This window comes from Grus americana, chromosome 8, assembly GCF_028858705.1.
Source record: "Grus americana isolate bGruAme1 chromosome 8, bGruAme1.mat, whole genome shotgun sequence".
Classification (NCBI taxonomy): Eukaryota; Metazoa; Chordata; class Aves; order Gruiformes; family Gruidae; genus Grus; species Grus americana.
The window spans coordinates 7,311,251-7,381,810 of NC_072859.1; the positions used below are offsets into that span (position 1 = coordinate 7,311,251).

The window sequence follows — 70,560 nt, forward strand, 5'->3', positions numbered from 1 at the left end:
TTTGATGGACTCTGGATTAGTCCTGAGCTGTGCTATCCTTCATGGGAATACCTTACGCTCGGCACTTTCTGAGATGCCACGGTCCCTGGGCCAGGGTTATGCTGTCATCCAGCTCTGTGTGAGTGCTCCAGGCTGCAGTAAGACTCCAGAGCACTTGGCTCAGAGATGGTGTTCCTCTGCCCACTGGTGTGAGAGAAAGTAGCTGGGATCCTGGGGGCTGTGGTTAGAAGGAGCACTGTGGACTACTCACCATGAGTAAAGGCTGTGCACCAGGAGCCTGGGGAAGGGCATCGTGCAACCGACGGGGTTTATTGCCTGCCTGCACAGCAGGATCAGGTTGCTCAATCACCCAGGAGGTGTCTGGTGGCATAGTTTGGAGATGCAGTGCTGTGCTTCACCGTGGCTTAATGTCTGGGTAATGGAGAGTCTCTGCCTGTGTCAGACATTTATGTATGGACTGTAATAGTCCTGTGAAAAGGGATGCTGTGGCAAGCATTAGCCACTGGAGCAGATGTTAGCCACTGGAGGAACATGGATGTGGGGGAATGTTACATGCTTCCTTTCAGAGAGTCCTGAGAGGGAGAGCAGGGTGATGGGGCTGAGCAGCGTTGGGGAGAGGACTATGGAATGAGCAGACAAATGACGTCTCACTGCTGTGATCACGCTCAGACCTTGATGGACCGAGAAGCAGAAGTCAGGACAGCAGTCATTTCCATGCGACAGTGCAGCAGGAATGGGGTGCTGAAGGCAGCGTTGTGCTAGGTAACACAGCTATGCATATATGTGCAATAAGACGGAATAAACTGTGTGTCTGAAACAGCAGCGCAAGCACTCGCTGCTGGGCTCAGAGGACTAAGTGTGCTTGATGCTGGGAGATGCGCTGTAGCAATGCGGGATCTCGATGTGTCTTGGTCATCCAGCAGGACTGGACCAAGGTCTGGGAAGATGCAGCTTCAGTTTCACCAAACACTTGCTCTGGCTAATGTAAATGTTGCTTTGGAGATGCTGAGAGGTTTTTCTCCCCCCCCTCTTAAAAAGAGCATATGTTCTCACTACTAACAAGCAGGTTTGCGAAGAGTCTATTTTTAAGATGATTACAGGGTATCAGTAGCTGTTCCAGTGTCAACTGTCGGTTTTGTTTCCTTGTCGGCAGTAAACTGTTGGCAGGTTTGTGCACCAGAGGTTTACTCCTTCCCAGCTGTAATTGCACAGCACAGAAATTATCACTTGCTCTGTGCATGCCTCTGCTGGTTTCTCCCTCTGAGCCTGCTGTTCACAGGCAGCTCCTCCAAGCGCTTTCTACCCGGTGAAGAGCCGTGTCGTGGCATCTCCTGCTGGCAAAAGGCAAGGCCTGGGTAGCTCTAAACAGCAGAGATGAGACTAAACGTGGCATTATAATACATGTGTACTTGATAATCGGTGCATCCCACTTTGTTGCACAGAGAAGGAACCCAGAATCCAGTTCCTCTCCCAGTAAGCCAAATGCAGAGACTGGTTTTTGCAGGCAGTTTTCCCTGTGTGTTATATAAAATATATGCCTACAGTCCCAGCTGTGATTTTAGGGTGTTGAGCATGGGTGATCTGGTCTCCAGAGAGCTGATGCTCCTCAGCATGTGTCTGGCACACAGCTCAGTCTTGCTGCACCTTGGATCCCTGTTTGACTGGCAGGCAGAACAGCACGGCCAGTCTCCACCGGGCTTTTCTTCACATCTTCACTTCTTCTTTGAAGTCCTCTGCTCTTGTGAAAGAGGATGCGAAGTCCTTCTGCTACAGCAAAAGCTGTGTTGGCTAGAGGGCACTGGAGTGTTAACTCACGCCGTCCCTTTGTCCTGCTACCACACTGGGAAACCAGAGGTGACTTACGGAGGAGGAAGCAAATAGGATCCTTTATTGAGAATTAAGGAAATCGCATTGTAAACGGTTGCATCCTTTTATTTTTTTTAAGTCTAAATAAACCCACGACTTGTGACTGCAGCTCTGCACACAGAGGTGACGAGGGAGCGCGGTGGGAAGTGTCAGCTAATGGGAGGAGGGCTCGGAAGTCCCTTTCCTTACCCCGCAGGGCATGTCCGGTAGGAAACAGCCACTTGAAGTATACTTGTCCCTTTTCCCTTGACACGGTGGGCGGCTGGCATTGTGACGATGCCTGGGTGTGAAGTCTGCTCCCTGTCCTTCGGTGCAAGTCCTTGGCACACCTCTGGGTTCAGACCCAGCCTTCTCCCCCACCTTGAAAGTTTCCAAGTGCCACCGAACCGATGGGAGAGAAACAATTGTTCTGTTTCCCAGGCTGACACCTCCTGCTGAGCAGCCTTCCCTGCAGGAACGGCAGTCCTCTCGCGTTACTCTGGGGACACGACGCCTCGGTGCTGATGGGACCAGACAGGATCCGTCACTGTGCTGATGTGTCTCCTCCACAAAAAATCCTAAATGACACTAGTGTCTGAGAGACGAGGAACAAAGAACAAACAAACAAAAAATATCTGTTCTTTTTGCTCCCCTCTGGTCATCTGTCATCCAGATCTGGAGTGGGGACTGTGGGCTTCGCTTGTGGGGGAGGGCTTGGGTTTGGGGGTTCTGGTGGGGATATGAAATGAGTTAGCTTTTTTCATGTGAGACCAACAAGCCTTACAGGCCAGAACACTGCTTCAGCTGGACTGTGTTTATGGACTATCTGTCCCTGGGTTTAGCTTGTTTCTAGAGTACGGGATCCTCTGGCTGGTACCATAACCAGTCCCTTGCAGTAGGGCAAAGAGAGGATGGGGTAGGGCTCGGCATTGCTTGTGCTACAGCATAGGGCTACAGAAGAAGAGACATTGGAAGGACCTTGCCAAGGTCGTGTGAGTGTCTCTCCCTGCCCCAAGGTAAGATCAACTCTACCTATGTTGTTTCTGGACTAATCTGTTTTTAAAGACGCTTGGGGGTAGAGGTTGCTCAACCTCTTCTAGGGCTTCTAACAAGAATAATGTAAGAAGCATAGAGAGTGTGCTGGGTTTTTTCTTCCACGTGTCCCCCTCCCCCCCCCCCCCCCATCTGACCTAATCTTCCTTGCCTCAATTTTTAGCCTGTCATTTATATTCTGTGGTGGATGTGGCTGAAAAAACCTTTCCCTTCCCATTTCTGGCAGATTGTTTGAAAGCTGCTCTTGGATCAACGAGGACCAACTGGGATGCCTTCGCTTCTGTGCAGCTCGTGTGACAGATGCGTCACCTCTGGGCTCACTCTCTCCAAATGGCTCATTTCTGTCTCAAAACAAGGTGGCCAAAAGCAGAGCACCAGACTTATGATGAAAATCAGCCCTTCACGGTGAGAACCTGAGATACTCTTGCTTGAACAAGACGGATGGGGAACCTCGCCTAGCCGAGGATGCTGACATTAAACCTTCAAGGTATTGTGGCCTTAGCTCTTGAGAACAGTGTCTCTCATTCAACTGGGCAAGGAGATTTCTCCCAGATGTTTTTTCTGGTTTTAAATTGGCTGGCAGAGTTTTGCCCTCTCTTTACATAGACAGCTGCTATTTTCTAGCCTCAGCAGTGAAGGTACTTTTAAAGTTGGGTGGGTTAGTGCTTGTGAAACAGTCTAGGCTGTTCGGTTTCAGAGGATTTAAGACAGATTTACTGTTCGTGTTCTGAATGTGCTAGGAAAATTCTTTGCTTTGCCTGGAGGCCACTTCACATTTAAACTTAAATTACTGGCTTGACCCTCTTTGTATAAGTTGTTCAAGTTGAGAGTTGTGTATTCTATAACAACCTCTTCTGGTCTGTGACAGCAATATTTTTGGGACCTGCCCTGATCGTGGTTTTGAGTGGCACCACTTTGAAGTGTGCTGGAGCTACCTGATTCGGAGAGAGTAGAGGAGAGACGGCCAAGGCAACCTGAAGAGTGTTGCTGTGGGAAATGGCAGTGCAGCTAATTGAGGTAAGGAGACCACCAAGAACAAGACAGCCAGCCTAGAAACACACAAATTATGTAAGGACAGCTGGACTCAAACCTTGCAAAATAAAGTCTTTTTGGCCTTGAAGGCTGTCCTCAGGCAAATGATTTTTCTGTGGACCTCACAGAGTTGTAAAGAACTGGCTTAGCAAAACAAAACACAATTTCCATTAACCTGAGAAAACAAAACATCCAGTTCTTGAAAAATTCCCCAGTCTGAGTAGCTAAAGTTGTGGGAAAAGAGCCTTAAAAATAAATAACCTGTGGCTTTGATTAATTACACAATAAGGCCACCACCTTCCCTTCCACAGGCAGATGAAGCAGGTTGGACACTGAGGGTACCGGTGCGGTGACAGCAGACCTTGTGATGAAAGTACTGGGTCTTGTCCCCGGGCAGCCCCAGTTAAGAAAGAAATACATCCGCAGGCACCAAGTCTCCTGCCTGCTACTGGGACTGCTCGCTGGTGATGACATCTCAAATATGTTTTAATAACCAGCGGCTGTTAATAAGCACTAGCTACTTCACCAGCTTAGATGCATCTCTTTAAATTTAAACAGGATTAGATAAGGTAGGGAGATTATTAAATACCCAAATGAACATTAAGCAGATATATTGGAGGCTTAACAACTCTGCAGCAGATTGTTAAATTGCTCTAAATATTTCCCTACTAGTCTGGGGGTATTTAATTAAAACAACCCCTCTAGTCCTCTGTAATGTGCCTAGCAGGCTTACAAGCCCTGAGCAGGGCGGGACCCTAATTGGCAGCGTTACCATAAAGCTGAGCTGTGCTTGAGGACAATTAAAAAAATAACACCCCCCCCTCCCCATCCCACCCCACAAACCACCCCAAGCCCCTCTAATTAGTGTGAGAAATGACGACAAAACAACTCCGAGTGTCTCCAGTGACAGGTGCACAAATAACAAGGCTGATGAAAGATTTTGCAATTAAGATTGCGCTATGAAGATTAATGGGATATTTTCATAAACTGATGTAAGATTGCCTATAACCCAGTCGCCTCCACGTAGCTCCATCTCCTTCTCATCAGCCCTTCAGTATCTCTTACTTCTCAGCTCCCCTTGCCCCGTATTTTCCAGGTTTGTGTGGGTCTTTGTCCCACACGCTATTTTCAGGTTTCTGATCTTTCCTAGCATTTTTCCTTCTCTTCCTTAGGCTGGTGGTGTCTAAACCTCAGGTTTCTTCTCTTTTTAAACTTCCTGGGTGGGTGTGGAAGTGGGGTGTCCACATGGCACGCCGGTGTGGTGTTACTCCGTCACGGGCTGTGTTTGCAGAGCACAGGGCAGTGGGTGGCTTGCAGGTATTTCAAAGGTTGCTCAGCTCCGGTGCTGCTCACGGTGTTGCCGCATTGCGCAAGAGGGACTGGGGTATGCCAAATTGTCTTTCTAGCCTGTTTTTCCAAGATGGTGATGTTTCTACCGTTGTTCTTGGCAATTTATTCCCATTTATTTTTTGGATTTTTGGCGGGGGGGGTGCTGTTTGACTGGTTTCCCCAGCAGTGATGGATCATGATCTCAGAGGGATTAAACTCCTGCTAGTCACATGGAAGTGCATGGCTGGGTAGCAAAGGGAGACTGTTATCACCCTACTGGGGAAGGGCATACGGCGTATGATCGACCTTTATTAGCGCCCCGAGGATCCAGCTGCAAAGCACGCGTCTGGCTCTAGAGCCGCCTGTGCCTGTGGCTTTCCGAGGCCCGTGGGTCACATTGCCTGTGCCTCTTTCCAGCAATGTCTCCCTTGAGCGTGCCAGCGATCCTATTAACCCAGATTAAATGTGATACGACCACTGCGTGATAGGAAGCATGAAACCGGTGGCAAAGTAAACCGAGAGCTGGACCAGACACCCCTTCCCACGCACTCTTCAAAGAGGGAGAGAGATTTGCACCTATTGCCCAAACCCACTCCTTTCCCAGAGATGTTTGCCTGTTGTTGCTGTCATTGCTGCTTCATTAGTCCTAATTGCCTGTTACTCTCGATATCTCCAAGGCAGGCTAGTACGCAGGGAATTTACATTTTTAATCTAGTGAAAGCAATGATTGGACACACAGCCTCCGGTCCTGCTTTTCTTCCTCTCTCAATTGCTGCCATACACCAGGTTTGATGTCCGGCTTCCCAGCCTGTCTGTGCTTTGTGGCTGCCCCTCCGCCCTTGATTTTCCTTCCTGACCTTGTCCTCAGCCTTGCCAGTGGCTTTTTGCTGTGACTTTCCCGTGAGACCTTGGAGGGTTTTGTTAAGAGACTGGGTCACAGGCACTGGAGGGGGGGGCACATTAGGGACATTAGTCCTGGCTGGCTGGAATGGGCTCTTTCTCACCAGCCACAGTCCTCAAGGCTGCCCTGGACCCGCAGAGCTGGGGAGGATGTACAATCCCATGTGCAGGAATTTCAGTAATAGTTATACCTAGGGCCCCAAAACCAGTACAACCACTCCCACACTGTACTGGTTGTTAACTTTTGCTGGGGAAGTATGTGAACAAGACCTCAGTTTGTTGATTCAGAGGCTCTCCTTGGTGTGCCCCATGCCTCTATCCCTACTGAATGCACTGTAAATTCTCATTTCCCACAGTTTGTGAACAGTCTTTAAATGAGAATCAGTGCAGGGCCGGCTGCTTGTTTCAGCCACTAATCTGTGCAGAGGGATGCTGTGCACTCCAAGCTCTGACATGCTTTCTATAAGGTCCGTGTGAAAAACCTGGTCCAGCAAAAAGGCAGGAGGATTCCAGTCTCTTAAGGAAGAGGCGTTAATTGGTGGTGACACAGAAATGTAGTTTTTCCTGAGCACGGTATCTGTCTGACAGTATTCCACTCACCAAAGCAAAGGGGCAGAAATTAGGTCTTTCTGTCTCTTGTCCATGAGCCTTTTTGACTTGATATCTCGTTGTCTCTACTTTCCTTTTAATTGCTCAGCTGTTGTCCTATTAGTGTCAATGCTTGGCGCAACGCAGGGGTTATAGCTGAAATGCTCTGGCTAGAGTTATGCGGGGTGTCAGCCTGGATAAATACAATGGTTCTTCCTGTTCTCACCAATCTCCTTTCCCATCTCCTCCTCACCATCAAGATGCTGAAAAAAAGTGAGAAAAAGTTATTGCAGCCGGAGACTTCAAATGTAGGTAGTCCTCCCTCCCAGGTCCTTGACTTGCTGGTCCTTGCAACCCGATTCAGCGTGTTCCCGATGTGACAAGCTCTTTGGGGCTCCTTGCAATTGTTGCTAGGTGAACTCCACAGCTGACGTTACGCTGGAAACCAGACATGCTGAGCACTGAGGCTGGCTGCAGTGAAATGATGACACTCGGTTTGGGATAATCAGGGTCTTGTAGAGCTGAAAACTTTTGGATTAGAGGTGCTGCTGTGGCCCTGTCTCTCACTGAGTGTGCAGATCTCCAGGACTTCTGAAGGTACAGCCTGTCGCCCATCGCAGCCCCTTGGTCTTGTGCCTCACCTCTGTGTGGTGATCTCGGTGCCTGGCAGCAAGCCGGCTGGCCAGCTGCCTGCCTGTGAGCTTTTTTCCTTCTAGCTGTCCTGGTGGTTGCACTGATGCTTGGTTCCAGCAAATTAACCTCTTGAGGGAAGTCTCTACCTTGTTACCTTCTTGCCTGGGCTACTAATAACTCCCAAGAGGCTAATGCTTCACAGTGCTCCAGAGCAGCCAGGTAGCCTGCCTTTTCCTCTCTGTTGGTTTCTTGGTGATGGTGGGAACGTAGGGCAAGGATGGGAAGACATCAGCGTTCAGATCTACTTTAGGGGTTCTGCTGTCCCTTGCTGCTGCAGGCTGCTGGGCCAAGGGAGCAGAACATGCCGCATGTGATATTGTCCCTGGACAACTGCTCTTGCCAAAGGCTGCACAAAAATGCTTTCCTGCTCCCTAGAAGAAGGACAGATGGTGCCAAACCGAGCCTGCCGAGGAGCAAGTCCCACGTCCTAGGCACCTGTGATTCTGCTGTGACCTCTATCACCCTCTTTTCCATGGAGAGCTCAAAGCAAGGTGTGGTTGAGCCTCCCTGCTCCGTAGAGGAGGTGGGGGCTATCCAAATGGATGTGCCCTGACCCAAACGACCCCCGCAATTAATGCCAGGCAGGTCTAAGCAGAGACTGGGGCCCAATGCGGTAAGAGGTGTCAGGAGCTGCAGCAGCAGAGCCCCGGGGACCCCTTTGCTCAGGTGCCCAGCCTGGATGAGTCAGAGGTCCTGAGGAACAAGCAGGATGTGGCCCTGCCATTAAAGATGCTTTGAAACAAGCAAACACGTGGGCGGGAAGGGAATTTGTGTTGCAGGGCAGATTAAATTCCTGGTATTTTATAACCCGAGTGCTTGACTTTTACAGATGTGTTTTTACTAACCCCTCCCATCTTAATAACTATTTTATAAATATTATTATGAAGAAGTCTTGGTGGTAATGCTAAAGGGAAGCTGGGCTTTGTTTTATCTGAATAGCGCTTGCTTCCAGCTTGGGATAAGGGCTGTAATGCTGCAGAATAAAGCTGAGCTGGAACAAAAGGAAATCTATTCATTAACTTAAATCGCAGTAATTTTAGCATGACCCAAGAGGAGCCTGGTGAATCTAACCTTCTATTTTCCCACATCCTTCCTAGCAAGTGCCTGCCTTTCTAGCTGAGGTTTGAGAGCTGACTCACTTCTAGACTAGAGTGAAATCCAGGGCGGATATTTTTTTTTCTTAAGATTAGAGTCAATGTTGTTGCAACAATTGCAGTGGAAAGAGAAATGATTGTCGTCGATTTTGATGTGTAAAAGCTGAATTTAAGTTGTCCACTTACCAGTTTCCTAGTTATTTGATTTATTTTTTCCTTATGCTTAGTCACAAATCCTTGTAGATGCTGCCGCCCACCTGGGGGTAGGAATCATAGCTGACACCTCGATTGCTCAATCCCTTGTGATGTTAATAACCTTTTTCTAGGGCCATGCCCTCGGTTTTTGTGGGACTCTGCATTTTATGGTGGGGCTCAGAGGTCAAACCAAGACCTAGGGGAAGAGAGGTGCAAATGGCTGTTTGGGACAGACTGAAAGGGACCTGCTGTTGCTAAGGCAGGTGAGGAGTCCTGGCCTCCCCTGGTGTGACCAGGCTTAAGAGACCCTGGACCTTTCCACCACCATGGGACAGAGCCAGAGCTCAACTTCATTGGCAGATTTTTATTGTTGAAGTGGGTTTTTGTGTGTGTTGTGTTTTTTTGTTTTTTTTTTTTTTTTTGTAGAAGCAACTACAGTTGTAGAGATGAGTAGACAGAGGAACATCTCAGAGGCAAAAGATGGGTATCTCTTAGGGGCAGAGGACTACGGTGGGGAGGACGGACACAGGAGGTCATAGATCTTTCTGCGTTCTGCCTGCTTTCTGCATTTCAGTTTCCCAGTCTGTAAAATGGGGGCAAGGAGGCTGGTAACTTACATAAGAGCTACTGGCTTGCAGTGCTTTGTAAAGGCTCCGAAAAAAAACCCCTTCTGGATGGCAAAGCACAATGGGAGCACAGACAGCCTCATCACTCAGACAGCAAACTCCTACGTGTGAAAACGTGAGCTGGGAGTTTGACGTATCTGCTACCCAAATGCTAGCAGGTGACGAGCAGATGGGGCTGCCGGGCGCTTGTCTGAGGTCTGCCTGAGCAGAAGGTGGAGGGGGAGTGGGGATCTGAGCGCCGGGGCGCTTTTTTTTTGTGTGTGTTGTTGATAGCTGACACGTGGTTCTCACCAAAGATGTAAAAATAGAAGCCGTTGGCTTGTGTGGGGCTGTGGCATGGCATTGCTTTATCTGGGAGTTTGGATGTCACGCTCTCCTGGTTATTTATAGGTGTCAGGCAAACCTTGGGAGCAGGATGAGAGGTACAAAATGTGGCGAACGTTTCACGTAATGGTTTTGGGCCATGGCGTTACCTGCTGGGCTGCAGGGACTAGGATCCCTGGGTCTTCTCCTAACGGCGCCTCTGTTGATCCTGCAAGGACCAGCATGGGGAGGGGAGTCAGTCTTCAGAAGGGCTTCTCTTTCTGATCCATGTGCGTGACCTGCCCTGGAGATGACGTGGCTTTAAACAAACGAGGAAAGTCAGGAGTGTATTGAAGAGCTCTGCAAAGGACAGAGCCAGCAAACAGCTAAATTGATGCATTGTGCTTTGGGAGTGATGATCTGCTTTTCTGGTGTGTAAACCAGCAGAGCAGTACGTGTACCAGAGGGTTATGTCTGGCTGCAGTCTGGAGTCCTTTACCTGACAGCTTCTTGCTGTACCCTGCGTGGTCCCAGTCATCTTGCACTATGCAACCTCTCATACTTCTGTTGTTCTTCAAATCCCAACTGTATGCCCCAATGGAGCCCTCGTGATGGAAGGGCATTTGGTGTGAAAAGCCTCGAGACACACAGCCCCAAAATCTGGTTCCCACCACAGATTCCTCTCCTGAGGCTCTGGAGCTCTGCGCATGTCTGCTTTGTCCCTCAGGAGAAACTGGCTGTGGCCATGGGGGCAGGATGGACGGGCTGTTGGATTTGTGGAAGCATGGGGCCAGACAGGCGAGAGCCGGCGGCGTGGAGGGAGCCAGGGCGTGCGAGCTCTGCTTATGGATCTCTCCGTGAGCTTGCTGGGAGGTAAACTGAGAGGTGCAGAGGGATGGAGGGGATCGATGACTTCTGTGAGCTTGGCCACTGGCTCGTTGCTTCACCCTGCTCAGCTCCTCTGGCACAGGAGAAACCAAGGCAAGAGGATGAGCCTGAGACTCCAGACACCCTCCTGCCTGGGAACCTGGAGAAACCCCCTGTGCTTCCCCGGGAAGGCATCCAGCCCTTCCCTGCCCATCTAGGGCTGGGAACAAAACCCGGGATCTTCTCCAGGCTTCCCAGTGGGATCGTCCCCCACCCTCCCCTTCTGCCCAGCAGCAAGCTGTGGCAGTTCAAGAAATAGATGCCCGTGGGTCTCCTGTGCTGGTGTTAATGTGATGGGGAGAGGGGCCAGCGCACCTGGTGGTGGCTCAGAATAGGAGGCAAATGATTACAGTCGAAGAGGTCGTATACCATTGTAATCCCGAAAAGAAACATTATGATTCATCATTCCTGATGTAATGTCATCTGTTTAATAAAGCCGTAATTCACTCTGTGCTCATTTTTAATGGGGCTATTTAAGTAATGGCGTTGGGTTTTCTCTTTCCCAACCTCCCCCCACTCCCATACTAAGTAGGGTTTGGACGGAGCACTTGAAAAGAGCTATTGGAGCTGAAGACTTTTTTTATATTTACAATATCTTTCAGGCCATAGCTGAATGGGGTATTATTTATGTCAAATCACTACTTACCCTGAAATATGGGGAGAAGGAAAGCCAACAGCTGGATATGGTAATGAGTAAATAAACCATGTGTCTCTTTAATGATAGGGACATGAATTTGTGCTGCATGGGGAAACGGCCAGTGATAAGATGTCTTTGACTGGGGCTGACCACAGAGCAAGGGCACCCCAAAATTTATGTTGCTGGAAGTCTCCCTTGGCAGCTTGCTGGCAAGAACGATGGTCTGATGGTTCGGGGTTGGCTTTGCTGCCTGTTCTCTGTGGGGTGCTGGCCACGTGCAGATGCAGCAGCATTTGCTACCTCTGGCTTGGTGGCACAGCATGAGTCTTCCTGCAGAAACCTGGATCTGGAAGTTGTGGTTTCTGTGGATGTCTTAGAAACTCAGGGTTCTTAAAAGAAAAATCCAGAAGAGTTATTTTGGGAAGAAGTAGTGGGAATGGGAGCCTCTGTGTCCCCAGCCCAGAGGGAGAAAGTGTAACTGTTCTTGTGGTCTGTTTGGTTTTTTCAGGGTTATTTTCTGTGTGTGGAGAGAAGCATGTCTGGGAACATAAATTTTGAATGAAGGGTTTGACTACCTACAAGTGACATCAGGTGTCTGTGTCTTTGCTAGTGCAGGGTGGCAGGAGCGTTTTTGTCTCTGGGGATGCGCTACAAGGGCAAATCCAGTGAGCGGGTGACTGATGCAAAGAGTTAAAGGAGAGGGGAGATGCCAAAGGGATTTAGTTACCTGAAGACAGCAGAAAGCTGAAGACCGTGTTGAAGTAGATACACCAAGGTCAAACTTCTTTGCATTCATTCTCCTGTGCAATGGAAAAAGAGGTATTTTAATTTTGTGGCAAATCGGGGTTTGTGTGAAGGTGGTGTAGGGTTAAGCTTGGGACTATAAGTTTCATACACCTGGACATCTGCAGAGGCTGCGGGAGTTCTGGTGGCTGAGCATCCTTCTGTGCCGTGTGGTGTACAGACACAGGACAGAAGGTCCCTGTCTCAAAGAGCTGATGCACCACTGGGTGAACATTGATATGTAGCCAAGTGGGCCCATTTCTCTTGAAGTCGGTCGTATGCCTGGCTTTCTGTGCCTGTAAGAAAAATAAGAACTGCCAAACTGGATGGATCATTTCTGATATAGTAAACTCTTCCTGACAGTGGCCAAGAGCAGATGCTTTGGGAGTGTATGAGAGCTGGGCATTTATGGACAGATCCTTCCCACTATACCTACCTGGCTTTTGGCAGCCCTTGATGTAGGGGCTGCCCTAAATAAAGGAGTCTCTTAATGTCAAAAGAGAGTTGACTTTCTGCATGAGAATTATTTAACCTTTTGAAATTCATTCGTATGTGTTCACTGTGCGTACAGTTTATTGAAAAACCAAGTCATCCCTGCCCTCTACCATAGTCTTTCTGAAAGAGAACCAGAACTGTAACTTGCTGCCTCTTCTTCTAAGATGCTTTGATTTGAAAGGGCCATTAAAAATATTGCACCTTGCCACCCCTAGATTGCTTAGTTGGGAGCCACGCATGAAGGCCAAAAGGGTTTTATTTGAGAATGTGCTGTTTTGTCCAGATATTTTTGCCTAATTCAGAAAGTGAGGTAATTGATTTTAAGAAGCCACAAATTAAAATAAAAATATCCTCAAGACCCTGTACTATTTTTTTGTGGCTAGCTGCACTTTGGTTTTTTTCCCTAATCTTTTCAGATAAACAACAGGGAGCTTCCAACTCTCTCTCCTGTTATCATACCAGGAGCAAGAAAGGAAACAAATAAAGAAACTTGAAAAAAAAAACCCCAAACATAAGCACCTTAAAATACCCCGTGCTCAACACAGTTTCTACTTTTGTCCCATCCGGTGGTAATTTATCACGGTGGAATTAGGCGGATGCGGGAGCCAGCCCTCGGTGCTTTGGAGGAGCCAGGAAAGGCGGAGGGCTGGGAAGGTGAGTCCTGTCTGGAGGAGATCGGTGGTACGTGTTATGGGGGTCGTCAGGCTTCCTGCAAGCCCTTCCACTGTGTCTTACAGGCTGGATCTCCCCTGTGTCTCCTGCTGGAGCTGCATCCTGTTTGGACCATGGGATTTGATGCTACACGGAGCTGAAAGGAAGGTCAGTAGATGTCATGTGAGGACGCTTGCCCAGCCTGCAGAGGTGAGAGGATGTCTGGTGATGAAGTGGCTAGTTGAGATATCATGTGCTACGGCTGGGGACATGGCATTTGGGACAGGTCCTGGCTTTAATATCCCTTTCCTCCCCTTCCTTCCTCATGCTGGTCCTCACCCACTGAACGGGGGTGATGGTTTTCATCTGCCTTTTAAAGGATTTCAGGTCTGACGTGCTCGATGGCTGAGACTTTGGTAGGGGGATTGTTGCCAATTCCTCTGTAGACATTCAAAATGTTCTTTGGTTTTGGTATAACTCCAGTGTGTCTTGGTCCGAACACCTGTGCTCGTGTCAAATGCCACCTAATTCCACTTGCGGTCTCGGTTTGGGCTCAGTGGAGCAGAGGGCTGGTCTTCATTATTCCATCCTTGTATATAAGCAGCTGCTAAGGCTTGAATGCCTTTGGTGCAGTGAGAGGAAATTGTTTCTGCCTGCCTTTTATGTCTGCACTATCACCTGAGGAGCCCTTTCTGCAAGCTACCAGGGCTGTGCTCACATGGCTTAGAGCAGGAACCGAAAAACCAGCATGCCTTTCCTAAAACAAATACCAAAAATCACATTTAATGAACACTGTCAAGAACGTGAAATTTGTGGGTAAATCATAACGTTGTCCATGGGGTCAGCAGAGGAGGATAAACCTGCCACTTACAGATGTTCAAGGCAATAAAAAGGGCCCGTAAAGAAAAGCCCCTTGTTGCCAGGCAAAGCCACAAGCGCAGAATTGCTCCATGCCTGGGGCCTCCCGCTTTCCCGGGAGGCAGGGAAGGGGTTAAGTCTGGAGCCGAGCGCTCAGCTTGCTCTGTATTATGTCCAGGTGGCATGACGTGTGAACAGACGAAAGATAAAAATCGCATCGGATAAAATCACAGAGGAAATGGCTCTGTCTGAGCCCAGATCACGACGCCTTGCGCTGACCCCACAACCTGAGCTCCATCAGTCAAGTTGTCCTTCCCTTGACTTCTCACCCCATGCTCTGCTGCTGCTGCTACTCCATAAAAGAGGAGGGTGGTGGGAGGAGGGGAGAGGCAGCTCAGCCCGATGACTAAGAGGGTTTGAGGACACGGGTCAAGTTCTTTCTGCTGGAGTCTGGAAGGGAAAGCTGAGTACTCTACCAGACCCTGCTATAAAACGATCTTCCCCATAAAAGGACTGAACGAGTAACTGGGAGGCAAGTGCGGGCCTCGTCTTGCCTTGGCTGGGGATGGGGGTGGTGGAGCAGAGCCAGGCTGCCCCGGCTGTCCAAGACCCTCGCTGCTCGGCAGGGAGAGCAGTAGCAATGTTAGGGCTTGGGGCTTTGTTTTTGAAGCCTTAAGATCTGTGGCTCGTCTGTCAGTCAGTCCCTTTCCACTCACCCCGGCCAGCTCGGCAGCTGTGTTAGCTCTGCTGCTTGGGGGTGAGGGTGACCAGGCTATCTGGTGCAAGGATGTTGCTGCACCCTTGGTGCCTGGTCACCTTCAAGATAGTCTTTGAGGGCTTTGATCAACTCTGTGGGCATCTCTGGGGGGAATGAAACTCCTCAGTCTCCTTGTTCATCCGAGACAGGTGGCATCAGTGACAGAAATAAAGCGTGCCACTGTCCCGGAGCCAGGCAGCCACAGCTGTGGGGAGAGGCACTCTCCAAGCTGGATCGTGCCTTGCTCTCAAAGGAGCCATGTTCACTGTAAGGGCTGGAGGGTGCTGGAATTTGCTCCCTTTGTCTGATCCAAAAGAGCCTAGTTTTGGGGAAGGCCTTCTGGGCATGCTGCATAAGACATCTGTTTTACAGGGTGTTTAGGACGGGGCTCAGCTCAGGCTTCCCAGAACTGGGAAAGGCTGGGAAGAGGTTCCCAGCGGTAGCTGGCTGAGTTCCCCTGCTGTAATTATCTTTCGCAGCCCTGGGATTTGAATGCATTACCAATGACACTGTGCTAGGGCAATAAGAAGTGGAAGGGAGTTTTTAGTTGATTAGACTCTAAACTGCTCTGTGCATTTTAAAAAAACAAACCAAACCAAGTGCTTTGCCCTCTCCTCTGGTATAAAGATGCATGGGGACCACAGCTCTGGTGGCTTGTGGTTTCATGTCTGTATGGAAACTTGTATTTTCAGTTCAATTTTAACTAGTCCTTTCTGTATTTTGGTTTAGTTTAACTCAACCAGGTTTAATTGGAATTTATGCACCAGAATAACCAAGCCGGTTTAGAGCTGGCACCCCCTGAGCTGCAGGTGGACTTTGGTTTTAGAGATGCACGTAGAGGTACAGCAGACTACTACTGTCTCCAACTTACAGGGAACAGAGCTACGATAGCAACGTGCTGGGTGTCTGCAGATGCAGGTGCTGAGGGGCCTTCAGTCAAATGGGGAGCGCGATTTACTTTCGGTTAAGCATCTGCTGAATTAGTCACCCAGCCTGTAGGCACTGAAGGAGCTAATGCTCTGAAGTCAACATGCGCCATGCTGACCCATCCCAGGGCTGGGTGCACCCATGGTGATGCCTGGGGCTCATGGTGGAAGGTGGAGGCTTATAAAGCCCTCTCCTTCCTGGAGCATTGCTCCCCTGAGGCTTGTGAGGGCTGTTGGCCACCGCCTGTTTTATCATTGCCTGCTCTGAAGGATGTACAGTGACAGTAACAGGGTGAGCACCTCCAGAGTTAGACATGACCTGGTCAAAGGAGGATGCATGTGTCCATTAAAAACTGATTTAGAGCTTAATGAGCATCACGCCTCTGCCTCTCCTTGCTATAATGAAGGTCAGGGTATAGCGACTAGACCCTATCTGGGAGCAAAGGTGTGTCTTGGTTTGAAAGCAATCTATTATGGCCTTTGACAGCAGATGTAGCAAGAGCAAGCAGGCGCAGAAAACGCAAGCAGTGGTTGAGAAGACTGAGGACCTCTTCCCTGTCCTGACCGAGAAGGGAAGGGGTAACCCAGGAGCATGCGCTCTGGCAAGGATGTGGGGAAGGTCCACAGAAATGGACATGTCTTTTTTTGGGGGGCAATATGCTTGTCTGTGAGTAAAGCCACCTCACCATGTGGAGGATCGGGTGGCTGCATTTCGGGTTCCCAGCAGGCTCTGTAGATCATCTCCTGCTCGGTGAGCAAATGGGAAAGCCCATCTGCACACAGCCCTGCTCCTGGAGGGGCTGGAGAGCATCACCACTTCTCCCCGGGGAAGGCAGCTCCGTGGCACGACCTCCCACCTGGGGAAACGAGATCAGCAAATGACTCCTAAGTAGCGTGTCCATCACTGTCAAATTGACCATGGATGTCAAGCGTGAATCGGCTGTCCCCGCAGCGCGGCCGGAGCCAGCCCCTTAGCTGGCTGAGTCAAGCTGTGCTGACTCCCCGTGATAGCATTTTAATGTGAGGGATGACAGAGGCCTCCAAGTTAATGTCTGCAGAGAGGTGACAGTTTTGAATGTCAGCCAAAGTGGAAGGCCTGCCTGGAATTTTGCGGAGAGTGAAGAGGATGGGCATGAAATTAGCACAGGCAACCGCGTCTGCCAGCAGCCTCGCAGTGCTGATGCCTGGTGTTCCCAAGAGCCGGCCACCTGAGCAGACCTTCCTGCTTGGACCTTGGAGGGCGACGCAGGTGTCTCCAGCATGGCTCTTCCCGGGAGTGTCTCCTTGGACTGGAGGAGGGACCGGAGCCTGGAGCTCACCGTGTCCCCCTTGGGGACGTGGAAATGGCGATAGAAATGCCACACTGGCAATAGGAGTTGGAGATAAGATCAGAGCCGAGCTGGTGTCTGCCCGCTGTTATTAAGAATAATCAGCATATGTATTTTAGATGAAGCCTGGCCCTCAGGAGCTTGGCTGGCTGCCTGAATGGCCCCGTAGAGTTCCACAAGGAAGGCACTCCCGGTGATTCAAATGTGATGGCAAAGAGTATCCGAGTAATACCTAAACAGCTTATTCACGAGAAGGAGCGAAAGTCTCCCGAAACGGCCAATACAAATCGGCCCGGCCCAAACGAGCAGGTATGCCTGTCCCCCTCCCTGACCTTGGGCCAGGCAGCTCACTTTGCTGTGCCTCAGTTTCCCTCCTCGGTTTCTCCTCCATGGGAGAAAAGACTGGGTTTCTTTACAGACAAACGTTGGGGAAAATAAATGGCTCCGAGGTTGCAAAGGGCCTGAAGACTGCAGGTGGGAGGCATTCCTGAAAGGAGACGAAAGCAATGACAAGATACTGAACACAGCCAAGAGCTAGGCTGGATTTATTAAAGAAAAAATGAGGGAGACGTCTGTGGTCAGCTTGATAAATCGTCTCCCCCTCAAAGCTGTATTTCTGTGTTATTGTTCGCCTGCGATGGGATCTTGACAAACTCTCCCCGGGCTCAGGGGCTAATTGCTGAGTTCACAAAGTTGCAGAAGATCTTCTGCGCTGTCGTTGTAGACCGGCCATCAGGAAACTGGTAACGGGTCTCTTTGGTAATGCAATATAGGGTGCGATAGTCCTTTTTAATCCAGTAGAGCCCAAACCCCTTCAAAGAGTAATTCTATTCACTGGTGACCTTCAAGACGGGGAGAAGAGCATATTTCTGTTTGGGTTCTTGTTTGTCTTTAGCGTGCAAAAGGGTTTTTCAGAGACCTGGCATTGAGTGGCCAGGAAGATTAGGGAGCAAGATGCTCTGCCTCTCCTACCTGCAAAGTGCATTTATGTCCCTGCTGCAGAAGCACAGGGAGGAGGAAAAAGGTTGGTTGGTTTAACTTTAGTCCCTGTTCCAGCAAGGCCACAACCTGGGGGCTCTTGTGTGCTGTTGTGACCCTGTATGCGCACGCTTTGACTTGAATATTTGGAAAGTCACAGCTTTGATATGAGAGAGCTTTGTAGGAAAGACTCCCTCACTCCCAAAGCAGGATTTTGACTGGGAGTTGTTTAAATAAAAATATGACTTGCTATTTGCATGTAGGTAAAGCAGTCTAAGAAATGACAGCAGCTATTGTATGAATGCGGTTGGCTTGTGAGGAAGAGGATATTGTGCCTGTCGTTATAGGCAAATCCCTTCAGAAAATGTCTTCTGGGTGTTGGGAGGTCCTGGAGACTGGTCCAGGAACCACCAACCCAATCCCTGTGTTGCTGGGATGGCACCACAAACTGGGCTGAGATGGTGTTAGCAGAAGCAGTGACTTGTTGCTGCTCTTCTTGCAAGGGATTCACCTCCAGCTGCCCACGAGCATGTGGAAGTGGAGATGACGAAGGCTTTGGCCACCTCTTGAACAGAGTCCTGCTTTGCCATTGCGTTGAGAGCTGCAGGGTGGCAGTAGGTTACAAAACACCAGGAATGTTATGCAAAAAAAACCCACCAGAACTCCTCACAGGTATGTCAAATTTCCATTATATGTCAAAAAAAACTTCAAAGGAAAATAAAAAACCGATTGTGGACCATCTAATTCTCAACACCTCAGAAGTTCAAGTTAGCGTTGGGTGTTTTTCTGAACACGGAGAGCCAGGCTGATTTTAACTGGATACTGAAATGAAATGGTATTTGTGCTGAGAAAAGCCTGCTTCAAATAAGGGAAGGAAGGTCTGAAGTGAATTTCAAATTTCTTATTTTAAGTTTAATGCTGTCTTTAGATGAGTGGGCCATTGACTGGAGAAATCCTGGGCTTTATTTAGCTGTTTTTCTTGGCAGCTCTTTGACCTCTAGGTCTCTCCTGGATCTGACCTTAGCTCTTTCCCAGTGAGACAGCCTTGGAGGAATGCTGCAATTTGCAGGCTCTTAATCCCAATACATCAAATGCCAGTCGTGCATGTGCCGAAGTACGGACCCCTGTTGTCCCAGCCAGCGCTTGTCCGCACTGCTCCATGGCTCCAAGTCTCTTTGATAATGTTGAAGGACACCAGCAAGCTTGTCTCTCCCTGGGAGGATGTGGTGTTGGACCCTCTCCTCTGGACCCAGTACCCAGGAAGCTCTCGCTGGCCCGGTCTCGCTCGGTGGTGGCACAGGAGGGATCTCGCAGGGAAGCTTTGGCTCCAGTGCAGCCCACTGAGGTCCACCAGGAAGGTGCCTGTCATCAGCTTGTGGTTTTTAGTGGAGGAGAACTTTCCCTGTGTCCCTGTTTTCCTTCCCACCAGCTCATTTTGCACCCAATCTGGAGCCTGTTAGCTCCCAAAGTATGGGTGGAGGGACTGTGGGAGAAGACCTACACGGATTAAACTCCCACTTGCTGCCATCCCTGCCTCCTCTGCCGAAATCTGGGACCTGAGAGTGTTCCTTCTCCTCAAAGTCAGGCTGCAAGCTAACGCAGAGGAGAGATTTGTGCGGTCGTTTATCCTCCTCATCGACAGATGGGATCCGACAGCTTCTTCCCTTATGCAGTCACAGACTCCACAGCTTGCATCTTTTCCCCTTTTCTGCCAGGAATAACTTTAGGGGGGGCTTTAAAAAATGTTTCATTAATGCTTCTGGAAATGTTGTTTGGTGTGTGAATTGCAGGAACTATTTACAGTAACTTCTTAAATGAACCTTGTGAAACGGGAATACTTTTGCTGTGTGCAAATTTCACAGCCTTTTACTGTTCTGATTTTTTTTTTTTTGACAGCTTCTACATTTTAAAGTTATGGCCCCAGGCCTAAGAAACCCAGTGTCTTTTTGGGCCAGGTGAATTATGAATCAGCCTTGAACTCCCTTCATAGCGCTGAGTATTAATGGGTCCGTATTGCAGGGGGTTAGTGACTTAACCAGTGAGTTGAGCAGAGAGCAAAGAGGGGACTCGAGGTCTCCAAGTGTTTAAGGCAGGGCACTATATTCTTTCCCTGCTAGACAGATGGGAGACAGTGAGGCCCATGGACCTTGGAGAAATTAATGGGGCCCTCTGAAAAAACATCCTGCTTGGAAATGAAATGTTAGCCGCGCAGCCGGGCGCTCTGTGTGGCTGCCTTTATTTTTATTGGCCCCTCATCTGTTAAAGTTGTCACCTCCTGCCGTCATCCCAACTTTCTGCGTTGGGAGAAGGTTTTGTGGTGGAGCCCTTCCACGAAGCATGGGGATAGTTGCAAGTTCTGCTGTCTGCGTCTCGTTTTAATGGGGGTCATTAACCAGTTATCAGTTTAACTGAAGATACTTGCTGAAAATTTAATTAAAACTGATTGTGAGGTGTGCTTTTTTCTTGGCTGGAGGGGAGCTTCAGGGTGCTGTAAGGTGGAAGACACCTTGCTCATGAGCAAAGAGCATAGGCTCGGGTGTGTAGTTGGAATGGTGAGTAGCTGTCAACGGTGGCCAGCAGCCCTCAGCTTGCAGGACCTCTTGCTATGGCTGGTGTTTTCCATGGAGGTGGGATGGGACTATCAGAGCTGCAAGCCCTGCTCTTGTTCTGGCTCATGCTTGACTCGATGTCCCCACATGAGATCTGGCGGGGGGGGGGGTCACTTCTGGCCCCCCGGCAGCCAGAGGGGCTGCAGCTGAGCCAGTCTGGGCCACGTCTGCAGGGTTTATTGACTTGGGCAAGAGAAGCAGAGTCTCCTTCGTCCTGCGACTTGCTGGACTTGGACTTCTGATAGCCAAGTCTATAGTGAGGAGTCAGGATGGATCCTGCTGCAAGGCTGCATTTGGCTGAGCGGGGCTATGTATTTTGTTTAAAGGTTTTGGTAATAGATTTAGTGCTTCTGAAAGGTGATGCTTTGAAAGGAGTCCTGAGCAGGCACCTCTCTTTAGGTGCTCAAATACAAGCGTGGCAAAGACGAGCGTGGCTCTGTTTCCCCAGCAGAAGGAGGGCTGCTCCATGGACGTGAGTGTATGTGACCACCGGTTGTGTTGGCCTCTGCTCTTGCAGAAAGCTAAATATTGTGCTGACAACTGTTTATTCTGCTAAGTGCTTTTGCCTGCTGAAGTGTGACAGTGTAGCAAATGTCTGATTTTATTTTCTTTTAAGCTCTTCATAAATATTTTGGGCTGGTCAGTTTTGTTGATTCCCCCCCAACTCTTTGTGAGAGTTACCTGCAGATCCTGGGTTTCTGGCGAAAGATGTGTTGGGTGATGTTGCAGCCCCTCTTGTCCCCCACATCCTGAGACTCCTTCCTCCCTCCCATACCAACCCTGCTGGCTTCAGGTTTTTGATTTGCATTATTTTTGCTCTTTTCTTTACAGCAGCTGTTCTGGTAAAGCCAAACCTCATCTTGTTGAGCCTGGCTCCTTGGCAAGTCTGAATCTTACAATTTTTTCCAAGTTCACAAGAAAAACGTTTGAGCGTTTACAAATGAATTAAAAGCCAAAAGGAAACACAGCATTTCATTTTGGGTAATTAATAGTTTGGGGGGTTTTTTGATAGAACAATAGCACTGATATTTTTGTTGATATTTAGTAATAAGTGCTGTCACTGAAATGCTTCTTTTGAAATAGAATTTTAATTGAATTTGAAGGAAAAGGCATTTCAAGACAAAAGTGAACTGCTAGGCTCACAAATATTGCAGCTAGACATTTTGATTTTTGCAGAATTAAAACATTTTGGTGTGAAGAGCCTTCAGTGTGAAGGAGTCAGGAGTGATTTGAGAAGTATTTTGATGTTACTGAATCTGCATTTCTCCCTGGTTATATACATAGTATGTGGGTATGGTAGTGGAACATTTTCTACCTGCTTCCACAGTAAAGGAGTAGGTAGTACAGCCCTTTTATGAAAAGCCTTAGAATTTAAATAGACAAACCGGCGAGTTATTTCATCTCTGGATACTTTTACCTGCCAGCAAAAGAGTAATTTTTCACTTGCCCAGCTCAGTCTTTGGCCAAGCCAAGAACTGAAGCTGGGTCTTGCGAGTCCTTGTCCCGTGTCCCACGACAAGATCCCTGTCTTTTCTCTTTGCGGTTTGTGATTAATTGCCCAAGTCTCCTGATATTATTTCTGTTCTGCTCCCTGACTGTACAATTCGAAACTTTATAAACAGGCCATAGCAAATGCATGTGACATACAAAAATATGGGTATTCATCAAAGTAGCACAGCTGCTCCTGAAACAATGGTGCTAAGGAAGCCCATTCATACTAATTACAGCAGCACAAAGAATTGTGTCGCTAAATTTGCTGGCAGGTCCAAAAAGTGTTTTGGCTTGACCTGAAACAGTCTTTTTTGGGGAAGAAGTTTTTGGCAAGTTGGAACGTTTTAGTTTTGCTCTAAAAGAAACATTTTGTTTTGCTAAGGATTTGCTTTAAGTATAAATTAAGAATTAGAAGATGGAAATGTTTCTTTTTTAAGGAGGAAAAAAAAAAAGTCTTTTCTTACCACTAACAGTTTGATAAAAAGGACTAAGTGGGTGACCCGTTCTAATAGGGCTGGAATGATATTTTTGGGAACCTCTTCTCCCAAATCTGAGCTCTTCAGCTGTTGCAGGATTGCCTGACCCTTCTGTAAGCGCTCAGGGTGTCTGATGTTCAAGGTCTGAGGGACCCATTGCTGCTCTGCTTTGCTTCCAGCCTGATGCGCTGAGCAGGTAACCCTGGTGAAGCCTGGCAGATCCCCGCGTGGTGCTGCTTGCTGGCGGGAGAGAATGGGGAGAAATTTCTCTCCTCAACATTGCTGAGCCCAAAAAGAAAAAGGTGTAATTACACTCCACGTACTGCTATTTCCATGCACTCCTCTGATGGCACTCCAACCACACAATAATATTTTCCTTTCTGAAAATAGCATGCTGATTTAGTAAAATCCTTTAATGTTTAGAAAGTCTGGAAATGCATAATTAAGGTATCCAGCCAATTCCCCCTTTTGCCTTGTAATTATTGTTTGTTCATTATCACCCCGAATGACTTCCGCCACCCACTCAAGCTTAACTTTGCCCCGCAAATCTGTCAAAATAGAGACACATATCAACATTGCAAATTGCTATTACAACAGAGGGAACAAACTTCCTTTTTCTCTCAGATGAATCAATTTTCAACATAATTTCACAATCGTGCAGTAGGTAGAATGATTTCCTGCTGTACAATCTCTGCCTGCCTTTCTTTTCAAAATATTACACGCTCAAACCTCCAAGTTCATCGTTGTCCCAGGTACCTAAAACAGCCCCAAAGAACTGTTGCAATTCATAACATCCAACATCGTATCAGTAAAGACTGTTCCCAAAGCTGCCTGGGGGCTGGGGCAGTAAAAGGATATAGCGGCCTCACTCCAGACACCTGAATTTAGGTGAAAAAAGCAAAATGTTTCCAGCCCACAGCAGCTTTGAGTTCACCGGGAGCTGGTTTGTTTATGCAACGTGGGGCTCGCTGTAGTCCGTGTGAGTCGATGGGAAAACTGCATTGCACATTGCTTCAATCCCTGCTTTTATTAAGCAGCCATTTGGATGACATATGGAAATTAATGTTATATTTAGGCATGTTCCTGTATGTCCGTGAAGACAGTTACAAAACTATTTTTAACTCTTAATACTTGTACTAATCCTCCTAAAACTCACCAAGGGGCACTAACTCTTCTCCAGCAGCAGAGGAAAACTCAGTCTGGTCTTTAGGGGGGGAATATTTCTGGATAGGAAGATATTTGCCAGAATAACCCGTTCAGTTTGCTCTGGTTCAGCTCTCATCTGAAGTTGCTCTGCCCTTCTTGCCAGCATCCTGCTGATTCCTTTGGCTCGCGGTACCCACAACCTTGCCGTAGCAAGTCCCGGGACTTGGCAAATGCCTTGAGTTGCTCATGGCTCTGGCAGGCGCCAGCAGATGTGTTGCAGATCTGTTTCAACACACATCTGTGTGGGTCTGTCCCTGTAGCGGCCGTGTCAAAACCTGGAATGCTGCTGCTTGTGCATGCCCTGCGTGTTGCTCCGGGTGTTTGTTTCCAGTTCCTGGGCTGCTGCACGTACCTACCCGCTGCACAAAGGTTTCCTGAGCACATCAGCGAAACAGCAGCACCTCTTCTCTCTTAAGAAAGACTTTCTTCCAACCCTTTATAGTACAGAGAAGCCATAAAGACTGGGTTAACAGCTGACATCGTGGATGGGCCATCCAAGTTGCCAACAGAGATGCAAAAGCACCACTGAAAGCCCTGAGATTGATTTCTTCAGGAGCTTTTGCAGCGAGGCCAGAGGCAGTGTGCCAAGATCTCCCGGGATGGCTCCTGTCTGGGGTATTACTGCAGATTCCTGTTCATGAAACCCTTGTTCTAACCTGCTGGAGTATTTTGCATGCTGCGGGATGTCTGTGGAAGGGTCTGTACCATGCTCCAGGCACAGCCTCCCCAGAGGGCCGGCGTGTCACAATAACACAACGTCTCAGCTTGATCCGGCTGGTGGGTGGGTAGGGAAGGAGCTCTGCTCCCCAAGCAGCTCCATTCAGCAAGAGTCTTTCTGCTGGGGTGCCAGCCCTGCTCCGGCTCAGGTAATGCAGGGGAAGGGCCTCTATTTCAACATTTTAGCTCGGGTTTTTTTGGTTGGTTTTTTTTTTTTTTCTCCCCTTTAGCATCTTCTGCCACCCCACATCATCTCTAGGCCTCCCTTGGGAAGTTGCTCTACCTATGATGGGATGCAGTATGTTGGTCATGTGCTCGAAGGAGCCTCTGCCCCCACTAACTGCGCTGCAGCCCAGCCCTGGGACACACGGACCTACGTCCATTGTCTTTGGAGTCCTGAAGGGGAGCACGTCCCGTGGGTCAGACAAAATTTCTTCAGGGCAAAGGAGGCAGATTGCTTCATCTCCTGGGTGAGGGTACTTCCCTGGTGGCATGCACGCAGAGATGCGCGTGCCTCGTTCTGCAGCTGTGCTGTGGGCAGCTCTGCTGACCGGCGCGTGATGATTATTACCTTGCACTTCTGCACTGCAGTCAAGCGATGACTGCAATTTATCAGGCTGTTCCCTGGTGGGCTGGATTTGACCTGAACGCTAGAGCGTCTCGGTGCTTCCAACCAGCTCTGCTCACGTGGTGCCCACGCCGGCTTTCCTGGAAGGCAGGCTGATCTGGCGGGAACTGCCTGACACATCGCCATCAATGCGTAATAACCTTTCTTTAAAAAAAAAAAAAGAAGAAAAAGAAAAAAGAAAAAACAACCTTCTGCCCACGATCCCATGGTAACCCTAGCAATATGGGCATTAATGTCCAGAGAGCTTTCTCCTCTGGATGGGGAGGGGAGTTAATGGGTTTAGATTATTTGTGGTTATCTGGATTTCAGATTGACACCATAAATATTCAAACTCTGAACCTGGCTGGATGCAGCCGCTGTTGACTTTTGTATGACCTAGCTGGAAACTTTAAATCAGCTGTCGACTTGACTTTCAAGGGAGTGAAGTGCTCCAAATCCACTAGATAGCATCTCCTTGGTGTTTTATTACCTCCTGAGAACCTCACTTTGGTAGGGACCCAACTCCAGCCTCCTTTCAGAAAGCGGAGCTTTGTTAGCCTTGCAAAGTCATTAAACCTGCCATGCGGGAATAGGGGTGTCCTACCTTGTGGCAACACACTGGGCTTATTATATAAAACCTACATGATTAATATACAAATGAAATGAGTCCAGATGCAAGCCTAGCATTGCGTTATTAATAGGCTAACATAGATCTCTATCAATGGTGCTCTCTGTTCGCTAGATCACACTGGATGCTGCATTTCGGGTGTGGGGGTTTTTTTGTGCTGTTTGGTTTTTTTCTTTTTAAAGTGTTTCTTTGTCTTTTGAGATAGGTATATAGGGCTTCTCTGCAGGTACTGAGTACGTTTTGCTCCTGACGCACAGCGTGCTGTCGTTCTGGTCAACAGCCCAGGGCTGGTTTGTACAGTGCCGAGTAAGGAGTGAAACATCGTGAGCAGCGGCGATGATGGTTAGGGCCAGCGGTGCCGTGCCCGCGGCCGCAGACTGCTGTGCCGGCGAAAGGTGCTCTCCTTGTCCGGTGACGGAGAGCAGGGCGGCCCTGCAACACCAGATTCATCATAGCAGGTGGCCTGTGTTGAGGGCCACTGTCAGCTTAACGGATGTCGCAGTGTCAATAAGGTTACGGCCTTTGCTGAAGAAAGAGACGTGAACACCGCTTAAGTAATTGCGTAGTGGGGGGAGCAGCAATGACGTATCTGGCTGCTCGACGTCTGCATCCTCCTCTGAAGAGCCAGACAGTCCATCTGGGGACGATGCTCTGAAAAGTCATAGAGGTAAAAAAGTTGGGGCTGGACGTTTTGCTGGAGTAGACCCGTTGAGAATGGGACCTGCAGTGTGGCTGGAGTCAAGACCTCCAACCTTCTGTAGCTCCGTGGGAGATACTGGAGAGCTCTTTGCCTCTTCTTGTCTCAGTCACCTTGGCCCACCTTTCCAAAGAGGTTGCCAAATTTAATTGAGGCTGGTCTCGTTTCGCAGCAGTGCAAGGCACTCAAATACCAATAGTTGTGTGGCATGAAGGGGTCTCAGGTCCACGCAAGTGGCCCAGGGTAGGAGCTGTTTTTGAAAATGCAGGGACTGGCAAGTCTGGGCTGACAGCTTTTAGACTAATTGGTTTGATGGTCTAGTCCTCTAATGTAATGTTTTATTAGGTCCAACAGATTTCTGTTCCAAATTCCCTGGTGAGCTCTCCAAAATGACTGTTCAATGAATAGCTTTTCCCTGCAGCTAAGTGGGAGAGGTGCTGGCAATAGAGAGATTTTGGCAAACCAGACTGACAAAGACTTCGAAAGGCTCTTAGTCCAGCCTTATGGATTATCTCACACGTCTTCCACTCATCTGACTGGTACTAGAAGCAAATCCCAGGCAAATGGTTGGGTCTTCTAGTAGCCAGGGGTGCCTGCTCTAGGTCTTCATTTCAGCTCCGCCTCTGTGGTGAAGCTGCTTCTTCCTGCGGTTCCTGTTCTTGATGCATTGAGATCCCTCTTTGCAGAAGCCCTCAGAGATGTGTGCTCTCCTGGAGACCACGCACAGGGATTTGGAGGTCCTGGCATGGCCGTAGCTGTCCTCTCACGTCTCCAGCCCATGTGGTGCCTTATCCCCCGGCCCACAGGCTGGCAGTGGGCTCTTGTAGTGACTCTTGGTTATGAAGATGTCTGGACTCTCTAATACAGATTCTCATGCCTTGTGCTTTTAATATCATGTCTGAGTTGCTATCTGCCGACTAAGATTAATTGAATATGTAAAACAATAGGTGCTAAGAATTAATACAAGGCTTTGTAATACAAGATGAGTTTTACTCTAGTTTGAATACTTCACACAGCAGCCATAAGTACATTAGTTTTATTGATCTATATTCATAGAATTATTTAAATGTACCCTCTGGTGCTGAGTGTCAGGGATTTTCCAATGCTTGCCACTATGCATTTTTCATTAGAGGCTAGTGAAGGCAGATCCAAACTTCGACTGCCCAGGCACGATTAATTTCATCTTGACAGCCACAGCCGAACAGAAGCAGTGTGTTCCGAGAGCTGACCACTAACCATGGTCTCGCACCACGTACCCCGGCGCGGTTTCCTGGGCTCCCTCCTTTGGTCTCTCCTGCATCGTCAGCATTTCAGTGCTGCCAGGGTATGCTGGCTACCAACCATCCTGGCTCCACCAAGGCTTTTCTGCTGCATTTTGTTTTAAAGAATGAAAATGGATCTGTTCCTATATATAGCTGAAACTCTTATATTAAAACCCTGTCTGTACTGCGCATACTAAACCTGGCCTGATCTTTCAAGGTCGGATGTTTGGCAGGTGCCAATTGTCTGTAGCTGGTACGATGTTTCTTCCTTCCAAATGTGACTGTATTGTCTTTTACTTCATCAGATATTTTTTTCCCTCACTTTGGTCTAAAAATGCTCAATTTATTTTCTTGCCCTTCTCTAGTGGGGAGTTAAAAAAAAAAAAGGGGAAAAATGCCAGCAGCTTCATTTCTAGTGAAAAACAGTCTCAAGTTTTCCCTTTAATGGTATTTGCTTGTAGTCACTGGCCAAAGGAAACTGAACTTTTTTAGTTTATAGGGAACTTAGGATGAAAAGAATTAAATTTCCCAGAGAAAAATGAAATGTGATGGGTTTTAGTGTTTAGAAGTGAGGCAAGTGGCTAGGCAAGAAAGGCAGCTTTCCCACGGGTTTGTCTTCAGGTTGGGTGAGGGGTGGGAGCTCTTGTAAACCCCTTTTGCTGCTTGTTAAAGTCATGGGGAGTCTCTGGTGTCTACTAAGAGGTTGAGCTCATGCTGCAGCTTTTGCTTGAGGGAGGACACTAAGAAGGTGTCTGTCCTTTAGCTGACAGCCCAGTGAAACTAAAACTATCTGAGTTTTCTGTCTCTCCACTAAATTGGGTTAAAATTAGCTGACAGGTTCCAAATGCACAACAGTTCCAACACACAAGCCTACAGTGTAATTGCATAAGCCACTTTCCTCGGGAGCCAAGTTGAAAAGCGTCAGTATGTTTTACAGCGCTTATTATAACAATCATTTTGTGTCTAGTTCAATGTTCGTGGTACAGTGTGAGCATGAACTTCAGGAACGCCGGAGGGGTACATAGCTGATGGGCCTCTTTGGGAGGACATATGTGGATGTGTGCGTGCTGCAGCAGAAAAACCTTTGGGATTTGGGAGCCCGGCCCCGCAGAGCTGCTCTTGTCAATCCTGCTGATGCGGCTGTGCCTGTTGTCACCTAAAGCATCCTGGAGGGTGGATTGGGGCCGGGGGCTGGAGCCGGGCTGAGCATCCCTCTCCTGGTCCAGAGCCCACCTTTGCCTTGAGTGGGGCCAGCTGGCCCAGGACCCTGTGTCCCTGCACTCAGCCCCTGCCTTGCGCTTGGAGAAGGCGGCTTTGGTAGCGGGTTCGTGAACTTTGCTATGTTTTATAGCCACTAGAGGGGGGTCAGAGACTGCTGGCGTGGGCTGCCTTGCAGCCAGGCTGCCCGGGCTGGGGGCAGCCCAGGTTGGGGGGGGCCTCGGGCTGAGCCCCGCGGTGCGCAACCTGGTCTTTCCTTGCCCTGAGCGTGGTTTCAACAGCTTTCCCAGCCTCAGTGGGAATTCCTTTGGGAAGGTCAGTGCTGCAAGCCAGGACGTGCTGTCTGCATCTACCCACGGGAACGTGGAGATGTGGGCAGGGAGCACTGGGTTATCAGTGCTGGGGAGTCCTTCTAGCCCACGGTGCACATAATAGCTCAGCTCCAGTAATGCTTCGTAGCTTGGGAGCCCAGTGGTGTCACCCAAAGACAGCAGTCTAGCTCGCGCACAAGCCTGAAACCACCTGAGGCAGCTCTGTGCAAGACCCCATCAGGTCTTCTGGCTCTTGGGTGGAAATCTCGCCCCCCCCGCCCCGCACATCCTAGGAGCGTGTCCTTTGGTCCACGCGAGGTGGCTGCAAAGTGACGGCGGGGGAAGGATTCTGCCTGTCCAGCCCAGGGCGTGTGGCATCAGTCGTTGGCGAAGGGGAGGCCCTGAGAACTGCTGAGGAACGTCGGGCTGTTGGGATCGCTGGTGCTGGAGCAAATTCAGCTGGCCAGGAGCAACTCTGTTTATTGTCTCCGAAACCAGGCATTCAAGGTGCTGAATTTCCTTTGCTAGCAAAGGGCAGAGCAGTATTTTGTGCCAAAATGAGGAGAGATTTTCAGAATACTTTTATAGCTCACTGTTTTTCCTTGTGGGGCCCTATATATGATTTTTGTAAAGGGGGAGAAAATGCTGGGTTTTTCATTTCTAGGTGCTGCTCTCCAAACTTTGAGCGAGGTGACCCGTATCACTTGCTAACTTCTCATGGACACCTTGGCCAGACTCAGTCAACTTCTGAAGAGGGAGAAAAAGACAAAGAGTTTACGATTGCCCTTAGCAGAGCCTGGCACAGCATCGAGAGGGATTTTTCTTCCTGGGAGCAACGCACCTCTGCTGCCATTGCACGGTGGATGTTCCTGGCAATGCTGGAGCGGGATTCAAAAGCAGGTATCTTGATGGTATGAAACCAGTTCTCTAAGGTCTCATACTTGCTGCTGAGAGCACCCAACCCCTAACACATCATGGGAATAGTCTGTTCTCTGTGCCACTGGGAAGTGATGGGGACTGGTTGTATTAATGCATGGAAAGGATTTGGCCTCCCCAACCCCTCGACACAGCTCTGGGATCGTTTTAAGTGCAAGGCAGTGGATTGTAAATTATACAGCATTTGTAATCAGGAAAACATCTGCTGGGTGCTCTTTCCAGTGGACAGGGCCAGCCAAAGGCTCCAGGACACGATGTGTAGGGGTTGCACCAATCGCCACCTGTCTGCTCCTATAATCGAGTTGATTTTTTATGATCTTGACATCAGCTTTCAAGACGCATGATCTATGTGTTTATTTAGCTGTCTTTCCTGGCGTCCCTTAGTTTTGAACTCCTGTAAATCCTCCCACAGTTGGATTTCTGCACTTCTCGGAGATTACGTTTCCTGACAGTACGTTTCTCTTTCCCCCTCACTTTGGTGACAGCTCAGGCGAGGCTCCAGGGACCGAAGTGTTCAAACCCAGCTCTAGAAAGCTGAGCTCTGACACAGAGCGGGTCTAACTTTCCAGGGGCCACGGAACTGGTACTAGTGTAAGCGGGAGAAGTGGCCCAAATGTGCTGCTTTGAGGCCGGAGTCCCCCTCCAGATTCAAAATCTGGTCCAGGGGCTGTGTCATCCTCCAGGACCTGGTGGCTGGACCACGAGGTGGTCTCCATGAGGACACCTGCTCAGGTCCTGTCTCCACATCAGGAAGGTGAGTGGAGTTGGCGTGGCCAAAAAACCCCCTTTTTGTTAAAAAGCCCACATTCTGGCTGCTTGGGAGAGAGACCTTGCACCTCTGATCAGTTCCCAGTGGCCCCTGTCCACTGATGCACCCAGCTCAATGGGAGTTAACCCATGCAAGGGCTTCCTGGGGATCTCAGCTTGAATAATTCCCAGAAGGTCCTGGTTATAAATGCTTTCGTTTTTCACAAAACCATGTCTTCTTGTGGCCTCTTCTTCTGGGGAAGTGCAGCTGGTGCTGTGAACTCTACTGGCTTCCAGATGTGTACAGATGGACAAATACTTGCATACTACCAGGACAGAATACATAGCAGCCTTTGCTTTTTGTGCTTTTTTCCTACCAGCAAAGTAGGGAGAGTTGAGAAGAGCTACAGCCAAGAAACCTATCAACTCAACAGGACACTTCCTACGATCTGTAGCCTCTGACTCCAGCAGCTGGGGGTACATCTTCATGGAATAGCTGTGTGAGTGGGAAGACATAACGTGGGCTGATCTGGTTTTCCAGGTGGGGTTTGCGACTACCCTCCCTTTCCCAGCTTGTCCTAGCACCCTTTGCTTACCCTTGTCCACTTTTGCCCCCTCTGGCCTTTTTCCCATCCTCCTCGCAGGGCTCTTCTGCCTGGCCTTCACCCCTCCTGCTGTCTGCCCTGGTCCCTCCTTTCCCTGCTCCTATACGGAGAAGGAGAAGAGGAGACTGCCAGGATCTTGAGCTATCCTGGCTCTGCCCCATGTGGTGCCTATGTCCCTTGATCCCTGCCTCTCTCCCCAAACTTTCCAGCTACCAGTGACCTGGGAATGAATTTTTTTACAGCATTAACTTAAAAACATCTCTAAAAGGAGTTTCCTGTTTGACCATGTGCTGAGGCCTTCCCCATCTCTTGGAGAGGACCCCTAACTCCAGCAGGTACTGTGCCTGATATTTTTCCAAAGCCAATGTGAATTTGTCCCTGGTACGAGTTCACGTTTGAAGCCCTCTCACTTATGCTTAGCTCAAGCGATATTCCTACCCTCTGCTAAACCTTCTTAGCTTCTGAGCTCCTCTGCTGCCTGCAGCAGCACTCAGTGGTGTCCAAATAAAATGGATTTAAAACTTACATGCATGTCAGGATGTGATTTCCCAGCTCTGTAACCAGGGTTACAGGGTACCCACTGTTCCACTCGCCCCACAGTGGGGACTGTGCAGCTTCCCTCTCAGTGCTGCAATTTTAAGAGTCCAGGAGGGATAAAGCTCCCGGTAAGGGTCCAGTTTTCCATGGCGTTGGCTATAGTTTTCACCTGCTAAGGGCCTGGCTGGGCAGCTGAACATGTAGATATGTGACAACCAGATACGTTAGCTCTCCATCACTGCAGTGCTTAGGTGGAGGATGCTTTTGCTGCACCCTCACGCTGCGACCCAGGGCCATGGCTGAGAAACCCCTGGACACCGTGGGGGAGGCAGTGAGCATGGCCTAGCCGACATCTCGGTGCCAGCTTGTCCTCCCTGTCCTTCCCCATGTGGTCCTCTCTGCCAGGTCCCCTCAGCCAACCTCATCCCGTTCAGCAGAGGGTGCGAGAAGAATTGATGACTTAACCTGGGATGATTTACTCCTCCGTGTAACAAGATGTAAAAGGATCTCTCTCACACTACGCTGGAGGCTTGCTTTTATGGTCATCTCAAAGCCTTGGCCTGGAAGAAACCTGTTTCCCGCTAGCAGAAGATTGGATACATCTTATCATCACTTGTGCGTATTTTTGCCTGCCAAGCAATCACAGGAAAACGGATGAAGAAAGATTGATCTGTAGGTCTTAATTTTATGGGCTTGTGTGGAATCCACCTCCCATCAATTTACCAACGGTGGTTAGAAGAGCCAATGTCCTTATTCTGCTCATCGTGGCTCGGAATAATCTGCCAAATAAGCTATCCCTTCATAAGGGTGTTAACACGTAGAAGAGTGAAGCAGATTTGCACCTCTGATGGCTCCGTGGTGCATTAGTGCCTAGCTGAAGCCTGGGTCTTGTTGCGTTGCTCCTTGGGAGAAGGATCTCCCTCTGCAAAATTACTCCAGGTGGGGCAGGGAATGGAAATGCCCTGGGAGCAAACAGGTTTTGTGGCGGGGCAGCTGCAGGTTCAGAGCACGGGGGTCTTTGCCTCTGGGTAGCTGCCGATCCCTCCATACCAGGCTGCTTCTCACAGTCACGTGTAGTTGGAGTTGCCTTTGCCCTTATGGGGCTGCTTGAACTATGCAAAGGCTGTTCTTGTGATGCTGCCCTCCGTTTAAAAGTGAGTTAGATGGAGCTCGATCTCACAGTGAGTTCCCTGTTGTCACCCTCCCGTTTGCAGAACAGTTCAGCAACCACCGTGCTGGGTGCAGGGCTGGTGAGCCTTGCCCACCCCAGCTCTCACGGTCAGGCTGTGCCTTCCCATCCCGCAGCTTGGGAGCTATCTTCACCACCAAGGGCTGGTGACGTGGCTTCCTAGTGGTGTCACAGCCAGATTTTGCCCTCAAGGTCTCACCTTTGGAGCCAGTACCCATATTAGAAATACAATCCCTCTTTTCTCCCCCCTTTTTTTTTTTTAACAGTATCACAGAAGACACAGAGAAATAGAGCTCTTTGCCCAAGGTCACTTACCAGCTCCAGAGTCTGGAGTAAGAGCGCCCTGATTTCCTGGCTTGGTGTCACGAGTGTGAACGGCTCCTTGCTCTGATGACAGCGAGGGCTTTACAGTAAGCGGGGAGGGGGAAGCCATATTTCAACATGCTGCTTGCTCTGTCCCCGAGTGCATCCCCTGGGGTGAGAGCGAAGTCAAGAGGCTGCTGTGAAAGGGTTATAGCCGACCTCTGATCACAACCGATTAATGACAGCCCCAGGGAGCCAGAGCCCTTGAGCTGGCAGGAAGGAGGTGAGAGGAGGTGAGTACGGAAAAGCAGCGAAGTTTTAAATGTGGCAGCCAGAGTCCGATGAAGAGCAAAATCAGGGGAAACAGCCAGGCTTGGACCCATGGCAGCAGGGCAGAAATAGAGGGGATTTCTCCATCTGTCCCCAGCAGTTTGGATCCAGCCCTTCAATCATCAAAATCCACTCTGATCAGACTTGTTGCTCTGAACTGGCTGGTGATGGTTTGGGGCTTTTTTTTTTTACTTATTTGTTCAAATTAAGCAAAAAACATTGCTGTGAGGGTGGATTAATATTTAACTCCAAGCAGATGATAGCAACAGCACGTGGCTGCTGCCCAGGAGGGTGGAGAGCCCTGCCATCAAACCAGGGAAACTGAGGCAGAGCATCAGGATGGGGCGAGCAGGGCCAGGACCAGGAGAAGCCCCTGCTTCTCCCCATGCTGCCATGCATCCAGCTTTGTGCTGGACTCAGCAGAAATCTTCCCTTAACGTAATTAAAGGATGAGCAGAGACGGCTGCGAGAGGAGGCGGCTGTTTACGAGCGCGGAGGAGGGCATGCCGGGAAGGTGCTCCATTCCCCTGCTCGAACCGCTGCACGGGAGCACGACCCCCGGGCGAGGATGTGCGTGGCACTCGGATGCTCTCCAGCTCCGCCGCGAAGGGCTGAAAGCAAATTGGCTGTTAATGCAGACAGTGGCCAGCTTGACTCGACACTCCCGCTCTACAAGCGGGTTGCGGGATGGATGAGGAAACCCGTGCTCCTTCCCTAACAGGTCCAAGCCCGCTTGTTAGACCTGGTCAATAGTTTGCTGTCAAAATCAATTCTCTGTCAAACAGGCGTTGTTTTTTTGCTTTTCTGACAGAGCAGAATTTTTCTCGGAACATGTCAATTTTAAGCCAAATTTTTTGCTTCTGGTGTGGTTTTTTGTTTTGGGGGTTTTTTTTTGCTTAAATAGCAGCACTGAAAACAACATGATTGTCAGCTACTGAAGTCTGAATCTGAGGGCTCAAGCCAGCAAGGTCTCCAAGTGTATTTTTGATTTTATGTCAAAAAAAAAATAGTGCAATGTTTTTTAAGAGTTTTTAAGTTTTTAAGAACTGATTGTCATAGGCGGAAAAAATATGTGTTAAGGGATGTCAGGAAAATTTCTGGAGGCTTGGTATCTGTGAGTATCTTTGCTGGTCTGTAGTTGTGAGTCTGGGAATGGTTCAGGTGGAGCAGAGTGCTTGGGGACAGGGAGGGTGGCAGCCCAGCTCTGGTGATGTCCAGAGGTCCCTGCTGGTGTGCTCCACTCCCTCTGTGGGTTTGTGCTTGGGGCCTGGTGCCTCTTCTTCTCTGGTTCAGCTCAATTGGCAATGTTTGCGTTCAACATTAAACACAACAGCTCCTCAATATAATGGAAAATGGGCTGTTTGGAGAAATGCTGCCTGCTTAGGAAAGCTTTGAGTAGGGTCTGTGCTCTGTCCAACGGGGCTTGGAGCAGCTGGCGTGGCTGGCGCAGATGATGGGGACACAACTGCTGTCCTACCTCGGAGGAAGGACAGGGACAATCCCTTCATCCTGCCCTGGCCCATCAGGTGTCCACCTGGTTCTGCATGAACTTCCATGGTGTCTCTGGCAGCACCATAGTTTCAAGCATCGATGTCCTGGCTCGTTGGCTTGGGAGCCGCACGGGGATCTAGCTAAGACCCACGTGAGGGATGTGAGACCACCCCAGGGACCCAGAGGCTGAAGGGTGCCTTGTGCTATGAGGATGCACGGAGGTGGGGGAGAGCTGGTGGGGACCAGCTGGAGAGGCCCTGTGGCCCCAGGTCCTGTACGTGTTGGCTTGGCAGGGCTTTTGGGTGTTGCCAGAGTTAATGCAGGGAGTGCGCGCGCCTCTCTTGTGTGTGTTTATGCATGCAAAGAAGTGCCTGCTGGGGAAGGAGTGGAAGGCTTGTGATTTATCATTGCTCCGTAATGGGTGCCTTGCTTCTAGTGAAAGAGGTCAACCTCCCTGAGAGATACCAAACCCCCTCCTTATTAACGTCCTGTTACAGCTAATGGCTTGGGGTAGGGCACGCAGGTCTTACAAGGAAGGCATTAAAGAGCAGCGCTACTTGGAAGGGAAGCCAAAGAATTTACAGCAATATTTACACAGAGGCTCTCCCCAGAGATAAGGAGGTACACAGTCGGCTCAGCAGATAAGCAGAGCTGTGGGACGAGGCGGAGCAGGCACTGTTGTTTGTGCATCCTGAAGTTCAACAGGATCGAAAGCCAGAGCTGCATGGTGCGGGAGCGGGAGATGTGATTAGGACCACACGTACCAGCTCGGACTCAGCATCTGGGAGGGACAGACGTGTTAGCTCAGTGTCTTGCAGCAAGGAATGGGGCCAGCAGCACACCCTCACATTCCTAGACCTGAGCCCCAAACCTGGGTTTGAAGGTATGGATTAGCACAAGTGAATGGATGTAATTGCTTGTCCTAGTGAAGATGTGGAGATCTGGCCCAGGTTAATGTCCCTGGCAACCACCATCTGTCCTGTCCACCATACGCTTTGTGAGCTGCAGGCTGACGGTTGTTTCTCCAGTGGGTCCTGCTAGTGCATGCCAGCTCTGCCTTGACCCCACCTGGCCATGTCCTGGGGGAGCCCCAGGGACCCACCTCACAGGCAAAAGGAGAAAGGCAAACCTCCGCATCTCATTTGAGGTGAAATATAATTCCTTAACATCCATGTGGCCCAGAATACAGGTTGTGCAAGATCATCCAGGCTGGGAAGCAAGTGAAAAACTTCACCTCTTTCCTGTCCTGCTGATATTATGGTCAGGTCCCCCCTCCCTAATGCTTTAGCTCCAGGCTTGCTTTTTCATACGCTTTCCCCGTTTGCTCCGACAGCCCTGCAGTGCATCTGCACTTGATTGTCCCTCTCCTGTGCAGGCTGAAGATCCCCCAGACCATTCTCTGCCTCCTCCATCTGCTTCCTGCCAGACAGGCCAAAATCTCACATCTATCTGCCTCATCTGGCAAAATCTCCTGATCCAAAACCTGCTGAAGACAAAAGGAGTTTCATTTGTTTTTTCTCATCGGTAGCACCGATGGATCTAGCTGTGTCTGCGGTGGAGAAACCAAATAACCCCCCGTGCAGCAATCCATAACGAGACAGCCCAGTCTGCTCCGTGCCCCCTTCCTGCATCAACCAGCAACCTCCCCGTGCCTCCCATCTTGCTCCCGGCTTCTTTTTATGTGCTCAAATCACCCACGGCCACCACCTCATCCTGCGCTAGACCACATCTCCACTTCACCGACCTCCCCAGCCCTAATAGCACTCGACCACCGATCTCCGAGCACTCCATCCATCATTTGACTAGCACATTATTTATTTACCATGGGGGAGAGAAGGGAGTTGGGTTGTCTGGAGAATGTATTAAATTTTCATTTATTCTCATTGATTCCTGAAAGGAAATTGCTGAGTTATGCCATCAGGGTGGACTAGTTACGATACGGAGAGTATCTACTAGAGGGAGGCGCTGGATGGGAAATAGGGACGGAGTTAAGCTTATTTTGAATATTAAATTAAAATTACAGTGACGGTTTAGCTAAGCAACCTCATGAAATGTATCTGAGCCTGTTTTTTCTGCTTCCCTTAGTCTCTGCTGTAGCTGCTTGCCCAGACTCCTGCTGGTTTCTCTTGCCATATGGGACACGTGTGGTATTGCTTCCTCCTGGCTGCTGGGTGAGTAGCTCTTGCTCGCAGGTTTCTCCACCGACTCTACTACGCACCGTGCGTAGGAGCGGCTGCTGGCGAGGGCTTGTTCCCCGTCTGCAGGAGCCGCTCGGCCTCTTCCAGCTCATCCCGTTTGGTTTGGAGACAGTTGCCTTAAGTATTTCTTCTCCAGGCACGTCTGGGTTCTCTCCCTCTGAATTTCCACTGTGGCAGTTAACACATTATTTATGGCAATTTTTCCTATTTTTTTTTAGTATGTGCTAATATTATAAGTTGCATAAAAATCCTTACGTTTGCATAGGACTCCTTGTCATCCCAAAGTTGCTCATTTTTCTTCCCCAGCCAGAACTGGCATCCCAGCCAAAAGTGATGATTATGGTTCAGGTTTTCCATGCTTTGAAGCCCACCAAGAATTGACTTGGAGTCTCAGCTGAGGATTGGCTTACATTACTTCATCTTAGACTGGGTTCCTAACCAAGTTAAACGAGAAGCGTTGTTTAATCCTGATCAGACACCAGGGTTGACCTAATCTGCTTTCAGAGCATGTCTTTGGAGGAAACGGTGCAACCTTCTCAAGCGAACAAGACAGTGAAGCAGTCGTCCTTGAGGAAAGGTCTTGTGGCTGGGAGTTTTGAGGACCATTTTCTGGGTTAAAATGGCAACCTGTGTCTCGTGATGTCCGAGGACTGTGAGCAGGGGAGGGTCCCCACATCTCTGAAGAGGTCACCTCCATCTCTGGCCCCTCTGCCCCCACTCGCTGCCTTCTGGCACAGTGAGTCCTGAATTCAGGGAAACACAGCGTAGAAGCGGGGTGGTTTTACTGGGGTTTTTATTTTTGCAGTCTGGAGGATAATCAGGGGTCCTCGAGTTTCTGTGGGAGTTGAAAGAAAGGACAGAGCAAACTGGCACTGTTCCCAGTCCAAAATGTTTTCACTAATTGCATGCAACCTTCCTTACAAGACAGAGAGACTGCAAATACCACCGGCAGTTTAATTACCACTGCTGGTTCACATTGATCTTATTTATGCTGCTCCCGGTGCTGCGTGTGTGCAGTGCGTGTGCGTATGTGCAAGGCAGGAGCGGGTTGTGTAGGGAATCGCCAATCGCTGGAGGCGGGGGGGAACTAAGGAATATGTATATTTGTGTTTATTTGGGGGTCTAGGGGTTTTCCAAAGAGCCCTGGCATACCGGACAGCCGTGCCCCAAATACCCATCGGTGGTGTGGGTGGGAAAGGGACCGCGTGAAGGTGAATACGGGCGCAGGGGCCGCGCGTCGGGTGAGACTGGTTGGATTCCCGGGCCCGTTTCCCAGAGCCTGCTTGGCTTAGCCACCACTCTGGCTTAACTCTGAGCCCCGGCGGCGGATTGCTTCCCCTTTGCTAACCTTCCCCTCCTCAAACGCAATGCGTTTCCTCTCCATCCCGAAGGGAGGGAGAAAGCGGCACGGGAGGAATCCGACATGAGCAGGCTGATGGCTGCCGTCCCAGTGCAGGCTCAGCAAATGGGGCTCGTGATGGATGAATGTTCAGGGCAAAAAGTAATAAAATGGGCCCCAGTCATGTAATCTTCCATTAAAATGAAATGCATACCAGAAATGAGGCATTTCTGCAGCTTGTACCATCTCCCACGGAAGATCATGAATAAAAGAGGCAAGTGTACTGTTGACAGATGCCGGCATGCATAAAGGACAGTTCCTATAAAGGCAAAGCCTCGGCTAACAGATGGACTAAAGATGTGAGATGCAGGAAGATTTACCAGTCTAAATAATTCAAGGGAATGTCGTATGGGGAGGCAGTGCTGGAGAGGGGAGCCGGCAGAAGGTACAGATGGAAAGGCAGGCCAGGCCTTTCCCACAAACCCATTAAGAACATCGCTTGTCTGAGTGACAGTATGTCGCACAAGGCACCAGCAGAGATGGGTGGATTTGCCTCCAGCACTCCTTCTGCAAGGTCAGGAGAAGAGGTAATCTCAAAGGTTGCAACTTTTTGAGGGCGTACTTTGCCTCCTGCAAGGCTGCTTTCACCAGCCTTCCTCCTTTCCCTCCTCTTCCTTGCTGTCCCTGTGCCTGCTGCTGAGGAAAACAGGAGCACAGAGGTGATGCTGAAACCACGAGCGGAGGGTGGAGGTGGCAAAGGTGTTCCGTGTTCCCATTGCTCTTCTCTGCCTTGCTCAGGTCTCTGGAGGTCCTTTGGACTTTGAAGGTGGCTGGGGGCTAGTGCTGGGTGCCCTGTGCCCATTGCGGGGCACTTTTAACCCTGGATGCCTGCAGGAGGGTGAGCAGGGCCAAGTGCAAGGGGAGCCTTGGTGAGACCCTGAAGGGTGGGTGCGTTTGTGTGGGCAAAGAGATGCCCGGGTGCTGTGTGGGAGGGAAAGGGCTGCAGTAGGAAGAGCAGCTGGCGTGGTGAGCAGAAGGGATGCTGGCGTGTTTGTGAGGGAAACAGCACCCCAAAGAGCTGGCCAGGAGCTGCAGCGTGGGATACAACCCCTTCAGACCTTCATGCCTGAACACAGTCCCTCTCGGACCGGGTGGCCGTGCGGGTGTCCTCTTTGTGGTTGCCAAGACGGGCTGCTGGCGTGCACAGGGCAGCTTGGCACTGCAAGAACACTGCACATCCAGCTCTTACAGCTGGGAAGTGGGAGCATTCGGCTCATCTGCAGAACATGGGTCCTCCCGGCACGACCCTACGTGCCCGCGAGTGCAGAAAGTTGAAGGGTTGATGTTCCGCGCTGTGAAAGGGGCTGCCTTGGCTGTCCTCTCCTGGGGGCTTGGGTCTTCCATGCACGCGTCAGTCCAGGGACTCAGGCACTTGATGGGGCACTTGGTGGCCTTGCAGGGCTCGGTGAGGGGACGTGGTTGCTGTGTGCCAATAGAGATGTTACCGTGCCCTGATGCCAGGGTGATGGGAGCTGGAAAACTTGTGTGAATCTCCCCAGCCATCAAGATGAAGGCTGAGAAGGGCTGGCTGAGGCGTTGCAGTGTGTTGGGAGGGTCATGGCAGCGTGGGATGCTGGGGATGAGCCGATGTAGGAAAGCAGCGTGGGGTATCGTGGCAGCTGAGCACAGGGCTGCTCGTCACCTCTGGGGGTGCCCAGGCCCCCTCTCCCCCTGACCCCCGGGGAGCCTGGGGTTGGCTTGGTGAACACGAGACGTTTTGGGAGAAGGGGGAAGATAAAGGGCAAGATGCAGAGGGTTAGATAGAAGTCAGCGGCAGCTGCTTGGCAGAGATTGTGCGCGCTCTCCGCTCAGAGAGGACGCCTTCCCTGGGCTCGTCAGCCGTCTGCAGCACCGCGATTAATCATTGGTGTCAGAATCCCTAATCCTATTCAATGGAAAACAAACAACGCGGCATCCAGCCCTGTGCTGAGCCCAAGCAATTAGCATGTTTACATGGACTGGGGAAGCTCAACAAAGAGTGGCCAACGGGGGCCATGGGAAATGAACCCTTGTCAGCCCCTGATGTTCAAAGTGCCCCGGGATCCCCGGGCTCTGACCCAGGCCCAAGCTTGAAATGCGGCTTGAAGCAGTTGAATCCAGCTACTTGCTACCAAAAAATGATTTTTCTTGACTACGGCTCAGGGCTGTGCAAGTGGGCAGCTGCTGGGGCAGGGGGCTGTGTCTGATATGGATGGTCAGCTGGGGAAACGGGGGTCTGGAGGGGGTAAGGGGTTTGCTCCTGGTTTGGCTTTGAATCAGTAGCAAAAGTAGCAGCCATAACCTTTGCAATTTCAGGAAACTCAACCCTGCCACCAACCCCTCATCCCCGTTCCTCCTGCCCCTCTCTGGCCCATGTTGCTGGAGCTACGTGTCTCTGGCTGAAATTAGTTTGATGTCTCGTGCTTGGGGTAAGCGCTGAGCTCTGCTGGGCTCAGCCCACCGAAGGGCAGGGCTGGGGCCGTGCAGGACCAGCATCCCTGGTGTGCAAGGGCTGTGCCTGGGGGGCTCTGGCCTCCCGCAAGACTTCGAGGAGGTTTAAGAGGCAGGGTACAAGGAAAGAGGCAGGACTAAACAGCTACATGGCTGTCCCCTGTGCGTGTCCCTGGTGGCTTGCAGCAGCTACCTCAGATGAAACTCTCCCAAAACAAGAGCAACCCAATGCTTCTTCAAAGGTGATGGTGATTATCTGCTGAGGAAAAGGCCCTCTGGGCGTAGCTGTGGTTTCTGCTCATAACTCACGTACCTGAACCGGCTTTACACCCGCCAGCCCAGCGCCTGCGGCAGGACTCGCCCAGGTGAGCTGAGCAAGTCACTGTGACAGTGCTTGGGCTGCCACAGGGGCCCTTGGCCGCCGGGTGGGTCCGTATGGACCCCACGAGCCACAGCCAGCATGGGCTGCCCTGCCTGAGCTCTTCTGCCTTGTGCAGGGATCCTTCTCCTCTCCTGGGCTTCAAACTGCCCCCATCCTCGGGCAGTCCTGTTTTCTGCATGGCACTGTGCTCTGTCTCCGGACAACCTCTGCCCGTGCTATCCCCCATCCCAGCATCACTCCCAGGGCCGGGTGAGCTGCATTCGGGGCGAAGTCCGAGACACTCCAGGATGCACGACGGGGCATCCCCAGTGTGGTTTATCCATGCAGCAGAGAGGCTGAGACCTGCTCTGCCCTGCCCGGCCCCCTGGGGAAGACGTTCAGACCTTGCTAAGGGGCGGTGGGGACACCAGGAGGTCCTGTAGCACCACTGACCACACGGGTCTGCCCAGGGGGTACGAGGGGCAGGTTAGTCCCACGTCGCATTCGGCAGGCGCTGGGGTAAGCCATAGTGCAGAGAGATGTGCAAGAGAGGATTATTTAACAGGGCTCTGCAAACACGATTTCAAACAGATAGCAAACAGCAAAACATAAGCTACGTTTCTGTAGGACCTACCAGAAGCCGGGTGACAGTTTAGGTATAGGAAAAACAGAGTTTATGTTGAAGCTTTGAGCGACCTGTGGAGCTTCTGGGCTTGGGAAGGAGTGAGACAGCCCTCACAAGTACTTGATCCCTCTTGAAATGAAGGGGCTTTCCTGGGTACGCAGCTTTCCTGCTTCCCTCCCAGAAATACATCTGATTTTTGGGGGGTGGAAAAAAGAGGATTGATTCAAATAAAAATGTATTTGTATGAGAAAAATTATTTACTTCCATGAGAAAACACATAGTTTGAGGCAAATTTATGGCTTTGGCCTGGTCATTAATATCTGGTTGTCAAAAAGTATTGGTTTGAACAAAAATATGTTGTAATAAAAATGCATTGTTTTGAAGAAATTTATTGTCCCCATGAAAACCTATTCAATTCAGAAAGATATGTTGATTTCAATGAAAATCTATTTGTTTTAAGAGACAGAGAGAGAGAGGGGAGTCGCACTCAGCTGAGAACCAGGGGCTTCTCTCTGTACAAATCTCCCTGCAATCCTGCGGTAATTAGGATGTGGAAACCTAGAAAATCAACAACCGGACAGCGAAGGAAGCCTGTAGGTCCTGCCTGCCCAGGGCTCTTGCCCATGCTCAATGATCATCTTCCCAGCTGGAGGAAGGTGTCCCTGCTCCCCCGGGGTAACGAGGGGGACGTGGTTGTGCCTCTTCCTTATGGATTGGATGGTTTCTCCCACAAACAGCTCTCCTCACCCTGCAAACCTTCTGCTCATTCACCGAGCGCACGTCCCAAGAGGTGGGTGCTCGTGTGAACCCACCTCCAGCTGCTACGGAAAGGTGCAAATCTTGCAGGTGATCTGAGGAGCGTGCAAGACACTCATCTCCGTCTTCTTCTCTCAAGCCAGGCCAAATGTGAGCAGCGAGCGCGTGTGTTGAGGAGTACCTGAAGGTGAGACAGATGTGTCCATATTGCTACTCATAATATTTTTGCTTTCGTGTGGCGGCATGGGGAAAGGGCCCCTTTTAGCTAAGGGGAGCTGTGTGGCTTTGTGGTTCTCCCAGCCCCGCTCCGGCGTTGGCTCGAGATGGGGCTGAGGTTTGCTATCCTGCCTAAGCCTCTTTCCCCACCAGCGGGGACCGGATGAAATTCGCTCTGAGCTTGAAAGCCGTAATGCCGCCTGAGCCGGGATTATGAGAGAAGCCACCGCGGTATCACCTGAAATCCACCTCCCGGTGCCTCCCGTTTAAAACAATCAGTACATGTTTGCAGTGGGCTTTTTCTTTCATTATGCTCCAACTCTGCTATTTAATCAGCTTCTTCCTTCCTCTGTTTGTACAAGGTATTGCTAGCTCATATTAAAGGGGGGGAAGGGAAGGTACAAGATAAAAAAAAAAAAAAAATAAAAAAAATTCGCCTAGCCAAGAAATGTCACTGCTGTGGTGTTATCCCCTCCCTGCCAACACGCGCTCAGGTTCTGGTGTCAATGGAAAGGTTGCCTCTGATTAATATTAATAAAGAATTAGAGCTGTGTTTGTCATGATCACCTCGTTTGGTATTGCTCTGCGTGGCAGGGGAAAGCAGAAGAAGGAAGGGAAGAGTTCTGCATGGCATTCATTAATCATTTCATCAGGAAGGAGTTCAGAGCAAAGCCCTGCCTGAACAAGGGCTGCAGACAGGGATGAGGCCACGTTTATTCAGATGTTCCTCCTTACGCCTCTGACCTCCTGCCTGGTCAGCTGGGATGGGCCTCCAAAGCTAAGATGCTCTTCTAGGATCCAGGGCATGCTATCCCCAAATGTAGGCTGCCTGGGTCTTGGCTAGGTCCAGATGATGTCCTATGAAAGCCTGACACAGGTCCACCGTTGCTATCTGTGTATTAGTTAAAAAATGTATCACTGCATAGCATCTTTGGTTGCCCTTTGAGTCCAGAAGCTTAAGAAACAGTGATGAGACCATCCTTTGAGAAGCTGATTTTCTCTCTGGCAGTACCCCTTCGTCTGCACATTGGGATGAAGAACTCCTCAGGTCCAGGGTCTCCTGCTTGGTCTGTGTGTGGGGAGCGTCTAGGAGCTGGGAGGAGGTCCTGAGCATGGTCAGCACCGGGAGCTCCTGCGGTAAGCCCTGGGAAGGTGTCCTGGCTAGGACAGAGTTAATTTTCCCACCGAGCCAGGACAGGTGAGCCAAGCCAGGGGCTATGCCATACCATGTGACGTCACGCCCACCGTAAAAAGGGGCTGGCCGGGGAGGGGCGGCGCGGTTCCGGGACGGACTGAGCGGGGAGGGGGGGGGGGGGCTGAGCCGTGCGTCCGGTCGGGGCGGTAAATGGCCTTGTGCCCTCACCCGCTGTGTACATTGCGTCATCAGCTCTGTTGTCGTTGTTTCCCTCTCCCTTGCTGTCCGGGGGGGGGGTTTGCCTCTGCCTCCCCATTCCCCTCCCCGTCCCGCCGGGGGGGGTGGTGGTGTGGGTGCGCGCGCGCGCGCACGTGTGTGTGTGTGCGCGCGCGCGCACGTGTGAGCGGGCGCGTGGTGCTCGGCCATGGCGGGGGCTGCACCAGGCGGGGCTTTGCGGGGCACCGAGGGTCGAGATAACGCCACGTCTGAGGCGAGCGTGTTCAGACCAAGCTGTTGTAAGTATTTACAACGTTATTTAAACCGTCGCTGGGTGCAATGGCGTGGTGGTTGTTCATGTGGCCGTGGTACGGAAACCCATGCTTGGCGTACGTGATCCGTGCTGTGCTGTTTTATCACCCCCGGGACAGGGGTTTCTCATCTTGTCGTACTGTGTGATATCGACTTATGATAACATCGATGGTCGTGAGCCTGAGCTGGTGTTTGTATGCGGCGTTGCCATCGTGCCCGTACCTCAGATGACATCTCTCAGAATTGTTTAATAATCGCACCCGATGTGTGAGGAAGACGACGGGGAGGATACTGTCTCCTACTCTGTCACCTCCCCTTTTCCCTGGTTACAACAGCTTTTGAGAATTTTGAATACCCTTGCGATGTTCAAGCCAGCATGCTCCTATTGATGTGTCTCCTGAACGCGTTTCAAGTCCTGTTGAGGGTTATAAAAATTTGTTTTAAGAATATCACCCTAAGGCTGGATAGTCCGGGGTGGCATGGCACGTGGGAGAGTACGGGCAGGTATCTAGGGAACTTCTCACCCCCGATGTTTTGGAATTTCACCCCCAAACGCCTACAGGACCCTGATAAAGTGGTGGAATATTTGAAAGGAAAATGCTGTGGCTGTTCCAAGGAGGCACGACTTACCGCACTGTGCTGGGCCCTGGCCGCTGCCTACCAAATACTGCTCCATAGTAGGCAGTGCCATCGCGGGGAGGAGAGGGAGAACAGACCCCCTGGCACTGCGGGTACCCAGACCCCCGCAGCAGGCACTGCTCCATCTCCCGAGACAAGGAGCAGGGGCACAACTGGACTTAAAAGAGATATTCAGTCTCAGAGGGCTCCTTGTGCTTTTGTGGGGCACTTCAAAAGATGGTTCCTCCTGCCATAAAATAGGTGCTTAAGCTGGAGGACCCCCATTGACTAGGAGACCCTAAAGATAAGTGTATTCTTCAACAACTATTAGATAGCTCAAGGTCAGTGGCCTAAATCCCGTCTGCAGAATCTTTACAGGGCTTCTGTAGTAGACCAGACCTGTCTTTGGCATATGGCATGGTCGGGAACACGAGGTTGAGTGTTGCCGGCGTTCAAGCGATGTATTTATGCAGATTGGCACATGAAGAGTGAGCGGCTCTGGCTGAGGATTGCCCCTTGCTTTGGTGTCGCGGTACCCGAGTCAGCCTTGGCTGATGTTAGCATGAGGGCCTAACGTGGGCAATTTATCCAGACTTTCAGTGGTATTTTGTTTCTTAAACCTGTGGAGATTCCCATAAATCTTGGCTTAGTTTAACACATCTGTGTGTGGCCAGAACTGGCCTCCGCTTTTTTTCCATTCTGTATTTTCTGGATCCAAGACCAGAAAATGACGTACACATCCATATGGCAAAAGCTCTTTGTATTAAGCTCAACCATCTTCTTGTTCCCTTTTCCTCCTCTTTTTTTTTTTTTTTTGGTGGATGCTATTTATTATTCAAATATGGGGAGAGTCGAGCCAAGTGGTGCATTGCTCTCATTAATTATTCTCTGGGATTAAGGAATCAGTTAAAACCATATCTCCCTTAATCCTGTTTTATTAATTTTATATTCTTGGCAAAAAAGAAGAACAACAACCCCCCCACCCTCTTTACAAAGGGATCATGCAGCTTTCTGCTGGGACCCTGAGAACAGGAGTTCTCTGGTGTTCCACGGATGCTCGTCTTTTTAATTTGATAAAATAAATTAGCACAGGATTAGAGCCTTCCTGCACAGCATAGCTCAACTGTGGTTACCACCTTAAGGGAGGCATTAAGCATCGTTTTGGTTGCACAGAGGTGAAATATGAGCACGCCTGCCCCGTTGCTCCTGTGAAAGAGGGAACGTTCCTCTCCGTAGCATCTCTAGCATCTTGGTAGCCGCACAGCTCGTGTCCTCTCCTCCCCACCCAGCCACTGCCAAAGGGGCTGCCTTTTACCAGCGACGAGTTTTGTGTTAGATGAGGTGGACGCTGCCTGCTCAGATGCACGCGTGAGCCCATCAACTCGTTGCGTATAGCGGTCAGAGGTGATAACTGTAATTAGCCTCTTCCTTTTGGGATGTTACAAAGATGTGAATGAAATGGCTTTCTCTAAGACAGCAGAGATTTGATTCCTGAGGGTAAAGGTTTGGTCTGGGAAACAGCAGAGAGAGAATGGGAAAATGGAAGTGGAGCTTTTGGAGGTTTCACCTCTGTTGGGTGGCAGAGGTGCTCCAGCTGGTGCCATCATCCAGGACCTTCACAGTTCTTCTGGCACGAGAGATCTGGGGAGGCCAGGCTGCGAGGGAGCAACCTGTGGCCACAGCGTAGGTTTAGTGGTTTATAGACTGCTTGTTTTATGTGACTACCAGATAGGAGAGAAAGGACGGTGGTGGTGTGCGGCTATATGACCTGTTCCTTGGACAGAGAGGAACCTGCACTGGACTTCCAGGAGCAAGACAGAACCAGTCCTGAGGTCTGCAAGGCACAAGGAGCTGGACCGTGAGTGCTGGACTCAGGATCTCGAGGCTCTCACTGAGGAGCACGATGCAGAGGCGTCTGGTCCCTCAGCTAGATGCAATTTTTTGGGTGGCTTTTGGGAAATCCATACTATGGAGGCATTTAAACTGGAATTGGTGGGTAGTGCTCAGCTCTGCAGTGCAGAACATGGGACTGATGAAATAGGTTGTGTCAAAAAAGAGACCGTGGTGGCTGCATGGCCGATACATTCTTGTCCTGCGCTTGTCTTGAAGATGACTGTCCTCACCCACCACTGAGTTGGGCACTGGGGATGCATTACTGTTTACCTTTAATCCTTTAGTAGGTAAGGCTTTTAAAGCAGAATTGTGCCTGAAACATTGCTCGGTGTTTTCTCCCTGGAGAAGGCGTCTTGTTTGCCAATAATGACGGTGGCTTAGAAATGAGTCTGCAGTGACACAACCCAGCTGGGCAGGGTTGTGATGGAGGGAGGTTTGTCCTGTGGCGTGGGAACAAGTATTCAGTCCACCTTCAGCTTCACCACAAAGGGTCGTGTGGATTAGTGGGTGTTGGCAGATAAATGTCCTTATGTCCTGTCGGCCTCGGGGTCGTTTCTGAAAGCTGCTCCTTCTTTTGAGAGTATCTTGGACTTACAGAATCTCTTTTGGTCTCGCCTGACCTCACCTGAACACCTTTGCTACAGAATTGAGGGTCACGCTAAAAGTCCCTGGGGTTGTTTTTGAGGCTTTTGTTATGGAAATTCCCGCAATATCAGTCATCTGAGCAGTGCAGAGATTTTTGCAAAGATTCAGTACTTATTCATACAAGAAATCTGTGATCGAAGGCTGTGCAGACCCTACAATAATACAAGTACCAGCAAAACATCTTCAGGGCTGGATTTGTCAAAGATCCCAAATCAAGGCATTCCTATTTCCTCTGTCTTTTCTCTACCAACCAGGGATTTCTTTTCTCCCACAACGTATCTGTTTTTTTGTTTGTTTGTTTGTTTGTTTGTTTGTTTTGTTTGTGAAAACTCACTAGATAGCAAGGAAGTTTACTCTTACAAAAATTACATGGTTCCTTTGGAGGAAAAATATAAAGCAAATGGATTCAATTGTTTTATTCAGGTTAGGAACTACTCACTAAGTTGCTGTGCTAGGAAGAGCCAGCTCTTTCTTGTTCTCCTATTAGCGGAGCAGGCAGGGAACAAGAGGATGCCCGTTCCCAGGCACCGGGCACTCCCTGTGGACACAGTCTGATGTCCTACGTGTGTTAGGGCACAAATAAGATTCAGGCAGGATTTCATTTCTTGGTAACTGTGTGCCCTTGGTAACTTGGATCCGGCAAGGTGCCAAGCTGGCACCAAGAAAATTTTATCTTATCTGAGCCTGAGAGCCCCAAAACTGGGCAGATGGTGGGGTGGGATGCATGGAGCTGGTTGGAGGTGAGTGGTGCTCTGGTCCTAGAGAACTGTGGAGAAATCCTCCTAGTGATGCTAATGAAAAGCTGAATTAGGCTCTATCCCGCTCCTGAAATACCACGTTGGCTGGGGCGTAGCTCGCAAAAAGGAGCCTTTTCAGTGGTGTTTGGGCAGAAAATCTCATCTGTGCTGATGCCTGGGTAACCTTGTCCTGGATGGATTGGAGAGGCCTTCTCTGTTGTTGGGGGTGTGCTGTGGCATGGCTGGAGCAGCCTTGCGTCTCTGTGGGGACACGAGCCAAAGCAGGGTGTGAGCTGTGAGCGCTACTGGAGTTAGCCTTAGCGGTCACTGGCTTTAAAAAAGCTGAGAAAAAACCAAAAAGACATTGATAGAGATTTCAGACAGCCTTCTTCTGGTGCCCCGGTGGTGTCTTGATCTTGTTCCCAATCTTTTGGGTGAGAGAAGAGCTATTTTAAGTTAATTTGCATTGCGAAGCATCTCTGATGCACTGATGAAGGAGACCTCGCACAGCCGTGCACAAGGCAAGCCAAAAAAACAAAGGCGTGTATTCTTGGATTTGAGGTAGGAATTATATACACTTAGAGTCATGAACTCTGGGTAATAATTGAAAGGTCAGATTGATGAGAGCAGCCTCCGAGATACGATTTCTATGACAGCTTGATGGATGCCCCACTATCAAGGTGTGCTTTTAATCATAATCTCATTACTCCACTTCTTATGGTTCGACTCACCTAAACTCATGGGAGGAATCGGGGGCCACCTCTAAAATGTGAATCGGCTTTTATTTGGAGGAAGAAGAGTTGAGTGGTTGGGAGAACAAAAAGGAAAGAAATGAGCCAAAAAAGAAAAAAAATACCTTCCTGGCTGAGGATGAGTCAAGAGCGGGTGTGAGAGCAGCACCCTCCTTGCTCCAGAGCAATGCTCTGATATCTTTCTGTGGGCTGGGACCAGTACAGATGATCTGAAGCAAAGGAGGGAGGCTTGAACCTCTCCTAGCATCACCACGTGTCGTGCCTGTGAATCTCGCTGCATTGCAGCCCCTGAGAGTCTGGGCATGGGGCCTGTGGAGAGGTGGCCATTACAGCTCTCCCAGGCACGAGAGGAGCTTTGTTTTGGGGAGAGATCCAACGCTGGCTGTTCACGTGCTCTGGTCTATTCATCCAAAACCCGTACTGAAGCTTCCTGGTGATGGCCAACTGTTAAATGTCTATGTGCTGACAGAGAGCACCAGCTTCTACCAAAGGGTCCCTGAGCCTTGGAGGAGGCAAAAGCCTTTTTTTTTTTTTGAGGTCATGGTGCACAGGAACAGAGAAGATAAAGCTGAGCTTTATCCCATCCAGGCCCCCATAGCAGACACTGAGGGGACACCACCTCTTCTCTTTGCAATAAATACCAAGAAACCCTGGAGATCCACCACATCCTCTGGCCCATCCATTGATGTGGCCGTGCAGAAACTGCACCATGGGCCACATCAGTGGTGGTGGGCATGACCCTTTCCCCATGCCATCATCACTACCCAGGGGACTGGCTAGGGCTGTCTCCCAAAAAGCATCTTCATGGGTTCTTCTGCGAGAGGTCGGCCCCAAGGCTGGAGGGTGCCAGTGTGGCACCATGCGTCCCATCAGCAGATCCTGCAATTCATCCTCGCCTCCCTGGAACCTCCTGGAAGAGTTAGTATGGAAATTTCAACCTATTTTTAAGGGTTATTTTCACTCAAGTGAAATCTATCAAAGAAGGAGGGTTATTTTTACAGCGCGCAGCAACTGCTGGTTGCCATGGCAGCGGGCCGGGCGAAATGCAATAAAGCATCCCTCTGTTATCGTAAACACAAAGGGAACCACGGGCACCGAAAAGAAAGGCGATTGTCATGGGGGGAGGAAGGCAACACCGTGGTGCGCTCACCAAGACCCTGTGCCTAGCTGGGCTCGGGGAGCTATGGCCGGGGAGGTTTTATGGGGTCCTCTGTGCCCGTGCAGGGGCCGGTGGGCCAAGAGGAGTGACCCTCTCTGAGCTCCCTGCTGTGAGTGCTGAGGGCACTGGTATGTCAGCCTGAGATGAACTTTTCCCCCCTTCATTGGAAAAAACTTGGAAGAAGTTTAGAAAGTGCATCAGCTGAAGGGGATGTGTGTGGGGGGAACCTCTGTATTTTTTTTAATGACTTCCAGGACCAGGAGCAGTCGTCTGTGTTGGTCTCTTCTTTTAAATGTTTGCAGACTGTGAACAGATTTTGCGGGTCATAAGGGGGTCCATCCTCTCCATCTCTTCCACGCGTGTTCTGTCTCTGTTGTAAATTTAGGTGCCCTGTTTAACCGCAGCAGCTGAACACATACGTGTGTCACTGATGTACCCCTGATGCTGGGTGTGAGCAGCTCCTGGAGACGTGGAGGACCCCGGGTGGGATCTCCCTCATGAGCTGTGGCCATCCCTGTGCGTGAGCCCTTGGGTGTCCCAGGAGCATCAGGGGACACAACTAGAAACCACACCAACCCCTTGAGGTACGTGTTTTGTCCCTGAAGCCTGTGCTGCTGGGTCTTTAGTGCTGCTGTTGTGACTCTGTGGAAGCCACATGGCTGGTGCTCGTTGCTCTTCCCTCCCAAGATGCAGATTGTCCTAAGGTGACGCATCTTGGGTGCACGAGGGCTGGCTGGGCAGGGGGAAGCCTGACACAACCAAGAACTGTCACCATGTGCTGAAGCTTTTCCTAAGTACTATGTGGGTGTTTTCATGTTGAACTCCCACCGAGACAACCACCAGCAATGTGGAGGGAGAGCAAAGGGGCACAGGACTGGACTTCCTCTCCACATAGAAACCTCTTTGAGAACCTGAGGGGTTTTTTGGTGGGAGTTCCAGGCACTCAGAATTCTCTCGTTTAAAAGCATCTTGAACTGGGTACCAAACCCCATGTCTTGCCATTTGTCTTGCCCTAGAGATGTTGCTGAGGTCTTGGGTTTGTCACTTAGCTCTGCCATTGGAAAAAGCCAGTGGTTTTTAATCTCAAGATGTGGGGCAAAAACCCAGCAGGCACGAGCTTGGCAGGTTAGAGCAAGTGCTGCTGAAGACCAGAGTCTTCCTCATCCTGTCTTCATGGAAACTGAGTTATCCCTAGCTGACCCTTGCAGAACAAGCTCTCTGAATACACCATCTCCCAACCCAGCCTAAGGTCAGTCCCACCCCAATAAATATAAATCCTCAAGGACACACACGGGAGTTGGGTGTCCCATCACCGCTGAATGCCTGGGGGCAGGTGGGCGTGAAAAACACCAACCTCTTGCACCAACACAAAGTCTCTCTCCCGCCTTACGCCGATCCAAGATCCTGCTGTAGGGTTTTCAGGGCAATGGTTTTGGAGGCGTGGGGCTTGCTTTTTCAGCAGCTCATAAACAGGGAGAAGGAACAAAGGCAAGACTTGCCGTGCAGCAGCGTGTGTATAAATAGAACCCTGGGAGGGTGAGACCAGCAGGAGGGAAGAGATCGAGATGATTTCTCTTTCCAAAGGAACAGTCTTGACACCGCTTGCCTTTGCGGCTGAACCCTGTAGTATCAAGTCATTGCCTCTTGTGCCCAGGGCTCGCTTATTTAGACAAAGATTGTGTAAAAAAAAAAAAACCCTGCTGTTTGCCAGGGGAAGGTGCTTTGCTCCTTTTTTTTTTTTAAAAGGTTAATGTTTTTTTTTATTGAATAGTAAGGAAAAAAATTATGATAATGCTCAGGTGGAGATGTATCTCATCTAAAAGGGTTTCTAATGATTGGGTTTTATATTGAATTATTAGAAAGTCAATAACCAGGGCATGTGGCTATCTGGGAGTCCCTCTGAGGAAGAGCTCAAACCAGCTCTTCTGGATCTCCAGCAGACTGGTGGTATTTAGCCAAACTCTTGCTTGGGGAGCATTTTCACCAAGGTCTTCTCCAAAGCAAAGTCAAGGAGCACTTTCCCAGGGGACTCGGGTCCTAGCCCTCCCGCTGACAGCGTGCCGCAATATACTGGCAGAGCGCTAGCTGATCTCTTTGAGATTAAACTTAATTCACAACTCTTTAACCTAAGGTTCCTGTTCGTAAGTGTTTCATTATTAAGGGGTGAGTACGTGGCAGCTTCATTCTTTAATAGCGTATATAGCATGTTACACTTTACGATGCATTAGCAATAAATGCTTAATGGAAGGGGCTATATCAAGCTGTTAGATAGAAAGCCTATTATAAAACGTGGGCTCCTGCTAAAACAATGCGTGCGTCTGTTTAACACCTGATGTTAACTCAGAAAGTGTGTTAGAAAGCACTGCTCTTTGGCATAGAGAAAATAAGAAGCACTTTATGTATTAAAGTGTCACCAAAATTTCCTCGCTTGTTTAAAACAATCTTGGGAAAACGTTGTCTAAAAGGTAGCTGGCTGAGACGGGAAGTCTGGAGATCTGTCGGAAGTGGGGGCTGGGGGTATCTGGGGATGGGAGGTGATGGGCAGCAACCTGGATCAGGCCTGCCCAGCGCCGCGTGGAGGATAAGCCGCTTTTAAAGCCGGGCTTAGACTCATTGAAACGTTTGGAAAGAATCCCCGAAGGTCTCTAGCACAAACTCTCCTTGGAAGCGGGACTGTGCCCAGCACTACATCAGGTTGGGCATGGCTTGGTCCGGCTGAACGTTGCGACCCTCTGAGGGTGCGGAGTCAGCGGCCGCGCAGGGCAGCCTGTTCCAGCGCTGCTCCAGGCTCCTGCTCCGCATCTCACCCACCAAAACCTTCAGCCCTCTGGGAAGAGTTTGCCTTGATCAAGCCGCTCCGGAGGATGAGACCTCAAGCTTTTTTAGCACAAACCCAAGCTGTTTGGGATCTGGATGCATCTGAGCCAGCCTGAGCTATGTGCCCAACAGCCCGATCCACCAGTGGAGTCCAGCTCTTCCTATTTGCTTCTTGGACTTCCAAAACAGGCTTCCTATTCCCCACCGTGACTCTTCAGTCCTGACCCCCTCTGTCTTATTCCAGTGCTTCAGCAGTTAAATGGCAAACGGTGCCTGAGAAGATTAGAATTAAGTTATTAAAGCATCTGGACACTTTTAAGAGGATTGCTGAGTGTCGTAGTACTCAAGATTGACTTGAGAATTTGGGGGTGGATTTGCAGCTGGAAGAAATTCCTCATGTACTGTATACCTGCCCCTTGTGTATATGTTAGCATACTTGGCACAGATGTCTCTTTGTTTCCGTACAGGAAACTAATTGCCTTTCTTGTTTCAGTCTGAAGTTTTCCTGTGTCATTCTGTAAATAATGAGAGGCATTTCTCAAAGTTTGCCAGGCGCCTTTGCCTCTCTCGACGGCACTTCAGCTGCTTGCCCTGCACTAGAAGAGCATCCCCCTTTGCTGGAAACCTGGTGTCATCTCAGCGGGGTCTGCGCTGGCCCAGAGGTTTGTCGGCTGGGAGATGTCCTGCAGGGAAGCGAAAGCGGGGAGAAGGAGGTTTTATGTGAGAGCGACAAGCTTTGCCTTTGAGCTCTAACTTCTAGTTTTTTGTGTGAATTCCAGCCCTGGAGATTAAAATCCTTTATTTATCCTCAGCACAGTGGGGGCTTAGGCAGCAGCAACAGCTCACACCTCCTGTGACCCACAGGGATGTGACCCACCGGGGCGCAGCTCCTGCCTGGCAGGGGAATTTTCTCAGCCCCCGAATGCTTCTGACCCTCTGTTTCCTTTCCCGTGCCTTTTAGAGGCTGAATTTTCGGTAGGCAGTCTTTCCTTGGCCATAAGATCTATCTCCTGAGGTCTAAAGAAGAACAGCAGAAGTTCAGGGCGTGTGGCAGGATGGGAAACAACGCGATGCCATGGTGGAGATCCAGCTCTCTCCTCCTGGTACCAAACGATGGTTCGCTGCAGACCTGTGGGAGAACAGAAGTCCTCAGAGCTTTCCCAGGAAGGGAGCTGGAACAGACACAGAGTGAAAGAGGGATGAGAGAGCCTAGAGCTAGCCTAAAGTTGTGCCCACTGCTCCAATTTGTTGTGAAAGAGGAATTCAGGTCAGTAATGAGAGAGCAGATGCTAACGCAAGGTGCAGAAGGGTTTGCTGCTGTAAATTAACCAGAGTTTATCAGTGCTCGGGCAGCGGGAGGGGAGGTTTGTCCTGCAGGAAAAAGGAAGATCAGTTCCAGTCATGGGTCACTGACTTCCCAGATCCACCCGAATCAGGAAGAACGAGCGTTCCCTGGATCTCGGTGCACACATAGACCGAGCCTCCTGAGCAGAGGTGGCACAGCTGGGGCACAGGGGCGGTCAGCATCGCAGCGGTGGCATGACGCTGGGGTTCGGTAGCGGGGAGCAGCGAGGACCCTTCACTGCTGCTGGCCTCGGCGCTATCGCCCGTCCTTCGCCTGTCCCCGTGCTGCGGCCGGTGGGGTGCAGGCAGGGCGGCTCGAGTGGCCCCGTCCATGCCACCGACAGCTTGATGCTGTTCCCGCTTTCTTATTTTGTTGTTGCCACCACGACTCTGCTTTCTGTGGTATAATTTGGGCTATGGAATAACCGAGGGGTTTGCAGTCAGCAAAGGAGCACCGAGGAGGGCTCGCGGTGAGAGAAAGGTTTGGCTTTAGCTGCTTGAAAGCCGCCTGGGTGGCCAGGAGATGCCATTGGACGTGTCTAAGCGGGGCTTTCGCTGTCCCCGCGGTGCGTTGGGCTGTGCCGGTGCTCCCAGGATGGCTCCCTGTGCCCAGACGAGAGCACGGCTGCAGAGATGGGGGTAGCCGGGAGGGGGTGCTGAGCTGCGCCTCAGTTTCCCCTCTCAGCGTGCAGGAGAGGGAGCCCGTGGGCCAGCTGAAGGGAAGCGAGGAGGTGGTGTTGGGCCGTTTCGCCAGCATTTGGGGGTATGCAGCATAGTGCAGCCAGCCGCCCTTCCCGCTGGGGTGGCTATTTATCGGGAGCGAAGCCGGCAGGGAGGGATGAGCATCCTGAGCCGGCTCAAGCCATCAGACCTCTGTCAAGGATTTGGCCTGGGCTTTTATTACCTGTCCCTCTTGTCACTTTTGTGCCAGAGGAAGCAGGGACATAGGGGGTACCTGGTTACTTTGGGGCTGTCACATCTGCTGCAGGGGGGACAGTGCAGCTTGTGACAAGCCAGTGTCATTAGCGCTGGCCTCCGAGGCTGCTGCCAGTCGGGATTTACTGCCCACCGCCCTGGGACCAGCCGTGCCGTCCGCTCCCCGCGTGGCAGCCCCTCATCCGGAGCGTGGCTGGGGCATGAATCCTGCCCGGCGCTCGGCATCACCCGGGATGCATCCCTGGGCGATGAGCTGCTCTCTCATCTCCTTCCTCGCGTGGGGAGGGGGAAGATGCTGCGGCACCGCTAATTGCGGAGGGCTCGTGCTTTCGGCACCGCTTGCCGCAGGCTGCCAATCATCCCGCGCTCCCCTGCTCCCGCCGCAGCGCCGGGCATCGCGTTGGCCGTGTCACGGTTTGCTCTGACATCGACGCGACGCCTGGACCGCGCCGGGGCAGTGACGAGCGGTAATTGGGTCCCCCCTCCACCAACGTTGCCTGCCAAGGCCGTGGCGGAGGCAGCGAGCATCTCCGCAGCCATCCGAGGAAGCGCTCGGATGCTGAGACCTTTCAGACGGAGACAGACCTGCCGGGTGTGGATTTCTGCCGGGGGTGGGCGTGCTCCGCAATCACAGACACCGGTTCTCAGCTGGGGTAAGGTGGTAAATTGGCAGCACCCTGCCAGCTTGCACCGGCCACAGGCGGGTGGCAGGAGCTGCGGGACAACCCCGGGGGTGTTTTCAGAAGCATCGGGCTGCAGGTATGGTCTCAGAGAGGGCTGGCACGCGCTTTTAGAGGTGCTTAAATGCACTTGTAAATCTGCCCGCTGCAGGCACGGCTGACACCTGGCCGGGGTGGCTGCAAATGCTGCTGCCAGCCAGCGCCCCAGCAGCAGGATTAAGCGTGATGCTGGAGCCCACTTCTCATCCTTCTCCCCGTGGCTCTTGCTCCTCTGAATTTCTCCAACATTTTCAAGAGTCCTCTGTGTGTTTTCCGCAGCTCCTTGTCTCAGTGGCCGTGTGTGGTCAGCGTATTTCAGTAGCGATTGCAATAGTAATGAAAGACCTTCTTGGTGCCGGGGCTGGCCGGCGAGGTGGGGAACGTTGTCTTCTCCATTGTCGGCACACCGATCTGCCTTTAGCAGCACCTCCTTCTGATCTTCCCACCTCCTGCGAGGCAGCATGTGATGCCTGCCTTGTGTTCGTGAGGGCTGCCGCCGCTTGCTCCGGATCAGCTGTTTGCGCAGCATCGAGAGCAACGTGTCCCCTTGACAGCACAGCTGCAATTTCTAGGAGACGTTTTCGCCTGTAGCTGCACATCCCTACTGCATTTTCAGCAATAACAGCTTCGTCTTGGGCATTTTACCCGATCTCTTGCAATCAGGGATTTAAGCAGCTATTTTTGGCTCTGAACCTGGTCATCAAGAGAAAACATCGAGCATGTTTCTTGCTTTATCTGCCCGTGCTTTTTGCTACGCTGCCACCGTTCTCTGCGGCAAGCGCTGCGGGCTGACGCTCGCTTAGTCCCGGGGTGCGTGATGGATGTCAGTGGTTTAGGATCACCGTGAGGTCTTACGTGGTTTCTCCTCGGTGCCCTGCGGTGCCGCTGCTGCTGCCTGGCTGTGATGTCGTCCCCGACGGCTTCCCCGACGGCGGGACCTGCTCTCCCACGAGGCCTCTCGGCATCTGGAGCTCGGCTCTCGCCAACGTCCCCCTTCCGCGAGGCAACCTCTGGGACCGAAAGCCAACAAATGGCCCATTTAAAAGTGCAAATCTTGGAGCTCTGGGGGTCCCAGGAGGCTACCAAAACTCTGCTGACGCATCTGCTCTGCTGAAAACCTTGGCTCCTGTCATCACAGCTCAGCTCCCGCTCCCTGAGCAAGGGGAAGCGCTGCTGGGCTGCCTCTCCGCAGGGCTGAGGCTGCCAGGGCTCAGCTCCCCAGCTCGCGTGCGCCTCTGCAAGCGCGGCGTTGCCCTGCTGCTTGCTGCCAGGTAGATTTTTAAGCCTGTAAAGCACGATCACAAGACCCGACTGTATCATCTGTGTTTCTTCCAGCAGCCTTTCTCCTGCGTGCCCAGAGCTGGGCTCTGACATCGTGTACGGATGGTCACCCCAGGGAAGAGAAACAGGGACCGAGGCAGCCGGATGCAAAGGAGGGTGACTGAGACCCCTGCTTTCATCACAGCTGTGGCAGTGACAGCCAGGCCACGCTGGACGGGAGGGGCTTACTAAAGAAAGCTGCTTTCTGCATGGCTTGAGCTCTAGCTAGGTCTCCCCGTTTGTTAGAAATCACGGCCAGGACCTCTATACCAAAACTGGGATATTACAAATAGTTACATCACGTGGGAAAGCTGGCAGCCCTGTGACCTTTCAGGGGTTAGGAGGGACACATTCGACCCTTGACTACCAAAAGCATCACCCAATAACCTCAAGACCAGCATTGCCCTTTTCTTGCCCAAACATAGGGTAAGCGAGGTCTGCAGGCAGCTGCCTGCCCACGGCTCACTTGTTGGCTGTAGCCATGCTAAGGACCGGTTAGAAAGACTGCCACAAAAAAAAAAAGAGACTAAAAAAAAAAGCTTTGGCATTTAGGAACTGAATTAAAATAGTAAATATATACAGCACCTGAGTCATTACACTGTGTATTTTTAAAAAGGTGCTTGCTGCTGGCTTCCCAAAGGTCCGTCTAATATCAAGGGAGGTGGCTTCTTCCTCCCAGTCTGGTAGGGGCAGGGACATCATCTTGTGGGAGTCCCCCAAAACTGTTTCCTTGAAGACGTCCTTTCTAACTCGTTATAGCTACTTGGTGTTTGTGTTTTCCAAGCATTTTTGACCACATTAATGATTACAGCGAAACACAATTCTTATTGGCAGCACAAATCACTTTTTCAAGATGACACCAGCACTTACAGTCTTATTACTGTCATTAACAAGATTATTATTATGACTTTGCCATGCTCCCCCTTTCTAAAGAAAGCAATTCAGATCCAAATATTCTGGCTTAAAAATATCGCATCCTCATTTTCCTCTCTAACCAAAAAAGAGGTCACACCAGCCCTTATGGGTAATAGAAGAGCATCTTTCTATGGACGTACGTCTGCTGTGTTTTAGGTTATCAAGCACGCTCCTCGTGCCGGCGTTTTCCTAATTGTACGTCTGCTGAATGGAGATGTCTCTGAGCTCAGCAGTGGTCTCCAGTCCTCCGCAGCCCGTCCCCGCTTTGCCGGCTGGGTACAGAGCCGGCAAGCGTTGCTCTGTGGAAAGGTGATGCTACCAGGTGTTGGCCAGGTGTCACCCAACGCCACTTGCCCAAGGGACCTGAAGATGATCCAGGGAATTGATCCCAACATCTCATTAAGGTGAGATGCCTCTTTCCTTTTACCCGAGCTTCAGGGCGCCACTGGCCCCATCCATCTAGCGAGCTGGATTTTTGGCTACCCTGAAATTAGCTGCCAGACAGTAAACCAGGGAGCTGACAGGGTGTTTGTCACGGCTGGGACTGTCCTCGCCAGGCTGAAGGTAGCTGGATGATAGGATACACAGGAGAGGACACATTGTTCCTCGTCTTGGCTGTTACGGCTTTACAAATGACTATTCCAAGCTTAGTTCCAAAATGGTGTCGTGGCTTTCGCTGCTGTCATCAATTGCCATCAACACTGCATTTAGCTGACATAATTACTTATTGTTACAATCAGTGCCCATTAGGTTAAAGCTAAATTACAGTCTCAGTCCTTGGGAACTGCCTATTACATCCATATGAATACGCAAAGTTCATCACTCATGATTAACGTTGCTACAGTGAATACAAAAGGAATTAGTGAGGACCTGTCACTTATTGTAAAGTGCTGCCAGATTATGGTATCAGAAATGATGTGTCAACTGTTAAAACTTAATAATCCATGCTGGAGTGCTGTATCTGATTATAACGCTGATCAAAGGAGAGGCCTGATTGGCACTCGGGAACCGAGGCTGGGCGGTTACGAGACCGATAACCTACGTGGGTCAGGAGTCGTTGACCAAACGCCGGAGCCGTGGCTCGGTGTGCTCGCCCCCGGCCCCGGGAGCCGCGAGGGGCTGGGGACACTCCTGGGGACACGCGCCTGGGTGCTGGCACGGTCGGGAAAGGATCGATGGGTCCGTGGACACGTGTCGGAGCCGGGAGGGTGGATGCGGCTCCCAGCTGGGCACCTCCTTGTTCTGGCAGGAGAGAGACTGGGAGTCCCAGGCTGGGATTCGGTTGCCCTCCGCTCCGGCTGATGGTGCAAATCACTCTCTGCAGCCAGGACTGCCGTTCCCAGACCCCCTCTCTTGCGCCGGTGAGACCCGAGTGAAGTTTGGGAGCAGATTTTCCCCCGTGCGAGCTGGGAGGCACTGGGAGGTCTCGGCTGTGTTCGTTCCCATGGGGGAAAAGCAGCGTGCAACTGTGTATGTGTTGGTAAATGTACGTCTATGTGAGTATATGTATATGTGCGTGTGAGTTTAGAAAAAGTCCTAAGACTTTGTTTTGACATTGCTCAAGGAGTCTGCCTGATTTTTCTAATTTGAAAAGATTTTTGTTTTGAAATTGGTTTTTTTCCATTTTTCTTTCAAACTCTCAAGACTGAAGAAATTATTTTACTTAACCTCAAATGCTGTAATGCTGTTGTTTTTTTCATTTTTCTTTTTTTTTTTTTTTTTCCTTCCTTAAGAGCATCCTACAAGCGAGCATAAAGATCTGTTGTCAAGCTCTGCTGACAGAGTCCTCCTGGGAAGGAGAGCTGAACCACGCAGGCTTGGGAGAGGGTGGGCAGCTGTAAATCTGCGTCTGGCCCCTGCTAACCCCCTCGAGGCAGGCTCGGGCTGAGCCAAGGGACAACATGGTCCCTCCAAATACATGGTGTTGTGCTCCTCACCCAGCGGTGTGCCTGGAGCCGGGATGCGGGGAGATTCCCCCTCCGTGGCTGGGATTTGCGTAGGGCCATTGATGGGTTGCGAGCTGCACACCAAAATCTCTGCGTGGGCTCTGAGGAAGAGCCCTGCGTTTTTGTTCGTGGCTGCTGGTTGCAGCTGTTTACTGCTGGTCACGACCTGATTTGCAGCTGCAAGCTGGCTACTTCGTACCAGCACGTTCACGCTACCCCTTAACCAGCTTAGGAGGTTTCCTGACAGCATTTTGCATCTCCACCAAAGAGCATTTCAAACTCTTGTAGGTCTTTGGTCAAAGGCTCCTGGACGCTTTGGGTGACTTCTGGCGAGTGCTGTGCTTTCTGCTGTAGCTGTCGTGATCGCAGCGCGCCAGCAGATGACAGAGGCACGCTTGTCCTTTTGATAGACGGGTCATCCTTGCTCCTGGACAGCCCTCGCTGTCTGAGCAGCCGCAGTAAGGGTTGTAGCTCCTCTGCCCGTGGCCGGCTCGGTGCACAGGAGCTGAAGGTTGCCCTTGTGCCTCCAGGTGATTTAGCCATTTTTGGCTTCCAGGAAAGGTTCACCTCTGTTCCCTTCAGCAGATATCTCCCTAGCACCCTCTCTACTGAAATGAGATGCAGTATAACCACTGAGCCTCGCTAGTACTTCTGAGCAGAAGTAGTTCTGGGGGGCTTCCAGGGGAGGCCACATGATTTTGTAGAGATAACAGTATAATGTATCACAAGCCACCAGAAATCCATCCTGATTCCCGGAGCCTCTCTTGGTTTTCAGACCCATCGTTAACTGCTGTCCTTGCAGGCTCTGGAAGCGCTCGGCAGCAGCAATACCCAAACGAGGGAAGAAAAGCCGTTCTGCAGAGCTCGCCAGCTCTGGAGGGAACAGGGGAAGAGCTCTTTGCTAGTGATTGCAAAGTCCTCGCTTAAGACCTCTGCACCAGGGTACCTGGTTGAAGGTAAGTCTGGCTGCTGGCGAGCTGTGGCGGTGCTTTCCATAGCTGTTCTCACCGTGGGCTGCGACAACATCCAGAGAGCTCGTCTCAGCTTTCCCAGCGTCGTTTGAGCTGTGACTTCTTATGCACCCACCACCGACGACATGAAAAAAAGCCTTTGGCGCGTTCAAAGGCATGTTTGCATTGCGTTTCCCATCCTGTGTTCGTTCTGTTTCCCAGATCTCCAGACATCCCCAGCTCTCTCCTCCAGGCTTGCTCCAGTTACGCTTCATCTCGTCTGAGGAGCAGTGGCCTTTTCTGCACCGGTTCGAATCTCCTTTTCCCACAGTTCAGTGACTCTCGGCTCCTCTCATCCTTATTATTATTATTAGCCAGCCAGCCGTCGTGCTGGGCAGCTGATGGACAGCCAAAGGAAGAAACTTCACCCGCCTCTCTTGAATAGCATCCTAGCTTTTGGTGACCGTGTCTTCGCTTCTTCAGTTCCCCGTGTTGCCTTGCGCTAGGTACCCGTATGCTGATGTATGCGTGTACGGCGTCACGCGGAGATTGTCCTCTCCGCTACATTAAAGGGCCTGATAGCAGTACCGAGGGTCTGGAAAACGGTCTGCAGAACGGAAAGTTTCAGGCAAGCTTTACAGAGTTCTTCCATGCTAAGACCTTTCTCTTGCACTGATTCTTAGGGTTGGGTTTTTTTCTTCCTCGGTTGCCTGTGATGCAAGAGCTGGATTCCTTTCTTTTCCACTGCAGCTCTGACAAAGCAACATAACTAAAAACACTTGTTTGGGCTAAACTGAAAACTTAAAACGTCTTTGGTGTGAACCTGCAAACAAGAATTCCCAAGTCCCGCTCTGTTCTGGTTCAGCTGATATATTTGATCTCTGGAAAAAATAATGAAACATTTACTTATCCCAGGCAAACAAAACTCTCTTTAGAGGACCTGAAATGCAATCTGTCATTTCCATTTCAAATCATTTTAAATGTCTGTATAATTTTAACGATAAAATGGAGAGTGCAACTGGCCAGTCACTGCAAATGGAAATGTTCCTTTTCACAGCATTCAAATGAAACCTTTCATTTATTTTCTTGAAGGTTTCCTGTTTGTTGGCTGGGTTGGAAGTTGGCAATTCATCGAGATGAAGTTGTGCGAAGTTGGCTGTTGCTGAATTTGCATTTTTTTTCCCAGAGGAGAGAGATTTAGAGAGAAAAATGTTGCTGCGCTGCATCATTGGGAGCTCGGTCACCCCCGTCACGCGGGGAGGCAGAGGTCTCTGCTTCCTCACCTCTTCCCCCTCACCAAAGTCCTCGGGTGGCGATTCCCTTCGTCCCCGCTCTGGACACAGGATTACAGCTCCAGCTCCTTTTCCCAGTGCATCATCAACATGTTGTTTCCAGGGTCATAAATTTGCACTGTGATGAGACACAACCAGATGTTAGGATACGTGAAGCGACTGGCGAAGCAGCCTGCCTGGCGCAGCCCCCACCTCCGGAGTCAGCCGCCTGCTAATGAGAAGCAGGTCTCTCGCCTCGAGCTGGGCCAGGACAGACGGAGAGCATCCCCAGGAGCAACCGCGGAGCTGCCATCTCGACCCCCTTCCTGCTCTCAGTGCCCGGGGAGCATCTCCAGGGCCGGATTCAGGCGCTTTGGTGGCTATCGGCTTCTGGCGACCATCTGGAAAGATAGTTTGGCCCCATACGGGAGGAAACGCGCAAGGCCATGGTTCTCCTTGCTAGCAAGGAAGCCGGTTACAATGCTGCGTGATGCTTTATCATGTAAAAATACTTCTGAGATGCGTGTTTTGGATCGTTTGTGTGGCTGAACAGGCTGGTCTTTAATGGAGAGACCCACGGGGAAGCAAGGTCTTAGCTCAGGATGCTGAGCCCGTACCCTCTGCCAGGAGCCAGTGATGACTTGGGATGCCTGTTTCCAGGTGGCTCCAGCCCACGTGTCCCTATGGCTCTGAGGTGCCGGGTCCCCTGGGTGGGCAGGGAGCTGGGGCTGGGGAAGGTCGCAGGAAAAGCAGGTGAAGGGCTGCTTGTGGGGAACATGTCCCTCGTGGGCTGCGAGCATCCTCAGGATGGCTGCAGCTCTCGGCCGATGTTCTCCGCTCACGCTACCGTTTCAACCCACATCCTCGTGTCCCTTGGTGTATGCTCACTGGGTGATGTTTTGGGGCATGTACTAAGCACCGGGGGATCCACACCCTGATTACAGTCCCTGGGCACAACCACCCTGTGAGTGCTTTCTTGACGTGGTCTCCTCCTTCCACTGCTGGTGGTCCCTGCTGCCCCGGGTGCAAGGCTGAGCCCTGCGTGGGGCTGCCATGGCTCCGTCCACTCCTTTGCAGCGTCAGGTGAGCCCCTGCATCGCAGGGTGACTCTAGGCTTAAAGATGATCCAATGTGGAGGTCTAGTCTTACAACTACCTCTCTTTTTCTTTGTTCTTCCATAGCTCATGTAGGTACTGGTGGTACTTCCTCATATGCATGCTCATGTTGTACAGGGATGGGTAGGTCTCCACTCTCCTTTTAGCATCCAGGTAAGCACAGAGGGGAGAGAAGAGCTATTTGTAGCAGAATGAGTGTGTTGGTGCCAGACCCGAGGGCTACATGTTGTCCAGGACATCTTCAGGGGGTGCTCTTCACTTGGAGGTTCAGGAACAGCCTCCAAACCGGAGAAGAAGGAGATGGAGCTTGGTAAGTCCTTGGAGGGGAAAAAACACCGTGATGCCTGTGACCATGAGCATCCCTTGCAGGCCCAGCTCCAACAGAGGGGAAGCCCAGCTGTCCCCGGAGGTCTTGGCCACCAGCCCAAGGGATTTTGCCAAAGCCATGCAGGAGAGGTGGGATCAGGCAGTCCTTGGGCACATTCCCACCAGCCCTCTCCAGTGACGTGAGAGGGAGAGCAAGCGCTTGCGGCTCTGCTCAGCCTCCTGGGATGACCAGCCCATGTGCCGGCCACCGAGCCCCATCTGACCGTGAAGGGTTTCACCACCATCCGGGAGAGCCGCTCCCCTTCCCATAGGAAGGCCAAGCGAAACGGGGCTGCCCGCCAGCAGCTCCTGGGGTTGCACCTCGCCACCCTGAGCGTGTAGAGGGAAGGAAGGGACGCCCCGTTACACGAGGTGCGGAGACCTCTGCGTCCCCGCCATGCCGCGGAGCGTCCGCTCCATTGTGCGGCGGCACGTTGGAGGGAGTTTGGGTTAAAAGGGGTTAACAGCTCTCTGCTGTAACACATGATTGGTCTTTATGAGGTTGAAACTCTTGTCTGTTTGAGGCCTACAGATGATGCTAAAGAGCACAATAATGACAGCAATTCAAAGCAATCTAATTATGCAAACGGGAGGCTAAACAATTTCATCATCCTTAAATTAGATTGTCCTAATGAGATAAAGACACCAATTAATCCTGAATTAATTTCAATAGCCTATTTCAGGCAAACACTTTAATATGCAAATGTAAATGAGAAACAAAGCCTACTGTAGAATGCCAGAGTTCAAAACCTCTCTCTGCACAGCTGCAGCGGGTGTAAATAGTGTCTAATGAGTTTGCATGGAAAGACACAACCAGTTGAAAATTTTAGACTTCATAAAGCACAGCCGGTGCCTCAGGTACGTCGCGGTGCCGAGCCGGGCGGGAGGAGAGGGAGGACTCACTCGGCTGACGCCGGGAAGGGCCATCAGCCGCTCTCCGCAGGCACGCGCGGGATGGGTCCAGCCGCCACCGCCGCGGGATGAAGGGTTTTAACAAGATGCTGCTCCGTTAAAGCCAAACGCTTCATGCTGAGTACCTGGCCAGTCGCCTTTCTAGGACGCAGAGATGATTTTAATTAGATGTTGCGTAATTGTTTTAAATTAGCCATTTTGCTATGCGCTCAAAAAAAAAAAAAATCCGCTCCTGTTTTTTTCTCCTAGGCACTTGGCAGGGGAAAGGGCAGAGCCTGCGATTCAGGTTACGGGCAAAAGCAAACATTGTCCCGGGTTTCTCTTGCCTTGCTCTCCTGCCATAAAAAGGTACCATGAGCATTTGCTTTGAGCCATCGAGGAAGCAAGCCCCCGTTTCCAGGGCCTGACCGAGGTCTGATTTCTAATTTACACTTTGCTTTAATTACGGGCACTGGCTGGGGTGCTGCGTAGGGGTCTGTGATGGCGGCTATGGGAAATGATGGCGTTGATGAGTCCGAGTTATTCCTGCTGCTGTGTCCCATCTCTGGCAGGTCCCAGGAACATGCCCTGGAGGAAGCTGTTAAAAAAAAAAAAACAAACAACAACAACAAACCAAAACTGTCCCAGAATGAGCATGTCTTGGATAATTTATCCCTGCAGCCTTTCCACCAAGCCCTGACAAGCCACCAGCCAGGTCACTTTTCTTCTCGGCTTCACCCACTGGCTGATATCAAATGCACAGGGTCAGAGGAGGTGGCGGTGACATTCCCGGGGCCACCAGCGTTGGGACACACCTTAGGTAAGCCCAGCAAGCTGAGCTTGGCTTCCCGAGTGGAGTCTGTGGCTGAGATAAGTCTAGTCATGCTGTGAAGGTGTGGGGACAAAGCTGAACGTCACTGGTTGACCTCCACCAAGCAGACACCCTGTGTCTTCCCCATGCGTTGGAGGGAATTCGCTCCTTGTTTTGGCACCGCATGGTTTTTGCTCCACGTTTCGTGGAACGGCGAGATCCTATCCCAGTCACATCACCTCTTGCAGGGGCTTTCTGGTACGAACTAATGTCCCTGCTGTTTATTATCCCTCCTGCTTCACTTAGGAGCGCGACCCGAGTCGCGGTCAGGAATTTCGGCACTTCTACTGGGAAATCTCGAGTAACCATTGTTTTTGCAACACGGCATTTAATCTTTGCTGGGTGGACCACGGACGTCCCTTTCCATTTCTCCGTCCTTAATGGGCATGGTGGTTTATTGACAGATGAATTGAGACAGTGAAAGGGCTGATGGCCCAGAGCTCGCAGCGTGCCAGCAGATTTGGAGATCTTCTATCACACATGTTTGTCCTTGGAAAAAAGACAATTGACTCAGTAAATTGCTTAATCTCTGGCACGCTGGGTACCAGTGCTGCCTTTTCTGCTGGAGCCTGGGAGATTTTTTATTTATTTATTTTTTTTTTTCCCCCCCAAAGCATTCGGTGCTGCCTGGGCTCTGCGGTCGGAGCCGTCAGCAGGGCGCTGCGAGCTCTGGCTCGGCTGGAGATGCCATGTCATGGATGGGGACCTGGGTGAGAGCTCCGTGCTGCTGCTGCTCCTGAACCTGCTCCCAGCCAGAGCAGCAAATCCCTCCTGCCCAGCACCGCGGGGCGCAGGCATGCCCAGGAGCAGGAACGCAGATTTAGTGGCTCTTGGAGACAAGGCGCTGGGTTAACGTGGTCTTTGGTCCGACTCGGGAGAGTCGGGGGGTTACCCAGACCTGGGGTGTTGCAGAGAGGGGGGCAGGCCAGGGGGGAGCCCAGGGTGGGGAGACCGTTAGCAGGCACAAGCTGCATCCGAAAGAGGATGACGGATCGCTGCCTAGGGCTGTGGTTTCCCGTTAATTAGTATCAGATCTGCACATTACCCGGTCACCCCATGGGAGGAATTGGGTCTGAATCAGGGGTGAGCACATGATCGCAGTTTTGCCAAATTACCCGTCTCGTACAATATGGTGCGCATCTGGCTCCCTGCCAGCGGTGGGAGCACAAAACAATACCTGATTCAGCAGAAAGTCTTCCTGGCCCCTTTGGAGATCTTGTGAAGCAGCAGAAAGAGTTTCTATCTGTTCAGCGCTTTGCATTGTTTTCAGGCTTGGACTGGGTGCCGTAAAATTGGATTTATGGTCTTGGGAAAGCATGGCCAAAGGAGCACAGCCTCCCATGCCAGTGCAGTTTAAAACCAGACGTGGGGATGGGTCCAAAAGCAAGTCCTCCTGATTTCCCATCCAGACGTGAACTTGGTTGCCTGGATCCATCTGTCGTTGGAGCCTGGTGATCCCCGGAGGAGCTGGGTGTGCTGCTGAGATCCCGAAACAGGGACACTCAGTCATGTTCTAGTTAAAGGGCTCTAACAGTCAGCCAGGGGACTAGTAAAAATGTTACCACGGGGTCTCCTGTTTATTCTCGCGCTCTCCGTGCTCGGCTCACACGTTAAAAGATGGCATTTTTTTAGCTGCCAGTGCTGTTGTCTGACAACTCCAGCTGTTTTCTTTCTCCCTCTGAAATCATGACGTTTATAATCAGCGTTTAGTGGAAAGCCGCCTGAGCGGTGCGCTCTGCCCCGCTACCCGGAGAGGCCGGGTGGGCTCATGGGGATGGGATGCTGGTGGGTACGTACCTTCCACCTCCTCCGGCCCGTGCTCAGCCAGCCAGGCTGCTGCTGAGGCTGACCACGACGAGCTCCTGCCCTGGGTGATTCTCTACCCAAAAAGCATGCAGCCAGCCGGGATGGCAATAGGCTGTCATTCAGCTGGCCAGGGGCACGGGCGTGAAAAATCAGCCTCAGATTTGCAGCTGCCCGAGCAACCTGGACTCTCCTCCCCTTCTTCGTGCGGCCCCTTGCCAGGGGAAGGAGGCAGAGCGAGCGGTTTGGGTGCTGCCTGTCCGCTCTCCTCGTGCCCGCCTGGAAGCGCCCAAGGGGAAGGCAGAGGGAGGCGGGGATTTCTCTGTCCTGGCGTGGTTTTCGGGAGGAGAGGGCTGGGAGTGAAAGTCTGATGCAGAGAGCTGGGGGCTCCTGATCTTCCTGGGGAAAACAACCCTATCTCCGTTCTAGCTCTCCCCCATCCCTCCCAAAAAAACCCATTGAGAGCAGCACAGAGCAACCTTTTCCCTCTCCCCTCGCATCAAGCCCAAGGAAAAGCCCTTACATTTGATGCATGTGGAAATCCACTTTTTTACACCGGTAGAAGGGAGTGAGGCTGCAAAAGGCGGGCTCGGAGGAAATAAAGGCACGCGGCACCAGCAGCAGGTTGGTTACTGATGAGCCGTCCGAGGTGCAGCAGAGAATCTGCATAAAATATTCCTTGTGGAGCTCGGGTAGCTGGTTCCAGCCCAGAAAACGGTCTGACAGTCGCTGAGGAAGGATGCCTTTAACCTTCACAAAACTGAGAGGACAGCAGAGAAATGAGCCAGGCAGCGGTGTCGTGAAAATCACAGCCTCAGCGGTTTGGATGCGTTTTGCTCTCTAGCAGAGTTTTGGGCGGCGGAGGGGAAAATAAGCAAAATGCTGGGGGGGAAGATGTCTGGTGGGCCAGGGGCATGTTTCTGTGAGAGCTGTAGAAGTCCCTTACAGAAGATCTTCGCAGAAGTTGGCTCTCGGTGATCCCGGAGAGGTGGAGATGCTGTTGCTGCTGGTTACCCTGTATCGCACAAAGGTTCTGGGTTTAGCGAAAGGCCACCCAGCAGAGGTGCAGTGAGACCATAACGTGGTGGTCCAGCCCCCATGTGATGATGCCCACCAGCTCTTCCGGGTCTTCAGAGGCTGCTGCTCACTAGCGTGAGATTTAAACCTTTAGGGACAACCATTTCTATCATAAAAAGGGTCTCTGGAGGCACAGAAGGGTCTGTGCGTTGAGCTGCATGCTTATGGTTCAACTTCTCCCTGGTGACACCTGCCCAACCTGGTCTGTAAAGGGCTCTGCAGGTCCTAGCCAGCTCTCCAGGGGCCTGTTGGCAGCTCATGGTGGCTGTGGTGGTTCCTCCTTTCTTGTGCACAACCCTTTCTTCACCCTGTTTTCTACCCACCTCCAACCAGTTCGCTAGTGGGAGGCAAACCTTGACATCCAGTTTGGCTTTCTGAGGGCTTTTTTCCTCCTCTGTGTTGTTGTAGAGAGTGAAAGAAAGGGGAAAGCAGAGAATTTCTACAGCTAAATGGCCTGCGTTTGGGTGACTGGGGCTAGGGGCTTGGGGACCTTTCCTAGTTGGGGTTTGATGGAATGGGTAACCCACGTCAATATTTGGGAAACTCTGTTTTGTTGTGAGTTTTAATGCAAACAACAATCCTTGTAGCAAAAATTTTCACCAGGCTTATCACACCAAGATAATTTGACAACCCGCGTGGGACGCCCAAATGCATGCTCAAAGGCAAAAGCCTTCTTCTGTCTTCACAGCCTTTTTTGTTTGCCAAACCACATATTTGGTCCATGCCTCGGAGCAAAACTCACCAGGTCTGGCATGCTGGGCATCTCCCACTCCGCAGCCCTCGCGCTGAATGATGCAGTATTTGCAGGTACGGTTTCCAGCCGGGCTTTTCCTGCAGAGCCCTGGCGAGGTGGCATCTGGCTGTCCCCAGCCAAGCTGCTTCCCACCGGTGCTGGTGGAAGGCAGCGCTTTGGAGACCGTCTTGGGACACTGAGACATCAAAAAAAAAAAAAAAAAGGAAAAAAGAGGAGGATCAGCTCTTCATCTGGAATGGAAATAAAGCTGGTGAAAGGACAGATGTTTTCTCTTTTGCCTTGAGGTTAGAAAACAGCAGGAAATCCTTGCTTGAAGAAAAGGCACATGGCCACCAGTATGACTTGTGCAGGCTTTGCTGCCTTGAAGTCAGTGTGGAAACAGAGTTTTGTGGTGGATAAGATTTCATGGACTTTCCGTGGTTTCTGACTGCAGCTTTTCTCATACCTGGTTTGCGGCTAAAGCTAAATTTTTTGCCGTATTTGCGCCACCCTGGAAGGCGGTGTTCATGCAATTGATATCATGTAACTGGATGAAGAAAATACTGGTTTATCTCAACAGCTTTACATGTGGCAAGATAAAAAATACTGATGCGGGTGAGAGTTTGCAGAAGCAGCCTTAGCTGGAGCCTCTGGTTTTGTCCAGGCACCCGACCTC

At 50.8% G+C, this 70,560-nt stretch overlaps 1 long non-coding RNA gene across 1 annotated transcript; it reads left to right on the forward strand.

Moving 5' to 3' along the window:
* The first annotated feature begins 3,176 nt into the window (after positions 1 to 3,176).
* Positions 3,177 to 30,010, forward strand: LOC129209647 (uncharacterized). The gene is made up of 4 exons (XR_008578133.1): positions 3,177 to 3,385; positions 3,767 to 3,915; positions 13,238 to 13,319; positions 29,885 to 30,010. It is a non-coding gene; the product is annotated as an uncharacterized LOC129209647 (long non-coding RNA).
* Positions 30,011 to 70,560: the final 40,550 nt, after the last annotated feature.